General features: G+C 54.9%; 1 protein-coding gene and 2 pseudogenes across 1 annotated transcript; 2 read left to right on the top strand and 1 right to left on the bottom strand.

Annotated features, from left to right (window-relative positions):
- Nucleotides 1-18,327: 18,327 nt before the first annotated feature.
- Nucleotides 18,328-18,922, bottom strand: LOC123929693 (annotated as a pseudogene).
- A 3,174-nt stretch (nucleotides 18,923-22,096) lies between these two features.
- LOC123929633 (collagen alpha-1(I) chain-like) lies at nucleotides 22,097-23,620 on the top strand. The gene is made up of 2 exons (XM_045985577.1): nucleotides 22,097-22,927; nucleotides 23,014-23,620. Exons 1-2 carry the CDS (start codon nucleotides 22,097-22,099, stop codon nucleotides 23,389-23,391), a joined length of 1,209 nt encoding a protein of 402 aa, XP_045841533.1. The 3' UTR covers nucleotides 23,392-23,620.
- Nucleotides 23,621-26,112: 2,492 nt separating this feature from the next.
- Nucleotides 26,113-28,584, top strand: LOC123929572 (annotated as a pseudogene).
- The last annotated feature ends 26,321 nt before the right edge of the window (nucleotides 28,585-54,905 follow it).

Below are 54,905 nucleotides of genomic sequence, written 5' to 3'. Positions count from 1 at the left end.
AACACGAACCCCTAACCCTGACCCTGACCATTACCCGGAGCCTGACCCCAACCCGGACCCTAACACTGACCCTGCCTCTAACACTCAAACTGACCCTGACCCTAAACCTGACCCTAAACCGAACCCTGACCCTGACCGTAGCCCTGACCTTGACCGTGACCCTAATGATAGCCCCGACCCTGACCCTGTCCCTGACCTTGACCCTAATCCTAACCCTATCCCTCTAGCCCTAACCCTTACCTTCTAACCCTAACCCTAACCCTCACCCTAACCCTCTAACCCTCACCCTAACCCTCTAACCCTAACCCTCACCCTCACCCTAACCCTAACTCTAACTGTGACCCTCACCCTAACCCAAACCCCTAACCCAAACCCCTAACCTTCCCTGTCCTCCTTCCACCCACTGACTAAAGCCAGGGCTAAATCCAAGGACAGGCTGGACCTCTGTCCCCGGGTACTACCAGGAAGACTAAGCAGAGGGAGAGAGGAGAAGTGGAAGGGGCCCACTGACCTCCCTGCCACCGATGTCTCCAAGGCCTCTGGCTCAACCCCGCATTTCGCGGGACCCTGGGAGGGATTCTGAATTCCAGGCCAGCTGGGTGGGGAGTCCTCGGTGACCTTTGCATCCCCACATGTCCAACCCGCCTGGCCTTGCATCCTGAGCCTCGCTCCCCGGGATAGGCATGGCTCTGGTGCTCAGCAGACTTTGGGGACACAGAGCACGTGGCAGAGGTGAGGGAACAGGGGGGACCAGACAGGGACTGCGCCATGGGTCGCGTACACATCCACCGCAAGGCTGGGTCACGGTCCAGGTGCTGCGTGCAGGTCTCCTGGGCACACCTGGCCGTCTCGGAATGGAGGTCTGTGTGCCTGGGGCACCTTTCCTCCACCTCCACCTCCCCCTGGAGGAACGGCCCGATTCAAGCATTTCCATGTCCAAGCCTCAGGGACAGTTGGGAACCTGGGGTCAAGAGAGGCAGGGACTGGCCCAGGACAAAAGACGGGTACAGAGTCCAAGGAGCAGAGCTTCCCTCCTGTCCTAGGCAAGCCCCGACCCTCCCATGAGGTCTGCTTTGAGGGTGAGAGCCTCTCAGATCCTTGGGGAGAGCTACCCACCCCGTCCCATGTGGGGACGTGACCTCGGGCCTCCCCAGACAGGGAGAGGCGTCTGCTTGAGCGTGCGCACATACACACACACACAGGCACGCACACACAGACACACACACCCACACACCCACACACAGACACACCACTCTGCCCAGCGAGGGCTCAGAGGGGGAGACAACCTGGGAAAATGGTGGGTAACAAGGCGGATAAGAAGAAAGAGGTTGGAGACAGCTGGGCCATGGGGTCAGGGGCGTCAGGACTCCTGGCAAGGACCGAGATCCTTAGCATGGGGAGGGGAGACAGGAAGGGCTGATGGTCAAGGGGTCCCCAAGGGGCCCAGGGGCTTTGCCAGGGCACTGGGTGAGGACAGGGTCTGGGGCCTGGTGTCCTTCACCACCCCGGACACCTACCCTGGAAGTAGGAAGAGGTAAACCCCCCCCTCCCCAGTGTGGACAGGGCTACACCGCCAAAGGCCTCCCCTTACTCTTCTATCAATGGGGCCCTAGAGACGGGCTGTCCCTAGGCTCCCACAGGCTTGTCGAAGAGCCTGTTGGCCTTGAATTTCTCTCCCTGACCCACTGTGCTCCCAGTCTTGGGAACATGCTTTGTACTCCCTCGAGGTCCTTCTGAGCAGAGGACAGCCTGCAGGCTTGGGGGGCTGACATCGTGGGCTTGCAGAATGTGGCAGAGCCCTAGAGCCCTGGTCTGGGGACCAAGGTCGGGACCCTCCTTGTTGCAGCCTCAGGGGCCCCATGTGCCAGAGGTTCCAGAGTCAGTGCTCTGCTCAGGGGGACAAGGCCTTAGCAAGGAAGCAAGCACTGGCCCAGGGGAGGGAAACAGGGACAAGGGAGACTTCTGAGGTTTCTCCCATCACCCCTGGAGCCCACAGATCCTGTGGGTGTGTGTGCTCCTGTGAGACACACAAAACCAGAGACAGAGACAGACCCGGAGACAAAGTCAAAGACAGAGACAGACACCGAACACAGGAGAGAGGGAACCAGGAAAAGTCACAGACTTTGCTCCATCGGCTGGGAAATGACCGCCAAACACTTTGTCCCCTTCTCAGTCCCACGGGCCATCCACCCTGGCGGGACGGATTCGGGAATGCCCGGGAACCACGGTGGGGGCTGTCCGGCACATGGGCGCAGACGAGGCCCTTGGACCTCAACCTAATGGGAGCCCCTGGAGGTCTGTGTCACCACGGTCAGACTCCATGCACTGCCACCTTGCCACGGCTGATGGGACCCAGGCAGGAGGAGGGTGGCTTTGCCTGGATCCCAGAGCAGATCCAGGCCCCTCTGGGCTGTGCTCCAGGCCCCCGCCCAGCCCCTGGCTCGCCCGGGCATCGCCAAGTGTGTGCACGAGCCTCCCGGGAGAGCGGGTACGGAACGTATGGAGAGGTCCCACCCCTGATGGCATCCCCAGAAGTGGAAGCCAGAACACCCCCAGTGTGCGCACGGGGAGACTGGGGAGGCCCTGGGAGCCACAGGGTGCGTCCGCGGTCCCAGTCCTGGGCAGGAGCCGGAGCAGGAACCCGGTCTGAACCCAGCTCTGGGCCCTCACAGCGGGGACCACAGCTGCACCCAGGCCTCCCAGGGGCTGTGGGTAGGCCGTGTGGGGGTCACTGTAGAGACAGGGCATGGGGTGGGGGGTGAGCCTGGAGCAGCTGGGGGAGGGGCGCCCTCAGGGAGCTCTGGGGTGAGGAGGAAGTCGGGTAAGGAGCCCCCAGGCAGCGGTGACCTCACTTCCCTGACGACACAGCCCAACGGAATTGGAACCCACGTATCCAGGCACCCACGTTCCAGAGACGACCCCCTGCCCAGCTCATTTCTGCGGAGATCCCGACAGAAGCGACATGTTCCTCTGTTGCATACCCAAGTCCAGAGGAGGCGAGCAGAGGAGAGCTCGCCCGCCAAGCACATCCCCTCACTGCGGAGGGCCTGGCAGGGCTCCCCGACGCCTCTGGCCCTTTGGCAAGAAGAATCGAAAGGTCACCCCGGGAGGCTCCGAGTCAGACAGCCCCACACCTTCCGATCGACCCGTGTCGCCCCAGGCCTCCTCCCCGTGTGTGTGTGTGTGTGTGTGTGTGTGTGTGTGTGTGTGTGTGTGTGTGAAGAGAGCTCATCGGGGGTGGACACGCCCCGAGCAGGAGCAGGCTGATGAGGGGTCAGATGCCCGGTGGCCAGGTCATGTTCACACCCCAGGTTCAGGCTGGCTACGTGGGATGGGGTGTGGGGGCTGCGCCCTTCTGCCCGGGGTTTATCCTGACACCCTGCAGGGACGGGTCCCTGACCCAGGTGCGGGGCTGTGCGCGCGCAGGTCTGCGTGTGATCCGGGAGAAGCCGGGGGACTGGGCAGGAGGACGGTGGGTATGGCCGGGCAGGGCTCTGAGGTCTCTCGCACACTCCCCGTCTCTGCCTTGGCAGGCCACGGATGAAATCGGAAGGAGGTGGGAAGACACGCACTCCTCCCTGACCCTGGAGTCCCCGGTCCTGGGAAGGCCTCCGGTCCCTCCCAGACCACGGTCCCCGCTACTCCATTGGACTGCGGTCCTGGACACGGAGCCCACGGAGGCCAAGGCCGAGGGTGAGAAGGCTGGGATGGGGTGCCTGTGGCTGTGTGGGGAGGGGTCGGTGCTGGGCCCCACAGGGAGAAGCCCCCACAGGCTGGCGTGGGGCCGGGAGCCACGACCTGGCTCGGAGCACCCAGGGGGCGGCCTGCTGTCGGGGAGACGTCCTGGGGAGGGTTCCTTCGTGGCTGCGGCTTCTCCGGGAGACCCTGGGCTGTGCTCGGTCTCTGCCAAGCCCCAGGGAGAGGCAGGCCCGCGGGTGACCTTCTCTCCTCTCACAGCTACTCTGGCGGAGAAGGTAGACCCACTCCCAACCTCAGCAGCTCCGGAGGGGGACATGGTGACGGGAGAGACTTCGGCGGGAGACCGGGAGCCGACAGGGGACCGGCCGCCTGCCCACGGAGGTGCTGATGCTGTGCAGGGAGAGCCGGCTCCTGCTCCTGCCCCCAGCCCCGCTCCTGCCGCTCCCCCTGCCCCTGCCCCTACCAGAGCTACCCCCACGTCCCCTGCCCCTGCCTGTGCTCCTGTTCTCGCCCCTGACCCAGATCCTCCCTTGGTCCCACCGCTTCCCCGGGCCTTCACGGGGCCCCTGTTCCTGCCCCAGACCCAGCTCCTGCCCTTGACCCTGCACAGGCCATCGCCCGTGCCCTTGTCCCAGCTCCTGCCCCTGCCCCTGCCCCTGCCCCTGTCCCTGCCCCTGCCCCAGACCCAGGTCCTACCCCTGTTCTTGCCCCTTCGGTTGCCCCTTCCCATGCCCCTGCCAGGACGGCCTCCCCTTCCCCTGCCTGTGACCCTGTTCCTGCCCCAGACCCAGATCCTGCCCTTGGCCCTGCACCGGCCATCACCCCTGCACATGCCCCAGTTCCTCTTCCTGCTCCTGTCCCTTCATCTGCCCCTGCCCCTGTCCCTTCTCCTTTCCCTGCCAGGGCCACTGCCCCTGCACCTGCCCAAGACCCAGGTCCTACCCCTGTTCTTGCCCCTGCCTCTGACCCTGCCAGGACGGCCTCCCCTTCCCCTGCCTGCGCCCCTGTTCCCGCCCCAGACCCAGAAACTGCCCCTGCTTCTTCCCCTTCAACTGCCCCCTTCCCGTCCCCTGGCCCTGCCAGGACCACTGCCCCTTCCCCTGCCCCTGCCTATGCCCCTGTTCCCGCCCCAGACCCAGCCCCTAGCCCTTGCTCCTGCTCCTTTCCCTGCCCTTGCCTGTGCTCCCGTTCTCGCCCCTGACCCAGCTCCTCCCTTGGTCCCACCGCTTCCCCGGGCCCTCACGGGGCCCCTGTTCCTGCCCCAGACCCAGCTCCTGCCCTTGCCCCAGCTCCTGCCCCTGCCCCTGTCCCTTCTCCTTTCCCTGCCAGGGCCACTGCCCCTGACCCTGCCCCAGACCCAGGTCCTACATCTGTTCTTGCCCCTGCCCCTGCCCCTGCCCCTGCCCCTGCCAGGATGGCCTCCCCTTCGCCTGCCTGCGCCCCTGTTCCCGCCCCAGACCCAGACCCTGCCCCTGCTTCTTCCCCTTCAACTGCCCCCGGCCCTTCCCCTGGCCTTGCCAGGACCACTGCGCCTTCCCTTGCCCCTGCCTATGCCCCTGAGCCCGCCCCAGCCCCAGCCCCTAGCCCTTGCTCCTGCTCCTTTCCCTGCCCTTGCCTGGGCTCCTGTTCCTGCCTCTGACCCAGCTCCTGCTCTGGATCCTGCGCCGGCCACGACCGCTGACCCTGCCCCCGCCCCGGTCCCAACGCCTGCCCTGACACCTGCTCCTGCGGGGCTCCCAGACCCGCATCCAGAGCCCACAACTCTGCGGGGAGATCTCCCCGTAACATTACCCTCCGTTCCGTCCGCTGACCCCGACATCCCCGCAGAATGTTTCCTCCCCTCCCCCTGTGTTCTTCCTCTCCTGTATGGAGTCACCGTCCTAGTCGCCTTCCATCTCCTCTATGCTGTGTATTATTTATTTTAAATAAAAGTTCTTGTTTTCCCTTGAACACGTCATGAGCATGAAGGACATTCCCAACGCTGCGCCACCACACCCCAGAACGTCGCTGCAGGAGAGTTCCTTCCCCAGAGGAGACCCTGAGCCCAAGCCCTCCATGCCCATGGCTCCCCCGGCCTGGCCCCTCGCAGCCCCTAAGTTGCTTTCTCTTTCTGTTCCTGCACGTGTTCTGGAGGTTTCTGGAAGTGGAATCCCTCAACGCGTGCCTTTGTGTCTGCCCACCCACTTTCAAAGGGCACTCGTTTGGTTTTTTTTTCCCTGTGGACATAGAATTGCCCTTATTTGATGTTGAAGCGCAGAATGGATTACAGAGGCGATGTCATCCTGGGCACCCCTTCAGGAATTCTGGGCACAATCTTGGGGCCAAGGCCCCTGTTCCTGCTGGGACACCCCAGTCCGTCCCCAGACAGGACACGGCTGTTTCCTCCCGTGGCCCACACAGAAACCAGGGAAATGCAGAAAGCTGGAAGGCACGCCGCAGAGGGCAGACGCATCGCTCCCAACCCTAGGCCAGAGAAAGGTTTCCCATGGGTCTGCTCCAGTCCATGCTGCGAGTCACCGGGTCCCACAGGGACAGAGACAGGGACAGAGACCAAACACGTGCAAGTTCAAGGGGGAGGATGGGCACACGGGGAGTATGTGTCCGGAGATGCAGGAGCTCCCGGGGAAGGACTCGGGCAAAGGAAACCCTGGGGAGGCAGGGCTGGTCACCCTCAGACTGGCAGGTGTCTGGTCTGGGGACCAGCAGCCCTGGGGAGAACGTGAGGAAGCAGAGGTCCAATGCAGGTGTCCTGGAGAGAAGGGTGACAGGCACCCCCGTCTGGGACCACAGTGAGCGGCACCCGTCCCAGGCCACAGGTGCACCGTTCACCTAGCAGGGCTCAGCCTGGGACTCACCCCCAGAAACTCTGGCTCGGTCGTTCACAGACGTGTTTTCAGGAGCAGCCGGCACAGCGGTGGTGGAGACAGCAGGGGCTGGAACCGTGTTCATGCCCAAGGAGATGGATGGGATCGTCCTCCCAGTCCTCATGACAGAATGTCCCGTGGCTACTTCCTCAGTGTCGTCTGGGGCACAGGATCGCGGCAGCCCCTCCTGAGACCCCACGCCTGCCATCCTGCTCCTGGGGACATTCAGAGTTGTTGAAGGAGGAGGTGGAGAGGATCCAGGACGACAGAGGGCCGAGGAGAAGGAAGGTCAGCACAGGGAGGACAGATGGGCCTGCCCCGAGCCACCACTCAGGGCCGAATCCTCACCTGAACCAAAACCCCAATACTAAACCTTACCCAAACCCGAACCCGAACCCGAACCCGAACGCTAACCCGAACCCGAACCCGAACCCCTAACCAATAACACTAACACCGAATCTGAAGGCGAACCGGAAGCCCAACCCTAACCCTAATCCTAACCCTAACACTAACCCCTAACCCTGACCCTGACCGTTACCCAGAGCCGGACCCCAACCCGGACCCTAACACTGACCCTGACCCTAACCCTCACAACCCTGACCCTAAACCCTAAACCTGACCCTAACCCTAACCCTGACCCTGACCCTAGCCCTGACCCTGACCCTGACCCTAACGATAGCCCTGACGCTGACCCTGACCCTAATCCTAACCCTATCCCTCTAGCCCTAACCCTTACCTTCTAAACCTAACCCTAACCCTCACCCTAACCCTCTAACGCTCACCCTAACCTTCTAACCCTAACACTAACTCTAACTGTGACCCTCACCCTAACCCAAACCCTAACCTTCCCTGTCCTCCTTCCCACCCAATGACTCAAGCCAGGGCTAAATCCAAGGACAGGCTGGACCTCTGTCCCCAGGAACAACCAGGAAGACCAAGCAGAGGGAGAGAGGAGAAGTGGAAGGGGCCCACTGACCTCCCTGCCACCGATGTCTCCAACAAGGCCTCTGGCTCAACCCCGCATTTCGTGGGACCCTGGGAGGGATTCTGAATTCCAGGCCAGCTGGGTGGGGAGTACTCGGTGACCTTTGCATCCCTAGAGGTCCAACCCGCCTGGCCTTGCACCCTGAGCCTTGCTCCCCGGGATACGCATGGCTCTGGTGCCCAGCAGACTTCGGGGCCACAGAGCACTTGGCAGACGTGAGGGAACATGGGGGACCAGTCAGGGACAGCGCCATGGGTCGCGTACACATCCACCGCAAGGCTGGGTCACGGTCCAGGTGCTGCGTGCAGGTCTCCTGGGCACACCTGGCCCTCTCGGAATGGAGGTCTGTGTGCCTGGGGCACCTTTCCTCCACCTCCACCTCCCCCTGGAGGAACGGCCAGATTCAAGCATTTCCATGTCCAAGCCTCAGGAACAGTTGGGAACCTGGGGTCAAGAGAGGCAGGGACTGGCCCAGGACGAAAGACGGGTACAGAGTCCAAGGAGCAGCGCTTCCCTCCAGTCCTAGGCAAGCCCCGACCCTCCCATGAGGTCTGCTTTGAGGGTGAGAGCCTCTCAGATCCTTGGGGAGAGCTACCCACCCCGTCCCATGTGGGGACGTGACCTCGGGCCTCCCCAGACACGTAGAGGCGTATGTGCTTGGGCGTGCGCACGTACACACACACACACACACACACACACACACACACACACAAAGACACACAGGCACACACGCGCGCACACGCACAGACACACACACCCCACTCTGCCCAGCTAGGGGTCAGAGGGGGAGACACCCTGGGAAAATGGTGGGTAACAAGGTGGAAAAGAAGAAAGAGGTTGGAGACAGCTGGGCCGTGGGGTCAGGGGCGTCAGGACTCCTGGCAAGGACCGAGATCCTTAGCATGGGGAGGGGAGACAGGAAGGGCTGATGGTCAAGGGGTCCTCAAGGGGCCCAGGGGCTTTGCCAGGGCACTGGGTGAGGACAGGGTCTGGGGCCTGGTGTCCTTCACCACCCCGGACTCCTGGAAGTAGGAAGAGGTAACCCCCCCCCCACCCAGTGTGGACAGGGCTACACCGCCAAAGGCCTCCCCTTACTCTTCCATCAATGGGGCCATAGACACGGGCTGTCCCTAGGCTCCCACAGGCTTGTCGAAGAGCCTGTTGGCCTTGAATCTCTCTCCCTGATCCACTGTGCTCTCAGTCTTGGGAACATGCTTTGTACTCCCTCGAGGTCCTTCTGAGCAGAGGACAGCCTGCAGGCTTGGGGGGCTGACATCGTGGGCTTGCAGAATGTGGCAGAGCCCTAGAGCCCTGGTCTGGGGACCAAGGTCGGGACCCTCCTTGTTGCAGCCTCAGGGGCCCCATGTGCCAGAGGTTCCAGAGTCAGTGCTCTGCTCAGGGGGACAAGGCCTTAGCAAGGAAGCAAGCACCGGCCCAGGGGAGGGAAACAGGGACAAGGGAGGTTTCTGAGGTTTCTCCCATCACCCCTGGAGCCCACAGATCCTGCTCCTGTGAGACACACAAAACCAGAGACAGAGACAGAGACAAAGACAGAGACAGACACCGAACACAGGGGAGAGGGAACCAGGAGAAGTCACAGACTTTCCTCCATCAGCTGGGAAATGACCGCCAAACACTTTGTCCCCGTCTCAGTCCCAGGGGCCATCCACCCTGGGAGGACGGATTCGGGATTGCCCGGGAACCACGGTGGGGGCTGTCCGGCACATGGGGGCAGACGAGGCCCTTGGACCTCAACCTAATGGGAGCCCCTGGAGGTCTGTGTCACCACGGTCAGACTCCATGCACTGCCACCTTGCCACGGCTGATGGGACCCAGGCAGGAGGAGGGTGGCTTTGCCTGGATCCCAGAGCAGATCCAGGCCCCTCTGGGCTGTGCTCCAGGCCCCCGCCCAGCCCCTGGCTCGCCCGTGCATCGCCAAGTGTGTGCACGAGCCTCCCGGGAGAGCGGGTACGGAACGTATGGAGAGGTCCCACCCCTGATGGCATCCCCAGAAGTGGAAGCCAGAACACCCCCAGTGTGCACACGGGGAGACTGGGGAGGCCCTGGGAGCCACAGGGTGCGTCCGCGGTCCCAGTCCTGGGCAGGAGCCGGAGCAGGAACCCGGTCTGAACCCAGCTCTGGGCCCTCACAGCGGGGACCACAGCTGCACCCAGGCCTCCCAGGGGCCGTGGGTAGGCCGTGTGGGGGTCACTGTAGAGACAGGGCATGGGGTGGGGGTGAGCCTGGAGCAGCTGGGGGAGGGGCGCCCTCAGGGAGCTCCAGGGTGAGGAGGAAGTCGGGTAAGGAGCCCCCAGGCAGCGGTGACCTCACTTCCCTGACGACACAGCCCAACGGAATTGGAACCCACGTATCCAGGCACCCACGTTCCAGAGACGACCCCCTGCCCAGCTCATTTCTGCGGAGATCCCGACAGAAGACAGAAGCGACATGTTCCTCTGTTGCATACCCAAGTCCAGAGCAGGCGGGCAGAGGAGAGCTCGCCCGCCAAGCACTTCCCCTCACTGCGGAGGGCCTGGCAGGGCTCCCCGACACCTCTGGCCCTTTGGCAAGAAGAATCGAAAGGTGACCCCGGGAGGCCCCGAGTCGGCCAGCCCCACACCTTCTGATCGACCCGTGTCGCCCCAGGCCTCCTCCCCGTGTGTGTGTGCGCGCGCGCGTGTGTGTGTGTGTGTGTGTGTGAAGAGAGCTCATCGGGGGTGGAGACGCCCCGAGCAGGAGCAGGCTGATGAGGGGTCAGATGCCTGGTGGGCAGGTCATGTTCACACCCCAGGTTCAGGCTGGCTCCGGGGGGTTGGGGTGTGGGGGCTGCGTCCTTCTGCCCGGTGTTTATCCTGAGACCCTGCAGGGACGGGTCCCTGACCCAGGTGCGGGGCTGTGCACGTGCAGGTCTGCGTGTGATCCGGGAGAAGCCGGGGGACTGGGCAGGAGGACGGTGGGTATGGCCGGGCAGGGCTCTGAGGCCTCTTGCACACTCCCCGTCTCTGCCTTGGCAGGCCACGGATGAAATCGGAAGGAGGCGGGAAGGCACGCACTCCTCCCTGACCCTGGAGTCCCCGGTCCTGGGAAGGCCTCCGGTCCCTCCCAGACCACGGTCCCCGCTACTCCATTGGACTGCGGTCCCGGACACGGAGCCCACGGAGGCCAAGGCCGAGGGTGAGAAGGCTGGGATGGGGTGCCTGTGGCTGTGTGGGGAGGGGTCGGTGCTGGGCCCCACAGGGAGAAGCCCCCACAGGCTGGCGTGGGGCCGGGAGCCACGACCTGCCTCGGAGCACCCAGGGGGCGGCCTGCCATCGGGGAGACGTCCCGGGGAGGGTTCCTTCGTGGCTGCGGCTTCTCCGGGAGACCCTGGGCTGCGCTCGGTCTCCGCCAAGCCGCAAGGAGAGGCAGGCCCGCGGGTGACCTTCTCTCCTCTCACAGCTACTCTGGCGGAGGAGCTAGACCCACTCCCAACTTCAGCAGCTCCGGAGGGGGCCATGGTGACGAGAGAGACTTCGGCGGGAGACCGGGAGCCGACAGGGGACCGGCCGCCTGCCCACGGAGGTGCTGATGCCGTGCAGGGAGAGCCGGCTCCTGCTCCTGCCCCCAGCCCCGCTCCTGCTGCTCCCCCTGCCCCTGCCCCTGCCAGTGCTACTCCCACATCCCCTGCCCCTGCCTGTGCTCCCGTTCTGGCCCCTGACCCAGATCCTCCCTCGGTCCCACCGCTTCCCCGGGCCCTCAAGGGGCCCCTGTTCCTGCCCCAGACCCAGCTCCTGCCCTTGACCCTGCACCAGTCATCACCACTGCCCTTGTCCCAGCTCGTGCTCCTGCCCCTGCCCCTGCCCCTTCATCTGCCCCTGCCCCTGCCCCTGCCCCTGCCCATGCACCTGCCCCAGACCCAGCTCCTGCCCTTGACCCTGCACCAGTCATCACCACTGCCCTTGTCCCAGCCCATGCTCCTGCCCCTGCCCCTGTCCCTTCTCCTTTCCCTGCCAGGGCCACTGCCCCTGCACCTGCCCAAGACCCAGGTCCCACCCCTATTCCCGCCCCAGACCCAGCCCTTAGCCCTTCTTCCTGCTCCTTTCCCTGCCCTTGCCTGGGCTCCTGTTCCTATCTCTGACCCAGCTCCTGCTCTGGATCCTGCGCTGGCCACGACTGCTGACCCTGCCCCCGCCCCGATCCCAGCCCCTGCCCCGACACCTGCTCCTGCGGGGCTCCCAGACCCGCATCCGGAGCCCACAACTCTGCGGGGAGATCTCCCCGTAAAATTACCCTCCGTTCCGTCCCCTGACCCCGACATCCCCGCAGAATGTTTCCTCCCCTCCCCCTGTGTTCTTCCTCTCCTGTATGGAGTCACCGTCCTAGTCGCCGTCCATCTCCTCTATGCTGTGTATTATTTATTTTAAATAAAAGTACCTGTTTTCCCTTGAACGCGTCATGAGCATGAAGTGCATTCCCGACGCTGCGCCACCACACCCCAGAACGTCGCCGCAGGATAGCTCCTTCCCCAGACGAGACCCTGAGCCCAAGCCCTCCCTGCCCATGGCTCCCCCGGCCTGGCCCCTCGCAGCCCCTAAGCTGCTTTCTCTTTCTGCTCCTGCACGTGTGCTGGAGGTTTCTGGAAGTGGAATCCCTCAACAGGTGCCTTGGAGTCTGCCCACCTCTTTTCAATGGGCATTCGTTTGGTTTTTTTCTCTGTTGGACATAGAGTTGCCCTTATTTGATGTTGAAACGCCCAACGGATTACAGAGGAGATGTCATCCTAGGGACCCCTTTAGGAACTCTGGGCACAATCTTGGGGCCAAGGCCCCGATGTCCGTGGTGGGACACCCAAGTCGGTCCCCAGACAGGACACGGCTGTTTCCTCCCGTGGCCCACACAGAAACCAGGGAAATGCAGAAAGCTGGAAGGCACGCCGCAGAGGGCAGACACATCGCTCCCAACCCAAGGCCAGAGAAAGGTTTCCCATGGGTCTGCTCCAGTCCATGCTCCAAGTCACTGGGTCCCACAAGGACAGAGACAGGGACAGAGACCAAACACGTGCAAGTTCAAGGGGGAGGATGGGCACACGGGGAGTATGTGTCAGGAGATGCAGGAGCTCCCGGGGAAGGACTCGGGCAAAGGAAACCCTGGGGAGCCAGCGCTGGTCACCCTCAGACCGGCAGGGGTCAGGTCTGGGGACCAGCAGCCCTGGGGAGAACGTGAGGAAGCAGAGGTCCAAGGCAGGTCCCCTGGAGAGAAGGGTGACAGGCACCCCTGTCTGGGACCCCAGTGAGCGGCACCCGTCCCAGGCCACAGGTGCACCGATCACCTAGCAGGGCTCAGCCCGGACTCACCCCCAGGAACTCTGGCTCGGTCGTTCACAGACGTGTTTTCAGGAGCAGCTGGCACAGCGGTGGTGGAGACAGCAGGGGCTGGAACCGTGTTCATGCCCAAGGAGATGGATGGGATCGTCCTCCCAGTCCTCATGACAGAATGTCCCGTGGCTACTTCCTCAGTGTCGTCTGGGGCGCAGGATCGCGGCAGCCCCTCCTGAGACCCCACGCCTGCCACGCTGCTCCTGGAGACATTCAGAGTTGTTTGAGGAGGAGGTGGAGGGGATCCAGGATGACAGACGGCCAAGGAGAAGGAAGGTCAGCACTGGGAGGACAGATGGACATGTCCTGAGCCTCCATCCAGGGCCCATACTGTGATGCCCTCGGACTTCACTCCAAATAATGGTTCCTGATGTATCTACCACTCTGTGGTTTCACTCCCTCTCTCTCTACATGACTTATTCACCCCATCATTCATTCCCCCCTTCTCTCCTTCCCCTACACCCCTCCCTCCCTTCCCCTACTTCATTCTCCTCCCTCCCTTCCATCCTCCCTCCAACTCTCTCTCTCTGCCTCCCTCCAACCCCCTCCTTCCTTTCCCTCCCTACCTCCCTCCTATCCTCCCTCCTGCCCCTCTAGTCCTCCATCCCATCGTCCTGCCTTCCCTCCCATCCCCCCTTCCTCACTCCCATCCTCCCTCCCTTCTCCCTCATTCAGCAGAGGATCTGGGCTCCCTGCTCTGTACTGAGCACCATCACGCTCATGTGGTCACTCCCATTGTGGGAGGTGACAGGGGCCATCCTCAGGGCTAGCAGCGGTGATGAGCACCAGGAATCTGCTCCTGAGGACAGAGGCCAGTCGCACAAAGAAAAGGATGGAGAGACCCATGCTTAGCACGTCCTCAAGAAAATCTAGTCCTGAAAAGTGACAAAAAGTATATCCTAGACTTCCTGCAGTGTGAGCGCTAATGGTCCATACACCCTGATTCCTAGAAGCAGCAAAGAGTAAATCATCCAGTGTTGACTGGGGCTTTGTGACACGACTTTTCTGACCAAACGACAGCATTTCAGCAACATCTCCAGAGCCTCTGGGTTTCCCAAGGGTCTCTGTGATCCTCTGACTCTTCCATCAGCCTCCCAGGGAAGTCTGTCCTGTCACCTTCCACGTCTCCAGCTTTTTCTGGGCTCCTTCCTTGGCCTCCCTGCCCCCCACCCCCTCCAGGGCCTCTGCTGCCCAGACCTCTCATGCCCCATGGCCTGGTGCCTGCATCCCATGCAGGTCCCATGAGCTCAGTGCTTTGTGCAAGGCCTGGGCGGTCCCTCTGTGGTCACTTGGCGTCTCCCTTGCCGTGGTCTCCATCTTCCTGTGCTGGGTCTCCTCTGATGAGTCTGGGGAGCCACCCTGTGCCCATGTCATGGGCATGGAAGCACGAGTCCACAAGGTCCAGACAAACTGCTCCCAGTCCCAGCATGTGGAGCCTGGGCCAAGGGTGGTCCCCAGGCAGAGGAGGACTAGGGCCCAGGAGCCTGAGGGAGGGCATGGCACTGGGAGTCCACAGGAGAGTGAGAATCATGCAGGCCTGGCACTCAGGCCTGCTGGGAGACCCTGTCCCACCCACACTGGCTCTGTCCCCAGGACCGGAGGTTGTTGGGTATCCACCCTCCCAGGCTGCGAGCTGGCAGTGACTGGCAGGGGAGGAGGCACCGCTGGTACAGGAGAGAGCCCTCCGCAGAGAGGAGGGGCAGGGGCTCCCCAGCAGCAGGTGCACTGGGGCGGGCTGCGGGGGCATCAGCGGACAGCAGTGTCTGCAGCTGGGGTCTCCACAGGCCCCTCCTCGGGCTCAGCACAAGGTTGTCTGGACGGCCTTTGCCCCCCAGACACAAAGTCTGGCCCAGGACCTCTCCTGAAGCCCCCACTCCCAATCCTTTGTACTCGGCTCAAATGACAAGAAAGGGCCAATAGTTTAGGTGGTGCTGGGTGCACAAAGCATGTGTTTTTCTGGCCCCGTTTTTCTGCTGGCATTTTAGGGATCTCAGGACTTTGATTCAAAATCAGGAGGATGACAGGGACCCCAGACAGCTTTCTGGAAACCTGCCTCTGGGCCGTGCAACCCTCTCATTCCACCAGCCCTGCTCAGAATCCCTCAGGCCAAGTCCCACAGTCTTGGGTCCTCAGACGGCCCAGGTGATGGCCCTCCTAAAAGCGAACCAGGGGTGGCAGCAGGACACGCTGCGGATTCCAGCAAATCCCCCTCCCAGAAAGTGAAGGTATCACCCTGTCCGAAGACAGCCAGGCCAGGTTCCAGGAAGACCCCAGAGGCACAGGAGGAACTGAGGAGCATCCGAAACTCAGGCAGGGACAGCCAGAGCTTCCAGGCCCTTCTTCTCTAAAACTCCTCATCACTCGGCCTTTCTTCCAGTGATTCTTTTTTTTTCTTTTTAATATTTTATTTATTTGACAGAGAGAAATCTCAACTAGGCAGAGAGGCAGGCAGAGAGAGAGGAGGAAGCAGGCTCCCTGCGGAGCAGAGAGCCCGATGTGGGGCTCAATCCCAGGACCCTGAGATCATGACCTGAGCCGAAGGCAGAGGCTTTAGCCCACTGAGCCTCCCAGGCGCCCCTCTTCCAGTGATTTTGCTTGGTTTCTGTTTGCACCAACTGGTATCCATGGCCCTAGCAGAGACTCACATAGATCCTTAAATGCTTTGGTCACCTGACTACTGGGAGAGTTGGTGGCAAGCAAGAAGTCACAGAGGACTCCAAGGGTCTGGACTTAGTGTCTCCCTCTCCTGAGATGGGGACACCTGTGGCAGAAGCAGGTGGCCAGCTGGTGGGGGGGTTCAGGCAACTGACATGGACAGATGGGGTAGGTGAGGCCCGAGGCCCCTGGGGTGTGTGTCCGACATCTGGACTGAACTGGTCTTCAAAGACGCAGATTGGCTGGGATCATCTTCAAGCTGAGGCGGAAGATGAAGGGAGCAGAGGGGCCTGAGGAGGCTCAGCTTAGGCAGGAGAGGGCTGAGCCACTCCTTTGGGGGAAAATGAGTCAGGTCCAGGCTGATGGAGACATAACTTGAGGACATTGTGCTACGTGAAATAAGCCAGTCCCTAAAGGGCTGATCCTGGAGGACCCCACTTGTGAGGGACGGAGAACACTCTGATTCATGGAGATGGAAGAGCTGCTGGGCGCCAGGGCTGAGGAGGGGAATGGGGGATTAGGGTCTAGTAAGTAGAGGTTCAGTTTGGGATGATGACAAAGTCGTGGCGTTGAATGGCGGTGGCAGGTGCAGAACAGTGAATGTACTTATTGCCACTGAATTGTAGCCTGAAATGTGCTTAATGATATCAGTTGTGTATCTGTTACACAATGGAAAAGATGTGAGTCAGGAAGTCGGGCCATGGAGCAAGGGATCCTGTATCTTAGTTCGCTCTCTCATGTTCTGCCTCTTGTTGGGTGGTTTGAGCTCACAGTAGGAATTCAGTGAATGCTTACTAAGACACAGCGCGGGCAGATGAGGGAACAAGTGCAGACCCTCCAGTGGGCACCGAGGAATCCCAACAGGACCTGCATCCAGACGGAGTGAGTGTCCACATTTCACAAACACCAGCACAGAAATAGCCATTTAAAACCAAAGCAGGTGACTCAAGCTGTACTACAAAGCTGTGATCATCAAGACAGCATGGTACCGGCACAAAAACTGACACATAGGTAAATGGAACAGAATGGAGAACCCAGAAATGGACCCTCAACTCTATGGTCAACTAATCTTCAACAAAGCAAGAAAGAATATCTAATGGAAAAAGGACAGTCTCCTCAATAAATGTTGCTGGGAACATTGGACAGTCACATGCAGAAGAATGAAACCGGACCATGTCCTTACACCACACACAAAGATAAACTCAAAATGGATATCCAAGACCTCAGTGTGAGACAGGAATCCCTCAAAATCCTAGAGGAGAACACAGGCAGCAACCTCTTTGACCTTGGACACAGCAACTTCTTGCTAGACGTGTCTCCAAGGGCAAATGAAGGCACAAATGAACTATTGGGACGGCCTCAAGATGAAATTTTCTGCACAACAATGGAAACAATCAACATAACTAAATGGGAGAAGATATTTGCAAACGACATGTCAGATGAAGGGCTAGTATCAAAGATCTATAAAGAACTTCTCAAACTCAACACCCAAAAACAAATAATCCAACCAAGAAATGGGCAGAAGACATGAACAGACACTTCTCCAAAGAAGACATACAAAAGGCCAAAAGAAACGTGAAAAAATGCTCCACATAACTTGACATCAAGGAAATACAAATCAAAACCACAATGAGATGCCACCTTCACCAGTTAGAGTGGCAAAAGTTAATAAGACAGGGAACAACAAATGTTGGCAAGGATGTGGAGAAGGGGGAAGCCTCTAATACTGTTGGTGGGAGTGCAAGCTGGTACAGCCACTTTGGAAAACAGTACGGAGGTACTTCGAGACATTAAAAATAGGGCTACCCTATAACTGAGCAATTGCACTACTGGGTATTCACCCAAAAGATACAGATGTACTGAAAAGAAGGGCCACATGCACCCCAACGTTCATAGCAGCAATGTCCACAATACCTAAACTGTGCAAGGAGCCGAGATGTCCTTCAACAGACAAATGAATAAAGATGTGATCCATATATACAACAGAATGTGACTCAGCCTTCAGAAAGGATGAATACCATATGCATCAACATGGATGGAAGCGGAGGGGATTTTGCTGAGTGAAATAACTCCATCAGAGAAACACAACTGTGTGGTTTCCCTCATATGTGGAACATAAGGAATAGCACAGAGGATCACAGAACAGGGAGGGAAACCTGAATGGGAAGAAATAACAGAGGGAGACAAACCATGAAAGACTCTGGACTCCGAGACCCTAACTGAGAGTTACAGAAGAGAGGGGGTGGGGGGATGGGGTAACCGAGTGATGGGCATTAAGGAGGGCACGTGAGGTGATGAGCACTGAGTGTTATATGCAACTAACGAATCATTGAACATTACATCAAAAACTAATGATGTACTATATGTTGGCTAATGAATTTTAATTTTAATAAATAAATAAATAAATAAATAAATAAAACCAAGGCAGGAACCATGTATAACCCAGAGGGCTCCATGGTCCTGGAGACCAAGCTAGCGGCCATGGTCAAGTCCTCTCTTATGGTCCAGGGACTGGGGGTCTGAAAGGTGGCTTGGTGCACCCCTCACCCTGAAGCCCCATGGCCCCAGCCGAGTGCAGGGACTGGGAGGGAAGACCCGGCCAGGGCCCATTCTGGCTCCATGGCTGCTGCGGGGCTGCTCCCAGCCCCACCAAGCTGTGTCTGTCTAGAACCAGGGAGAAAACCTTTTCACTCATTGTTCTTTTTAAAGATGATGCTCAGCATTGACACAAAAAAAAATCTGACATAAAACAGGAGCATTTCACAGCTACAAATGACCCAGAGGTCCTCCAGGGGACATCGCAGCACCCACGGGTCCCACGGGTCCTCCAGGGGTAGCATCTTGGTGAGCTTGAGGTCCAGCAGGCACCTGTTCAGGGGCTCTTGTTGTGCCACATGGCTTCCACCCCATTAGCCAGGTCAACCTCCATCCCATGGTGACAGGCCAAGGTCAGTCAGTGAACCTCCACCACCAACACCCCAAAAAAGGCCCCCACATAGTCAATATTGCCCTGATTCCTGAGGATGTGGGCCTGGGACTGCAGCTGGCATCCGTAGCTGAAGTCCTTGTAGGCTGCCTGGTAGAAACTGGGGTACAGGGTGCCAAAGAGGGGGGACAGGATCTCCACACCCCCGTGGTCACGGAACTTCAGGTCTACGCCGGCACACCGAGTCGTCCACCTCGCAGAGGAAGTGCTGCTCGCGGAAGCAGCTGACCATCACCACGTGCTGCACGGACACATCCTGCCGGTGTGGGGCACCACGGACCTCGAGGACCACCACCCTCCAGCCCTCATGGTGGGGGCACAAGAGCCCGGCAGCCAACTGGTCGGTGAAGATGTAGCAGGTGACCCTGTGTCTCACCATGAAGACCACTATCTTTCAGCCCTCCCGGACAGGCACACGGGCCCGGCAGCCGGCTGGTCCATGAAGACGTAGTAGGTGACCCTGTGGCCACCATGAGGACCACCGCCCTCCAGCCCTCCTGGAGGGGCTCACAGCCCGGCAGCCAGCTGGACAGTGAAGACCTAGTAAGTAACCCTGTGTCCACGATGAGGACCACCGCCCTCTGCTCCTCCCAGAGTGGTACAGGGAGCCCAGAAGCTGGCGGATTGGTGAAGACCTAGTAGGTGACCCTGTGTCCCACCATGAAGGGCTTCTCTGCCATCTGCAGGAATGGCTCCAGGAAGACCACAGAGCCACAGGGACAGAAGACAGGGCGGGAGGAGGGTCACTGCCAGAGGCCGGCAGCAGGACCCCAGAGCCGGGGGCTGTGCACGTGTGCACCTTCTTCACGGGGGCAGGCCCGAGGCTGCTTGAAGCAACAGCCACTCTCCCGGACTGTCCTGAGCAAGTCTGTTCATGGGGCCTCCCTACCTCCTGCTCCCAGAGATGGGGGTCATCAGCTCCCCATCTTACAAAGGGGAGCCTCAGGCTTAGGAGGTTGGAAGCCCACGCGGCCCCACATGGGCTCCAGCACGCTTGAGCCAGGAACACTGCCCCTTGCTGAGCTCTAGGCAAACCCACAGGTCCTGTCCCCACCTGCCAGGAGTTGGCCACCTTGGGACACAGCCCTTGTTTCTATGCCCAACAGACTGGCAGAAGCAGCGGGGCCAGCTATCTGCCCCACTTTGCTTTGAGCGGCTGTCGCTGACCCCACAGAGCTGTCTCCACCACCCATGGGGTCCTCCCTTGAAGGCTACAGGGGGTCCTGCTGACAAGGCCCCCAGTAAACCACTGGTATTCATTTTTTTGTACACATTTAGCTTTATTGTAACAAAGCAACTTGTACACTTTTAACATTTAAAACTGAGCACCATCTTTCCTTTCCAGTGAAACAAAAAGAAAATTTAAAAATAAACAGGAACACAATTACAATAGAGAATGTCAATTCCAAATAAGATCTTACAGGTTCTGCTGATTCTCCCATTGAGGCAGAGCTCAAGTCATCATTAGGGGAGAGTTTACTTTTAAAAGTGTCATCTTAAGGGGCGCCTGGGTGGCTCAGTCATTAGGCATCTGCCTTCAGCTCGGGTCATGGCCCCAGGGTCCTGGGATCGAGCCCTGGATTGGGTCCCCTGCTCAGCGGGAAGCCTGCTTCTCCCTCTCCCTCTGCTGCTCCCCCTGCTTGTGTTCCCTCTCTCACTGTGTCTCTCTCCATTAAATAAATGAATAAAATATTTTAAAAAAAAAAGAGTATCATCTTAAACTGCAAGGATGTCTGTTAAACATCACAATTAAACGTGCCAAAGGAGAAGCCATGTTGTCAAAATGCCCACTAAACCCACGCAAACATTTCGAACCCACCCTTTGCTGACCTTCTATAACCCCATTTTTTAAGGTTTTTCTTCTTTTTTTAAACAAGAGAAGGTAGACAGGTACATGTTGGTGAAGCTAACTCTCCATATTCACATAGAGACACAGTGTAATCTCTGAGCCCAACATATCGAGAAAAGAGGAAAGGAGGTTTCGCCCTCAAACTCCCCCGGATCAGGTCCAGCCCGGGGGCAGGGAAGGGGAAAGAGGCCTCTGGAAGGAGAGGGGCTTGTTGAGGCCCCAGCCGTGAATCCGAAGGGTAAGCTTCCGGGGCCAGGCCTACATCTCCCGGGCCCCAAAAAGTTTGGAGTCTTGTCCAACTGCCTCATGTGGCTGGTGTCCCTTTGAGGGGACTACCTTCTCCACACCGTGGGGACAGCAGCTCCCCGTCATCAGGCACGTGTGCTGAGCCCCGCTGAGACGGGTTCTTTGTGCGGACACTAAGGCTACCTCCCTATGCCTGCGCCATCCCCCGCAGGTTAGTAAACAGCTCACTAACGGAAGGCAGCACGACTGTCCGTAGGGGACGAGCACACACACCCCAGCAGGCAGGAGCCAGGTCATCAGGAGGCAAATCGAGGCCCAGTCAATGGGGGAACAAGCCGGACGTGAAGCAGGCGAGAGAACGGTGCTCCGGGCAGAGGCACAGCAAATGCAACAGGCCTGAGGCACACGGGGGACAATCGCACCCCTGGGTGTCCACAGAGGGGCAGGCCGAAGTGGGAGAGGTGAGGCTGGAGGGGGGGCAGGAGGGGAGCAGACCACAGAGAGGCCCAAAGCTTATGGTCCGAAAAGATCACTCTGGTCACTGGAGGAGAAGGGGCTCTGTGTGGGCGAGTGCAGGGAGACCCTAACCCTAACCCTAACCTAATCCTAACCCTAACCTCCTCCTAATACCAACCCCAACGAAATCATCACAACATCAGCAAAATACATTCCTGTACCTTTCTTAAAATAAGGGCAAGAAAAATCAGGAAAATTACAAAACCAAGAGCTCCTGGATACATCGTGGACCATAAGCAAGTGTCTTCACAAAAGTCTGAGGGTTGTTCGATAGAGTGAAACAATGTTACCCACAATGAATGTTTAAGTAAAACCCTGGTCCTATTGAGTGACGCAGAAAAGGTTCTGACCAAAATCCATGTCTGTTGCGGATATAAACACTCACGAAAGCAGGAATAACGGGTAATTTTTCCGTAAACCTACGGCAACCCCACGCGCACGTCCGAAGGCTGCCGGCTCCACTCTGAAGTCCGGACTGAGGACCGGACGCCGGTGCTCACGGAAGGACGGACACGGGGACCCCCTCGGAGGAGGCGTCTGGAGGGACGGACACCGGGACCCCCTCGGAGGAGGCATCTGGAGGGACAGACACGGGGACCCCCTCGGAGGAGGCGTCTGGAGGGTCGGACACGGGGACCCCCTCAGAGGAGGCGTCTGGAGGGACGGACACGGGGACCCCCTCGGAGGAGGCGTCTGGAGGGATGGACACGGGGACCCCCTCGGAGGAGGCGTCTGGGACACAGTCGGATGCGGCTGCGGGGCCGAGGGCAGGGGACGGGGAGTCGGTGTCTCGTGCACACGGTCCCCCTCGGGCAGGAGGAGAACGTTCTGGACAATGACGTGCGGCGCGTGACCTCGGCCGAGGCTGGACCTGCCACCTGCCCTGTCCGAAGCGGTCCGTGTGGTCACGTTTGGTCGCCGTGAAAACGCGACGGAGGACGCATGTCGCCACGCGCACGGACCCGAAAACGGCCCCAGGGACGTGACCCTGCGGTCAGACCGGAGCCCGCTGCGCCCTCAAACCCGTCGGGTCGGGCGCACAGGGGAGTCCGGCCGCGGCTCCGGGAGGAGAAAACCCGACGGGACCCGAGAAGACGCGGTCGGGGCGGCTCACGTGGCCTGCGGTCTGGGGGCGCCTGTGGGCGCCGTCAGGGTTTCCTCACCCGGGGTTCCGTGGGGGTTCCGCCGGGCAGCGTCGCTGTTCGGGGTCAAACGCCCGAGGCAGCCCCTGCGACCGGCCGACGTGGTTCGGGAGCGACCGCGGGGGTCTGCGTGTGGGGACGACGCGTCTCTGTGACACGGTCCGCGGATCCGAGGTCACCGCAGAGGACGCGCGGCGCTTCCCGACCCCCGCGGCACCAGGTCTCAGGAGCAGAGACGACGTCGCACCCGGAGGGAGGCCGAGCCCGCCGGGTCCGGTCCCCGTGGACGGGCCACTCGCCCTCGCGGGAGCCGCGGCCGCCGGACACTCGCGGGAGGCCGGGGTCGGGCCGGGTCTCGGGCGCGGCGGACGCGGCGGGACTCGGGGTCCAGGTCCCCGCGGAGCCGGGAGGAAGCGGGTCGGGCCCCGGGACAGCGGCCGGGGGCGGCGGGACGGGGGCGGCTCAGCGCGACAGACCCCGCGGCGGCGACACGCCCGCTCCGCCCGGGAAGCCGGGGCTCGTCTCCCGCAGGAGGTCGCCGCCCCCGCAGCCCCGCGGAGGGAACCCGCGTCCCCCCGGCCCCGCCTTTCCCCGCAGACGCGCCCTCCCGGCAGCCCTCCCGGATTCGCCGCCTTGTGCGGGACCCGCCGCGCCTGGACAGGCCGGTGCTCCGACCCCGCGCGCCGCCGACGGACGCGGGAAGGACGCGCGGGGCCGAGCGGGCGGCGGGGGCAGCGCGAGCCCGAGGGGGACCGGACCGTCCGCGGAGCCGCAGGAGCCACGTCCGCCGCGCACGGACACAGCCGCGACGCGGGCGCACCCGAGCCGAGACAGGGGGACCCGCAGCCCCGCGCGACCCCGCACGACCCCCCCGCCGCGCACAAACCCGCGGAGGCCGCACCGTCTACACTGCGCGCCCGTCCTCCCGGGCCTGCGAGCCCCGCCCTCGGCCGTCCCGCTCCGGCCGCTTCTGCTCGCCTGAGGGGCCGGACTCCTGACTGTGGCGGACGCCCACGTCCTCCCGAAGCCTGGGCGTCCGCCCAGAGGGTCCTGCGGCCTTGCAACACCTGTCAGCGCCGAGAGAAAGCGGCCTGAGCGCGCGTGCCCCGCAAGGGCCGTGGAGCCGGACTCGAGCCCCTGCGGGCCGTGCACATGCGGTGCCCTCAGTTCAGGGGAGGCATTTGTCCCTTCTGGGGTCCGACTGAATCCACTACATTTTGGAAATTCAAACTGAAATGGAGTCAGTTATCCCCTGACTTCTCTATAGGAACAATTAATTAAAACACAAGCATTATAACTTACACCAAAATTCATTCAAAATTGTAGATAAATTTCAAATGTACACCTATCACAATACCAAAAAGAAAACATAAAAGAAAATCCACATGACCTTGGGTTGGGTGATGATTTTTTAAATTTTTTATTAATGTATAATGTGTGCCTGGGTGGCTCAGTGGGTTAAAGCCTCTGCCTTCAGCTCAGGTCATGGTCCCAGGGTCCTGGGATCGAGCCCTGCATCGGGCTCTCTGCTCAGCGGGGAGCCTGCTTCCTCCTCTCTCTCTGCCTGCCTCTCTGCCTACTTGTGATCTCTCTCTGTCAAATAAATAAATAAATAATTTTGTAAAGATCCCATTTTTAAAAGAACATATAATGTATTATTTGTTTCAGGGTTACAGCTCTGTGAATCATCAGGCTTACACAATTCACAGCACTCACCATGGCACACACCCTCCCCAAGGTCCATCACCAGCCACCCCATCCCTCCTACCTCCCTCCACACCAGCAACCCTCAGTTTGTTTCCTGAGATTAAGAGTCTCTTCTGGTTTGTCTGCCTCCTTGGTCCCATCTTGTTTCATTTTTCCCTCCCTTCCCCCCATGACCCCCTGCCCTGCTTCTCAAATTCCTCATATCAGAGAGGTCATATAATTGTCTTTCTCTGACTGACTTATTTCGCTTAGGATAATACCCTCTAGTTCCATCCACATCATTGCAAATGGCAAGATTTCAGGTTTTTATGATGGCTGCATAATATTCCATTGTAGTGCTCAACATCACTCAGCATCAGGGAAATACAAATCAAAACCGCAGTGAGATACCACCTCACACCAGTCAGAATGGCTAAAATGAACAAGTCAGGAAATGACAGGTGTTGGCAAGGATGCGGAGAAAGGGGAACCCTCCTCCACCGTTGGTGGGAATGCAAACTGGTGAAGCTGCTCTGGAAAACAGCATGGAGAGTCCTCAAAAAGTTGAAAATAGTGCTACCTATGACCCAGCAATTGCACTACTGGGTATTTACCCCAAAGATACAAATGTAGTGAGCCTAAGGGGCACGTGCACCCCAATGTTTTCAGCAGCAACGTCCCCAATAGCCAAACTATGGAAAGAGCCCAGATGTCCATCAACAGATGAATAGGTAAAGAAGATGTGGTGTGCATATATGTAAATGGGATACTATGCACCCACCGGAAAATGAAATCTTGCCATTTGCAATGATGTGGATGGAACTAGAGGGTACTGCACTAAGCAAAATAAATCAATCAGAGAAAGACAATTATCATAGGATACCACTGATATGAGGAATTTAAGAAACAAAAAGGATCATAGGAGAAGGGAGGGAAAATGAAACAAGACAAAACCAGAGAAGGAAACAAACCATAAGAGACTCTTAATCTCAGGAAACAGACTGAGGGTTGCTGGTGTGGAGGGAGGTAGGAGGGATGGGGTGGCTGGTGATGGACCTTGGGGAGGGTGTGTGCCATGGTGAGTGCTGTGAATTGTGTAAGCCTGATGATTCACAGAGCTGCACCCCTGAAACAAATAATATATTGTATGTTAATAAAAAATGAAATTTAAAAAATAAATTAGTGCATCCTTTTCTAGTAATTTTTTTCAATCCCCTCTCTCCTTTAAAATCCTTCCCTTCCTGCAGCTCAAAGGGGCCCCCTTCTTTTTGATAAATCAGCTGTTGCCTATTTCATGAATTATCCAATGAAGCCAATGGGATTGGGATTTTTTTAATTATTTGGTTGAATTTTTTTTAAGATTTTATCTATTTACTTGACAGAGAGAGAGATAGTGAGAGAGGGAACACAAGCAAGGGGTGTGTACGAGGGAGAAACAGGCTTCCCACTGAGCAGGGAGCCCAATGTGGGCTCGATCCCAGGACCCTGGGATCATGACCTGAGCCAAAGGCAAACACTTAATGGCTGAGCCACCCATTGCCCCTGGTTGCATTTTTATTAACAAATTACATAGTTTTTTAAAATAGATAGACTTCCAAATAACAGATGTAGATACTCAACCATTCATCAAGGAAATGAAACTAACTCCCCTCTCCTAAAGTCTGGGCTCAGAGCAGTGTCTTCCTGCTCAGGAGAATGTTAGAGAGTGTAGGAAATGGAGTGGGAAATAAAACGAAAACCAGGCAGGAGGCTGGCCTGTTCAAAGAATTGTGAAAGAAAGGGAGGAGATTCGACCGTCTTTACACCCACAGTTCAAGCTTCTCCTGACAGAACCAGAAGGTCCCACAGCACTGGGTGCAGGCGCCCTGCAGCCACAAGCCCGGCCGCGGAGCCACATCTGCTGTTCGGTCCAGCTGCGCCACCCGTGGCTCCCTTCGTTCCACCCCACAACCCCGTCTCTGCCAGCCGCTGAGGTTGCTGCTGCTTGAGGGCGTGAGTTTGGGGGTCTTATTTGCTTTATTGACGTGTACTTGACACACAATGTCACACTGGTTTCCGGTGGACCACGTAGAGATTGGACAACTCTCTGTTATACTGTGCTCCCCACAAGGGGAGCTCCCATCTGAGGACATGAGTGTTGACGCCAAGGACCAACAACATGGTCGGATGGCAGGATCAACAGGTGCCTTCTGGCTGCGGAGGGAGCCACTTCTTGTCACGGGTTCTGGGGCAAGACCAGGTGGAAGCTGGGCCATTTTTGGCAATGCGTCTGGAAGCACTTTTGGGTGTGGAGTGTGAGGCGACCGGACAAGGGGACTAAGATCTGCATTTCGTTCTTAATGAGCTGAGGAGGTGCGGACCCCGCCGGCAGAGACAGGGCCCACTGACACAGCATGTCCCAGTGCGAAGACTTTGAGCGCCATCCAGCATGTGCTAAGTTTTAAATGCCCTTTAAGGACCCTCACGGCACTGAGAATTCTTCTGTAGAAGAGCCAATTGGGCAGTTGTTTGTTTCTGAATCCAAGAGAGGTGTTTGACTCTCTCTGTGGTGAGAGCTATTGGGCCTTCCAAACCCCACTGCGCCATGATGCAGTCCTGACCAGTTAAGCCCAGCCTTAGGACATCCATACTTACATGGAAAAGCAACCGGCCCATATTGTCCTGCATTTCCAGGACTGGAGCCTCCTGGGGAACCACAACCTTCCAAGTGCAAAAGGGGCCTTTGCTTGCTGCAGCACATCCTGGGGGCCCAAGGTACACAATGACATGTGGCATAAGGAGGACAAATGTACTGGGAGGGTGCTGTCATCTGTGTGAACCAATATGGCCCTTTTCAGGACAGAGGTGGAGAACATTTAGTCAAGGGATGTGGACCCCAAGCATGTCAAAGATGCTGGAGGGTAGTGCTGCCCAGCGGAGCCCTCAACACCCCCTCCCCCCATGCAAGATCTTCCTAGACCAGGACATCATGAACTTCTAAGAGCATTGGACAGTTTGTACAAAAAAGAGACATTTCCCCACCAAGAACCTGACCAGCAACCACTAGCTACGAGGTAGGGAAGCTCAGAGATGTGGTTGAGAGAGACTCCTGCCATTTCCAGAAGAAGGGTCACAAGAGAAAGTGTGTTACTGAGTCCAGTCTGGGACCCACACAGCTTGAGATGATATCTGAGTGCAGGACCTATTCATGATGGGGCAGATGGCCGGGATCTCCAAGGAGAGTCCCCGCTGGAGGTGTACCGAGATAGCACGGAGATACCAACTGAGGCCTCAGTTATGACCGAGGCCATCCAGAGAAGGGTGCAAGAACACAGGAGGGCACCTACTGCAGGACACAAACGTGACCGACAGGCAGAGAGAGAAGGGCCTCCAAAAAGCAGCGGCCAGAGAGTAAACTAAAGGCCTAGCGGGGAAGACGTTTCAGGAAGCAACTGGCAGTCTCGTGATCAAAGGTGAAATCCAAGTGGCTGGCAGAAAAAACATACAACTTATATCAGAAATGAAGGGCTGATCTTTCTAATATATAAAGAGCTTTTTAAAACCCAGAAAGGTTACCTGGTGACACAGTTGGCTGAGTGTCTGACTCTTGGTTTTGGCCCGGGTCATGATCTCAGGTCCTGGGATCCAGCCCTCTGTCAGGCTCCACACTCAATACAGAGTCTGCTTAAATGCTGTCTTCCTCCCCTTCCGCCCCCACTCCCAACACGCATGTTTTCTCTCCCTCTGTCTCTCTCTCTCTCTCAAATAAAAAAATAAATATTTTTAAAAATCGAGAAGAGCCGCTGCGGGCCGCTCCAGCTGGAGCTTTGCTCGGCCACCTCCGTGCATCTGGCCAACAGGCTCTGGGAGCGCCCACCTGAACGCCCCGGGAGCCGGCAGTTGGTGGCCCTCACCAGGGACCCTCCAAAGGGTCCAGGGGGACGAAAGTGGCTCTAAATCCCGCACAGGAACATTGAAGCCAGCTAAAGGGTTTACTATGAAGCACAGAAACAGAAGCAGATGGTGCCGAACGGCGAGCCCTAGCTGGTCCCCATTCAGTGAGTGGGGCAGGATTTCCTTCTCCCGCTGCTGCTGGGGTGGTGATTCGTCAAATCCAGTGTGAAAGGGAATGCACTGAAGGCATCAGTCGGCACATGAGGGTCCCGGAGAAATCAGAGGTAGCTCCGCCAAATGCTGACCTGGAGCAAAGATTCCAGGAGTTCCAAATGCCCCGCTTGAGCCCTCTGGCACTAAGCCGCCACCTCACGCACGCACACTAAGCGAAAGACCACCAGGTTTTCCGGATTTAGAAAGCCCGCCTCCGACCCGTCGAGATGAAGAAATCCTTACGTTGGTAGGCCAAAAAGAGAGCACTCTAGGACTGAGCATGCTGTTCACCGAAACGGACAGCTGCTCTGAGCGGACCGCAGGCGCAGCACGTCACTTACGGACGCAACAGCTGAAGGAGCTTCAGGTGACGGGACTGGTGATGCAGCTTCCGTAAGACGACAGATAATCAAATTAAATAGACGTCTACAATTTCTAGAAGAGGAGAGCAAAGGGCGCGCCGCCGAAGATGCGGTCCTGTCGACGACTCTACTGTTCCCGCTGCTTAGTAGCTAGTGCTACTACTAGTTCTGCGAGTGCTGCTTAGTAGCTAGTTGTTAGTAGCTAGTTCTTAGTAGCTTGTTCTTAGTAGCTAGTTCTTAGTAGCTTGTTCTTAGTAGCTAGTTCTTAGTAGCTAGTTCTCTGTAGCTAGTTATTTGTAGCTTGTTCTCAGTAACTTGTTCTCAGTAACTAGTCCTCAGTAGCTAGTTCTCAGTAGCTAGTTCTCAGTAACTTGTTCTTAGTAGCTAGTTCTTAGTAACTTGTTCTTAGTAGCTAGTTCTTAGTAACTTGTTCTTAGTAGCTAGTTCTCAGTAGCTTGTTCTCAGTAGCTTGTTCTCAGTAGCTAGTTCTCAGTAGCTAGTTCTCAGTAGCTAGTTCTCAGTAGCTAGTTCTCAGTAGCTTGTTCTCAGTAGCTTGTTCTCAGTAGCTAGTTCTCAGTAGCTAGTTCTCAGTAGCTTGTTCTCAGTAGCTAGTCCTCAGTAGCTAGTCCTCAGTAGCTAGTCCTCAGTAGCTTGTTCTCAGTAGCTTGTTCTCAGTAGCTAGTCCTCAGTAGCTAGTCCTCAGTAGCTAGTCCTCAGTAGCTAGTCCTCAGTAGCTAGTCCTCAGTAGCTTGTTCTCAGTAGCTAGTTCTCAGTAGCTTGTTCTCAGTAGCTTGTTCTCAGTAGCTAGTTCTCAGTAGCTAGTTCTCAGTAGCTTGTTCTCAGTAGCTTGTTCTCAGTAGCTAGTTCTCAGTAGCTAGTTCTCAGTAGCTAGTTCTCAGTAGCTTGTTCTCAGTAGCTAGTTCTCAGTAGCTTGTTCTCAGTAGCTAGTTCTCAGTAGCTAGTTCTCAGTAGCTTGTTCTCAGTAGCTAGTTCTCAGTAGCTAGTTCTCAGTAGCTAGTTCTCAGTAGCTTGTTCTCAGTAGCTAGTTCTCAGTAGCTTGTTCTCAGTAGCTAGTTCTCAGTAGCTAGTTCTCAGTAGCTTGTTCTTAGTAGCTTGTTCTTAGTAGCTAGTTCTTAGTAGCTTGTTCTTAGTAGCTAGTTCTTAGTAGCTAGTTCTTAGTAGCTAGTTCTTAGTAGCTTGTTCTTAGCTTGTTCTTAGTAGCTTGTTCTTAGTAGCTTGTTCTTAGTAGCTTGTTCTTAGTAACTTGTTCTTAGTAGCTAGTTCTTAGTAACTTGTTCTTAGTAGCTAGTTCTTAGTAGCTTGTTCTTAGTAACTTCTTAGTAGCCAGTTCTTAGTAGCCAGTTCTTAGTAACTTGTTCTTAGTAGCTAGTTCTTAGTAACTTGTTCTTAGTAGCTTGTTCTTAGTAGCTTGTTCTTAGTAGCTAGTTCTTAGTAGCTTGTTCTTAGTAACTTGTTCTTAGTAGCTAGTTCTTAGTAACGAGTTCTTAGTAACTTGTTCTTAGTAGCTAGTTCTTAGTAGCTTGTTCTTAGTAACTTGTTCTTAGTAGCTAGTTCTTAGTAGCTAGTTCTTAGTAGCTTGTTCTTAGTAGCTAGTTCTTAGTAGCTTGTTCTTAGTAGCTTGTTCTTAGTAGCTAGTTCTTAGTAGCTAGTTCTTAGTAGCTTGTTCTTAGTAGCTAGTTCTTAGTAGCTTGTTCTTAGTAGCTTGTTCTTAGTAACTTGTTCTTAGTAGCTAGTTCTTAGTAGCTAGTTCTTAGTAGCTAGTTCTTAGTAACTTGTTCTTAGTAGCTAGTTCTTAGTAGCTAGTTCTTAGCTTGTTCTTAGCTTGTTCTTAGTAGCTAGTTCTTAGTAGCTAGTTCTTAGTAGCTTGTTCTTAGTAGCTAGTTCTTAGTAGCTTGTTCTTAGTAACTAGTTCTTAGTAGCTAGTTCTTAGTAACTTGTTATTAGTAGCTAGTTCTTAGTAACGAGTTCTTAGTAACTTGTTCTTAGTAGCTAGTTCTTAGTAGCTTGTTCTTAGTAACTTGTTCTTAGTAGCTAGTTCTTAGTAGCTAGTTCTTAGTAGCTTGTTCTTAGTAGCTAGTTCTTAGTAGCTTGTTCTTAGTAGCTTGTTCTTAGTAGCTAGTTCTTAGTAGCTAGTTCTTAGTAGCTTGTTCTTAGTAGCTAGTTCTTAGTAGCTTGTTCTTAGTAGCTTGTTCTTAGTAACTTGTTCTTAGTAGCTAGTTCTTAGTAGCTAGTTCTTAGTAGCTAGTTCTTAGTAACTTGTTCTTAGTAGCTAGTTCTTAGTAGCTAGTTCTTAGCTTGTTCTTAGCTTGTTCTTAGTAGCTAGTTCTTAGTAGCTAGTTCTTAGTAGCTTGTTCTTAGTAGCTAGTTCTTAGTAGCTTGTTCTTAGTAACTAGTTCTTAGTAGCTAGTTCTTAGTAACTTGTTATTAGTAGCTAGTTCTTAGTAGCTTGTTCTTAGTAACTTCTTAGTAGCTAGTTCTTAGTAGCTAGTTCTTAGTAACTTGTTCTTAGTAGCTAGTTCTTAGTAGCTTGTTCTTAGTAGCTTGTTCTTAGTAGCTAGTTCTTAGTAGCTTATTCTTAGTAACTTGTTCTTAGTAACTTGTTCTTAGTAGCTAGTTCTTAGTAACTTGTTCTTAGTAGTTTGCTCTTAGTAGCTAGTTCTTAGTAGCTTGTTCTTAGCAACTAGTCCTCAGTAGCTAGTTCTTAGTAACTAGTCCTCAGTAGCTAGTTCTTAGTAACTAGTTCTTAGTAACTTGTTCTTAGTAGCTAGTTCTTAGTAACTAGTCTTCAGTAGCTAGTTCTTAGTAACTAGTTCTTAGTAACTTGTTCTTAGTAGCTAGTTCTTAGTAACTTGTTCTTAGTAACTAGTTCTTAGTAACTAGTTCTTAGTAACTAGTTCTTAGTAGCTTGTTCTTAGTAACTTGTTCTTAGTAACTAGTCCTTAGTAGCTAGTTCTTAGTAACTAGTTCTTAGTAACTAGTTCTTAGTAGCCAGTTCTCCAAAATAGGGTCTCAATAGCTGGAAATATAAAAAAAAATTGCAAAAAAAAAAAAATCAAGAAGAAAACATGCTTTAAAAAAAAAAATACATAGGGGCCTGGGTGGCTCAGTGGGTTAAACCTCTGCCTTCAGCTCAGGTCATAATCCCAGGGTCCTGGGATCGAGTCCCACATCGGGCTCTCTGCTCAGCGGGGAGCCTGCTTCCCCATCTCTCTCTCTCTGCCTGCCTCTCTGCCTGCTTGTGATTTCTCTGTCAAATAAATAAAATATTTTTTTTAAAAACACCCAAAAAATAGACAAAAGACACGAACAGACTTATTCACAGAAAAGACAGTACAAATAGCCCTTGAACATTTAACAAAACATTCAATTTCACTCACAAAAAGATAAATGCAAACTGTATCACACTGAGGCCTCATGACTTATTTCTCACTTACCAAACTGACAAAAAATCCAAAATGTTGACCAAATCCATGGGTGACGCTATGGAAGAACAGGCCCTCTGTGCATGTCGGCAATGCAAAACAGTAGGCTACCAAACTGGCTGCATCCCGCAAAGTTATGCTACATCTGCCTTTGACAGTCCCACTACTAGGATCTAACCTGAAGATTTGCCTCCACGAGTAAAAATAGCATCAGCTTCTCACTTGGAGCAGCATTTATCTGCAAAGACAAGAAACAACCCGAACGACCATCAGCAAGAGCTGGTCGAACACGTAGCTATACCCACACACCACAGTACTAGACACCACAGCAAGAATGAGACGTGTCCCTGTGTGGGAAGGTGAAGGGGTCTCCGAAGTATGAACACAGAGCAGGCCACGCGGCAAGCCAGCTTCTCTGAGAACCGGGGAGTGAATAAGAATGCACGCGTAGACATTTTCTTCCAAAATAAGAGTACATCAGCATTGGGGGGAGGGGCAGTAGAACAGCGCAGAGACATGGATGGAAGCAAGACACCCATGAACTCATCTTTTCTTTGAACCATGTTAACAACTACAACACACGCACATGGCATTTCCAGGTTGCTCCGGAGTGTCCGGAGTTCTTGTACGCCTGCCGCTGGGTAGAAACCCATGGGGAGATAGAGGTGAGGCACCTGCCACTCCAGGCTCCCAGCTGCTCTAAGCGCTTACTGCAGTCAGGCCTTGTCCAGGGCCCTGTAGCTGCATTATTTACTGTAATCGTCACACAATCCTGCAAACCAAATATGGCCAATCCCAGTACCTCCTCAGGTGAACAAGACGAGGCTCAGAGAGGCTAGCTGACTTGCCTGAAGCCACACGTCTCCCATACGGCAAAGCTAGATTCTTGCCTAGGTGGGGCTCCTGTCCTTGCTGCTTTCCTAGCCAGAGCCTTCTACCTGCTGACTCGCCTTTGGCTCAGCCACAGGCTGCTTCTCCATCTCACTCACTCCCCCAGGGACCTCATTCAGCCTAATAGCTTCAAAAGCTTCTATATCCCGATGACTCCCAGATCCATCCCTACAGACTGTATTTCCCCCAAATTCCAGTCTCATATGCAAATGCCTACTCAGCATTTCTACTGGGTGTCCAATAGGCTTCCTGAGTATAACATACCCAAACCTCAGCTCCTGATGCTTCCTAACAGCCAGCTTTCCCAGGCCTCCCAAGCTCAGGAGATGACACCGTTGTCTTCCTGGTTGTTCGGGCCAAAACTCTATGTCACACCCTTCCTTCGGCTTCTCAGCACAATGTGTGGGCTCCACCTGGACACTGGCTCCAGAACGTGACTACTTCTCATGAGCCCCATTGTTAATGTTACTGGTGGGAGAGTCTGGGCTGTGCGAATGGAGGTTTTGGTTCTTGGATCCCCCGGGAAAGACTTACATGAGGATCCATGCTCAGATAAAGACAGCCAGAAGGAAGGGAACAAGCACAAAGCAGTTTATTAAAGACAGAACACTCTCTGAGGCACTGGGTGGCTCAGTGGGTGAAGCGTCTGCCTTCGACTCTGATCATGATCCCAAGGTCCTGGGATTGAGGCCCCCATTGGGCTCCCTGCTCAGCGGGGAGTCTGCTTCTCCCTTTCCCTCTCCCTCTCCCTCGGTGCTCTTCCTCTCTCTCTCTCTCTCTTGTTCTCGCTCTCAAAGAAATAAAATCTTTAAAAAAAAAAAGAAAAAAGGCCAGACACTCTCAAGAAGGGAGGGTGGGCAGGCAGAGATATGGCAACCACAGCGGGTTAGGGTCGTCTTTTCTTTGTATGTTTACAGAGGTTACGGGTCATAGTCAGGGTGGTCTCTGACTGAGGTTGTTTCCAATCACCCAAGGGACTCCTACTGGTTGGGAGGGGGAGTTTGGGGCCCTACAGGTTCTTGCTGGAGCTGTCAGGGCTATCTTCCCCATGGTGGAGGTAGAAACCGCAATGTAAATATATTATAACGAAGCTATAGGTTACCCTGGGGCAAAGGCTGAAGAGGAGCGGTCATGTTCTGCCGCTGTGGCTCCTGGCCTGTCAAAACCCCGGGGTGCTGGAAGCCACAAAGTCAGCATGTTCTGCCCTCAGTCTTCCAATGTGTCCCCTACTTCTTTGTGCCCCTCCAGCTCTGCCTCCAGCCCGTCTACCTAACTGCCTGCTCGTCACTACTACCTGGCCAAAACCAGTTTCACCTCCCACCTCGCCGGTGGCACTGATTTCAGTAACGAGAATTATTAAATTGTGCATGGATGTCTCTCTACTAGGCACGACTCTTAAAAATCCCCCTTCGTTAACTCTGTGCGAACAAAATTCAGCTGAGTCAATGTGAAGACCTAACTGGCCATCTTAAATGACGTGTGAGTCAGGCAGCACCCCATCTAGCAGACAGAGAAGACTTTCCTGAGTTAAACATAGGGAAGGGTTTTAAAGGCAGAGAGGGAGAAGGAAAAGGGAAATTATTTGCAAAGCATCCTTTATTTTAGGCAAGGTCACACGCCTGCGGGGCACAGAAAACATCTGTTTCCCAACGCTCACCAACCATGCTGGCTGGTTAAAGGTGACGTTCCTGGGGACTTGAAACTGCAGCTGCATTTACCGACTTGGGGCCTGGGTGGGTACTGTTATACTCAGTTCCAGATGGGGAGACCACGTCACAGAGGTGTTCGCTGACTGCCCCAGGTCATGCGGGGAGCAGACTCGTTAAGTAACAAACACTCAGCAGAGAACACTGTAAAGCCGCATTGGCTTTCTTTTTTTTTTTTTTTTTTTTTTTTTTTAAGATTTTATTTATTTATTTGACAGAGAGAAATCACAACAAGGCAGAGAGGCAGGCAGAGAGAGAGAGAGAGGGAAGCAGGCTCCCTGCTGAGCAGAGAGCCCGATGCGGGACTCGATCCCAGGACCCTGAGATCATGACCTGAGCCGAAGGCAGTGGCTTAACCCACTGAGCCACCCAGGCGCCCCCGCATTGGCTTTCTTAAACGGTTCCGAAAGCAGCTTCATTCCATTTAGCGAACAGAGGGGCCTACAAAAGGGAAGGATTTGATAGAAGGAAGGTGGCCCAGGAAAGCAGCACATTGTTGCAGGACACGTCCCTTGGGGAAAAGGCAAAGGCATCTCGCGGGCGACGGCGCACCTGGCTGACTCGGCGATGCCAGTGAGAACTCCTGACTGCTGGGCTCGACGCCATGGCCGGGGAGGCTGGATCTGCAGTTGGATTAGGTGCCCGGGGCGCCTGGGTGGCTCAACCGCTCAACATCTGCCTTCCGCTCGGGTCAGGATCCCGGGTCCTGGGATCCAGTCGGCGTGCGGCTCCCTCTCCCACTCCCCTGCTGTGCCCCTCTCGCTGCGTCTCTCCCTGTCAAACAGGTAGTAACGTATTTTTTAATCAGGTTAAGTCCCCAGCCCCAATCTAGGTGACCCCACTTGGGGCTGCCCCTCTCTAGGCCATTTTACACGCAAACCAGAGTCGTCGGTGAGAGCGACGTCGCCTGCGGGACACACCCGGTCGCCCGTCTGTCCCCGGACTCCCGGGCTGCCCAGGTGGCGGCTGGTGCTGATGCCGCCGAAGCGGCGAACGACGGGCTGCGCGCGGGCGCTCCGTGCGGGGCTGTCGCAGGAGAGCGGGCGACGCGTCACTTAGGGGACGGGCGCCTCACGTGAGCGCCCCACCCCGGAAGGCGCACAGAGAACGAGGCACCTGCCCGGCGCGCGGGGCCCACCGCGGAGGGAGCGAATCCGAAGACCCCCGCCCCAGCCGGGCGAAGACGGCGGAAGTCCGCTCCGCGAGCGGGAACGGGAGGCGGAAGTCCGCTCCGCGAGCGGGAACGCGGCTGACAAACGCCGAGCAGCCAGAAAGTACAAGCGCGACTTGGCCCCCGCGGCTGCGCGACGGAGGCAGAGCGGCAGTGACTACACCTCCCAGAAGGCTCAGCGCAACCTCGGCAAGGACTCGCACGACGCAGAAGGCGCGACGTGTTCTGGGATTTGTAGTCCGGGAGCAGCCTGCCCGAGCGACTCCTGGGACAAAAGCAGCGGATTCTCCTCCTCGGGTGGGTCCCCCCAGCTTGCAGAGGGGTCTCGGAGCTGGTCCCCGCGATGGTGGAAGGCCGCGGGCTGCGGCAGAGGCGATCCACAGACAGTCACCGTGTTCCCTGTACGCCGGGCTCTGCTCGCCCTGAAGACCGAGGGGAGCCCGGCCCTCCGGAAGCCCGCCCTGCGCGGAGGCCGAGTGACCACCGCCAAAGAGACCGGAAGGCGGGCAGAGGGCGGTCCTCGCGGGGGCGGGGGCGGGGCGGGCCCCTCTCGGCAGCCGGGGGAGGAGCGGAGGCCAGAGACGCGGGGGGACCCCGAGCTGACCGGCGGGCGGGCGGGCCAAGGACGCGCTGCGGCTGGGACCAAAGCAGGGGGGCGCAGGGGGACACAGGGGGTCGGGTTCCCACCCAGGGGCCCGGGGGACACAGGGGGTCGAGTTCCCACCCAGGGGTGTAGGGTGCGGCGAAAGGGAGCCGTCAGCGGGAAGGCCGGAAGTCGGCCCCGGGCAGACTCGGTCCCGGGCCGCGGAGGCGTGGAACAGACCCGAGGCGGGAACCGAGGGTTCAGAATGGGTTTCAGGCTGCACTTGGGCGCAAGTCGTTCCTTTGGGCGGAGGATCCTGGGCGAGAGGTGGGCAGGCAGGTCATCGGCGTGGACAGCTGGACTCAGTCCTTTCGGGGACCTCAGGGAGCTGGAGAACAGGCCTCCGACGGGCTCGCTGGCACGGAGGCTGGCCCGCATCCCTCCCTGTGAGGAGGCGGTTCCCAGGGCACGGAATCCGGCGCTTGGACAGGCACATTCCCGTGCCCGGACAAAGCCCTGGGTGGGGAGCCGCGGCTGGCCGCCAGAAGCCGGCGGCGGGCGTGGGGGAGAGGCGGGTGGGCTGCGCGGGGGAGAGCCGGGCGCGCAGGCATAGTCTGTGCGCGGGGGAGAGCGGGGTCGGCTGTGGAGCCAGCGGCCGAGTCCGACCCCGGAGATCAGCGCAGTCAGGGTGGACGGCGGAGAGGGCCTCCCCCGCAGGAGGAAGAAGAATGGGGACAAGACGCGGAGAAGCCAGGACCAGGGAGATGGGAGGAAAACCCGGAGCCAGTGGCGTCCGGGACACCCAGTGGGAAGCAGTGACGAAGAAGGTGCCAGGTCCGCGGCGCCTGCCGTTTGCCGAGGGTGGTCGGTGACGACCTTACCGTCGGGTTCTGGGGGATTGGGGGGGACGCCCGACTGGAGGAGTTCGTGCTTCTTTCTTGTAATAGCTGCTCTCGTTAAAGTCACACTGATGTTCTAAACATGGACATTTGAGTGCAGAGAACTGCTGACCAGGAGAGCTGGTTCGTTTTTAAATGTTCATTTTCATAACGAAGGGCTAAAAGGCTCCTTCAGGCCCTCCTGCGGCCCAGGTTCGCAGTCTCCGTGGCTTGACCTCACCTGCTCTCTCTTCTGTGTCAAATGCCTTTTCAAACGACACCACATGAGTCTCTGCCTCATGACCAAGGCCTCAGAGCCCACATCTGGAAGTCGGGAAAGGGAACGGACAAGTGTTGGCCTCAGGCTCCTGAGCTGCGTACCCAATTAGTTGCTGCCTTTGTGGCAGGACAGACAAGGTCCCCAAGTCTCCTGGGCAGAGCAGGGAGGGGCTAGGAACATTTTTCTGTGAAAAGAAATTAGCCCAGACCATCATGGCCAACCGTACCTGGGCCTACAAAGAGCACTGTCCACCCTCGCAGGCCCAGAGTCTCTGGAAAGGTCCCAGGGAAGAGCTGCACTTGGAAAACCCCTTTCTTCCCTCCAGGTGTGGGGAAGAGTCTGTGTGAAAGGGGAGTCTGCACAGGCAACCGAGTCTGCACAGGCAACCGAGGCCGGCTAGGGGTAGGGGTTGGGGCTGAGAGGTTGGGTTGGGGCTAGGGGTTAGGTTAGGGGTTAGGGTCAGAGGTTAGGGTTAGGGATGAGAGGGTTAGGGTGATGGCGCGGGCAGATGGGGGAGCAGTGTATACTCTGTGTGTAACCTGTGGGCGGGTAGGGTCCGTGTGGACTGAGAGTTACGGGGCAAGGGTGTCTGGGCAGGAGAAGGGTTACCACGTACGTCCAGCCGTATAGAAGTACGTGTCTGTGTGCAAGGTCGAGACGAGGTCAGCATGTGGGACACTTAGCAGTGCTGCGGCTGGGCAGGTCATTCTGTTGAGTAAGAATGAGGACATGCAGGTGTCCGCCTGTGGCTGGGGGAAGAGCTCAGTCTTTGCATGCTCCCCTGGGTTGAGGGACTGCCCGTGTGCGCTGGGCATGGAGCATTCTGTGTTCGATCCTTGAGGGCGGAGTCTTGGGGTGTCTGTAACACCTGGTTAGCCAGCAGCCCCAAGAAAGTGACTTGATATCTGGGGTGCCATGGGGAGCAGATGGGAGGAGCACTGGGAGGTTTCCCTGGCCCAGAGTCCTAAGCTGCAGCTGGGCAAGGCCTCAGGGGCTCCTGCAGACTGGTCTTGTGCTCACGCTCAGGCTCTCATCCTAGCTGACGGAGGCTGCATGGGCCCGGTGAGCCTGCTGGTCCACCTGCACTACCGTGCTCCCCGGCACTCCCTGTCAGGAGAAGTGAGTGGGCCTCCCAGAGGGGAGAGGAGTGACTTAGTGGGAGCCAGTCAGTGGCGACCCCTTCTCACCTGAGTCTGGGAAACCAGTCAGGGTTCCCTCTTTGAAAGGCACAGCTGGTTTTCGGACAACAGGGTCGCATGTGGTGGGCTCTAGGTTTTTACGGGTGACTGTCACTCCCCGTTTTCATTTGGCAGGATGCCATCACAAATAGCACAGATTGTGTGGTTTCAAAACAAATTATTTTCTCACAGTTCTAGAGGCTGGGAGTCCATTTCTGTTACTCAAGTCACCCAGTCTGTGGTGGTTGCTTGTGGCAGCCCAAGCCATGAGACAGTGAGCACTGGCTAACCAAGAGAGTCAGTTTAACCTTTGGGCCTTAGAGCAGTGGGGAGTCTCCAGCCCCCGTCTCAAGCAGGTCCAGCAGGGATGCTGTCTAGATGGCAGTCCTGCCTGTAGGGGGACAAGTGACCCCTGCAGAGAGGCTGATCACGGTTGGGGGGGGGTGGCAGCTTCATTTGGGACAGGCCAAGCCTGGGTGTCTCCGGCCTCCAGATGTGTGGCTGGAGATGGAGCTTCAGGAAGGCAGTGGGGGAGGGGTCAGTGAAAGGCCACCGTGTCCTGAGGAGCCGCCCCTCCACGGACTCGTCTCAGAAGTCCTACCGCACTTGCCCACGGGTCCACCTCTGCCTGTCAAGTCCATCGGCACACTGGACACTTGTTCTAAAGCAAGGGGCTCTAACTTGGAGGAAAGGAGAGAGCAAGAGACAAGACCCACGTGGGTTGTGACCCTCTGGCCACGGTCCCCCACCCCAGTAGGAGAAGCATGGCCATGATTTGGTGAGGCTGTAGCGTCCACTCTCTGGAAAAGCAGACTGATGTCCTGCCAGCCCCAGCAGATGAGCAGGGGTACCTCATCTGTTTTCAACAGAAGCCAGGCTAAAGCCACTCCTTTCTAATGCCCCTGACTCCCAAGTCCCCTTCTCCTCCCCTGGGCCCCCAACATACCCCAGGTCAGAGCTCCTAAGGCCCCCTCTCATTTTCTTCCCAACAGCCCTCCTGAAAGTGAATCATTGAGAGAAGGGGAAGGAGGAGGGATTGAAAAGTGGAAGGAGAGTGTGATGCCCCCACCAGGCTACACTCCGGGCAAGAGGACACCAGGGTGCTAACTGCTCAGACTCAAGCAGATAGTAGCATGGCTCAGGCAACCTGAGAAAAAGGCAAGCTGAGAAAAAGCAGCAGGTAAGGAAAAGCCCAGATGAGGAGGGTACCGTGGCAGTGAGGCATGCCACAGCTGGGACAGCTGGGGACATGGCTGCCTTCAGGCATTCCCGCCTCCGCAGTGCAGTGTGGGAGCTGAGGCCTCAGCCATGAGCATGGTCCTATAGACTGGGCACCACAGTGGCTTTGGGGGCACGACTGCAGCTTAAATACTTCACCTGTATAAGGAAGGGAATGTAATTTTTTCCAAAGGCGGAAAGGTGAGTTTGGTGGCAGAGGAGCCTAGGGAGAGCAGAGAGCAGACATGGAGACAGTGGGAGAGCGGCCTGGCACTTGCAGAGCATGCAGCAGCCGTGGAGGAGACGCTTTGGGGAAGCTCTGAGAGGCTCTGGACACAAGCAGGGCACATCAGTTCCGGAGGATGTAAGCCCCCCATGACTGTCCTCGATCAGAAGAACCGAGGTAGCCGTCAGGCCTGTCACGCTGTCAAGATACGGCTGGAAATGTGAATTAGAGAGGGGCCCCAGGGAGTCTCCAGGGACATCTGAGATCTTGCAGTGGGTGGGACTCAGCTGGTGTAGACTCCCTGCCTGCTAACTCTCCTCCCTAAGGACAATCTGTTTGATCTCTACCTTCAAGTATTTCGATATAACTGGCTTCTTCTGGTGGCTCTTGTATCCAGGACTGGGAGTCTAGTGCCTTTCCTGCAGCCTGCTTTATGCATCCCTTTTCTGGACAAGTGGCTTCCATTCCCTCATGTCTCCCACCTCTCATCACTGCAGTCAGGATCTGGTATGGTTAGCAGCCTTCATGCAGCCACTCCCAGACAATCCTCCCTGACTTCTGGGCAAGGGTCCCGACCTTTGCTGACTCCACAATCCTTGTGGGATCTTCCAAATGTCCCTCTGGCTTCCCTCCTCTGCCCAGGGGCCACTACCCCCACAGGGAAAAGTTCCCTGGCTACCTTCAGAGCTTTGAACACACACACAAACACACACACACACACACACACACACACACACCCCACCACCGGAGAGTGCATGCATGGCTTCAACCAGTTGTGGCTTCAGTTTGCTCATACCCACCCCCCAAATATGTATCTACACACCAGACTCATGTTCTAAACTCCAAACATACATTTTCAAACTGCCCACTCAACACCTCTGCTTGGATGCCCCACAGAGAAACAGAATGGACACTTTTAGTGTACATCCTCTCCCTGTAATAAACTGTAACTGTGAGCACATCAGCTCCTCTTAGTCTATGAGGGCTTCCAGCAAATCCTTGAACCAGAGGGTGTTCTTGGGCGCCAAGGAGCAGTTTCAAGCCACACTGTGTACTTGCATCTTCCCTACTCAAGCCCATCCTCCCCCACCAGGTCCAGTGAAATTCTACCCCTGCCATCTCTCTCTCTTTCACTCTCTATGCTCCAGCCATACCAACATTCCCTGTCCCCGAAACATGCCAAGCTTGTTCTGATTCAGGGTCTCTTCCACCAACCCCCTTCCACCTTTGAATGGCTGACTCTTCATCATCAGACTTCACTTCCCCACAAAGCCTTTCCTGACCTTACAACCTAAATCATCCCACCTCCCAGGCCCTCCTTTCAAGCCATGGGTCAGGGTTAAGGTCTCATCTGAAGGCTTGACCTGAAGAGTTCCCATCCAAGCTCAGTCTCATGGTTGTGGTCAGGTCTGGTCCCTTGTCACATGGGCCTCTTCATGGGGTTGCCTCACAACATGGTAACCAGCTTGCTCAGGGTCAGCGTGAGGCCAAGGTGGAAGCCATAGTCTTGTCTTGTCTTTTTTTTTTTTTTTTTTAACTGAGGCATAGTTGACATAAAACACTATTTTAGTTTCAGGCATACAATGTAGTGATTTGATATTTGTGTGTTTTGTGAAATGATCACCACAAGTCTAGTTAACACCTGTCACCATATATAGTTACAATTTTTTCTTGTGATGAGAGCTTTTAAGATCTACTCTCTTAAATCTACTCTGTCAAATATCCAATACTGTATTATTAGCTATAGCCATCATGCTGTATATTACATCCCCATGACTTACTTTTTTGATAACTGGAAATTTGTACCTTTTGACACCCTTCACTCATTTCACCTCCCCCACCCTCCACCTCTGGCAACCACACTAATCTGTTCTCTGCATCTATGAGCTCAGGACTTTTTTTGTTTTGTTTTGTTTTTGTTTTTAGATCTCAAATATAAGTGAGATCATACAGTATTTGTCTTTCTTTGTCTGGCTTCACTTAGCATAATTACCTCAAGGCCCATCCATGTTATTGCACATGGCAAGACCTCATCTGTTTCTGTGGCTGAGTAATAGCCACAATTGTGTGTGTGTGTGTGTGAGAGAGAGAGAGAGAGAGATCCCACATCCTCCTTATCCATTTTTCTATCTGAGGTTGTTTTCATGTCTTGACTCTTGTAAATAATGTTGCAATGAACATGGGGAGGTGCATATATTTTTTCAAATTCGTGTTTCTACTTTCTTTGGAGGAATACCCAGAAGTAGAATTGCTGGATCATGTGGTATTTCTATTTTTAACTTTTTGAGGAACCTCCGTACTTTCTTCCACAGTTGGTTGCACCATTTTGGATTCTCACAACACTGTACAAAGGTTCTCCTTTCTCTACATTCTAGTCAATGACATTCTTGTCATGTATGAGGTCATATTTCATTTTGATTTGCATTTCCCTGATGATGAATGATGTTGAGCATCTTTTCATGTATCTGTTGGCCATCTGTAAGTCTTCTTTGGAAAAATCTGTTCAGATCCTCTGCCCCTTTATTCATTGATTGTTTGTGTTTGCTATTGATTTGCATGAGTTCTTCATATATTTTGGATAGTAACCCCTTATCAGATACATGATTTGTAAATATTCTCTCTGACTCTGTAGGTTGCCTTTTCATTAAGCTATTGGTTTCCTTTGCTGAGCAGTTGTCCAGGTTATTTATTTTTGTCTTTGATGCCTTTGCTTCTGTCATCAAATTTAAAAACCCATCACCAACACCAGTGTGAAGGAGCTTTCTGTCTATAGTTTCTTCTTTCTTTATGGTATCAGGTCTTACATTCAAGTCTTTAATCCATACTTAGTTAATTTCTTTGTATGGTGGAAGAAAGTGGTCCCGTTTCATTCTTTGCATGTAGCTGTCCAGTTTTCCCAACACCATTTATTGCAGAGACTGTCCTTTCCCCATTGTATATTCTTGCCTCCCTTGTAGTAAATTGATTGAGCATATATGCATCGATTTAATTCTGGGCTCTCTATTCTCTGTTGATCAATTAAGCCATTTTCATTCCAATATCATACTGTTTTGGTTACTATAGTTCTGCAATATAGTTTGAGGTCAGGGAGCATGATTCTCCAGGTTTTTCTATCTCAAGATTGCTTTGGCTATCCAGGATCTTTTTTGGTCCCATACAAATTTTAGGGTTGTTTGCTCTATTTCTGTGGGGAAATATCACTGGCATTTTGATAGGAATTGCATGGATCTGTAGGTTGCCTTGGGTAGTATGGACATTTTAACAATATTAATTTTTGAGGCACCTGAGTGGCTCAGTCAGTTAAGTGTCTGCCTTCAGCTCAGATCATGATCTCAGGTTCCTGGGATGGAGCCCCGTGTCCAGCTCCCTGCTCAGTGGGGAGTCTGCTTCTCCCTCTCCCTCTGTCCCTTCCCCATTCAGGCTTGCTAGCGCTCTCTCTTTCTGTCTCTCAAATAAATAAATAAAATCTTTTTTAAAGAAACAATATTAACTCTTCCAGTCCATAAGCACAACATATCTCTCCATTATTTGCACCTTCTTCAGTTTCTTTCATTACTTTCTTATAGTTTTCACCTTCAAATCCAAAACAGTTTCCCTGAGCATGAAAGATCTTTCCATTTGTTTGTGTCGTCATCAATATCTTTCATCAGTGTTTTTACAGTTTTCAAAGTACAGATCTTTCACCTCCTTGGTTAAATTTATTCCTAGATATTTTATTCTTTTTTTTTATTTTATTCTTTTTGATAGATGGGATTGTTTTCTTAGTTTCTCTTTCTGATACTTCATTATTAATGTACAGAAACGCAACTGATTTTTCACATTGATTTTATATCCTGCATCTTAACTGAATTCATTATTATTTATAACAGTTTTTTAGTGGGTTTTCTATATATAATATGTCATCTGCAGATAGTACAGTTTTACCTCTTTTCCAATTTGGATGCTTTTATTTGTTTTCACTGCCTAATTGTTCTGTATAGGACTTCCAATACTATGTTGAATAAAAGTGGTGAGAATGGGCATTCTTGTCTTGTTCATGATCTTAGAGGAAAAGCTCTCAGCTTTTCATTGTTGAGTATGATGTTAGCTGTGGGCTTGTCATGTATGACCTTTATTATGTTGACGTATGTTCCCTCTACACCCTCTTTGATGAGGGCTTTTTTTTTTTTTTTACTCTTAAATGCAAGTTGAAATTTTTCAAATGTTCTTTCTGCTTCTATTAGGATGATCATATAATTTTTATCCTTCATTTTGTTAATATATCAATTGATTGACTTGTGAATATTGAGCCATCTTTGCATCCCTGAAATAAATCCTGCTTGATCATGGTATATAATCCTTGATTATACAAGGATTACTGAATTCAGTCTGCTAACATTTTGTTTGGGATTTTTGCATCTATGTTCATCACAGAGTCTGCTTGTCCCTCTCCCTCTGCTCCTCCCCTCATTCTCTCTCTCTCTCTCTCTCTCTCAAATAAATGAAATCTTTAAAAAAAAGAAAAGTCTGGTGTGCCTGGGTGGCTCAGTGGGTTAAAGCCTCTGCCTTCAGCTCAGGTCATGATCCCAGGGTCCTGGGATCGAGCACCACAGCAGGCTCCCTGATCAGCAGGGAGCCTGCTTCCTCCTCCCCCACCCCACCCCCAGCTGCCTCTCTGCCTACTTGTGATCTCTGGCTGTCAAATGAATAAATAAAATCTTTTTTTTTTTTAAAGTCTGTTTTGTCTTCTCTAAATGTAGCTAGCCCAGCTTTCTTTTGGGTACCATTTGCATAGAACACCCCTGTCCATCCCTTCACCTTCAGAGTGTGTGTGTGTCCTTATATCTAAAGTGAGTCTTGTAGGCAGCATATAGATGGGTCTTGTTTTTTTTTTTTTTTAAAGATTTTATTTATTTATTTGACAGAGAGAGATCATAAGTAGGCAGAGAGGCAGGCAGAGAGAGTGAGAGGGAAGCAGGCTCCCTGCCGAGCAGAGAGCCCGATGTGGGACTCGATCCCAGGACCCTGAGATCATGACCCGAGCCGAAGGCAGCGGCTTAAACCACTGAGCCACCCAGGCGCCCCGGGTCTTGTTTTTTATACATTTAGTCATGCTATGTCTTTTAATTGGAGAATTTAGTCCATTTATACATAAAGTAATTATTTGATAGATGTGTCTTATTTCCATTTTATTAATTGTTTTGTGGCTGTTTTTGTAGTTCCTCTCTGTTCCTTTGTTCTCTTGCTCTCTTTGTCATCTGATGAGTTTCATTAGTTATGCTTAGATTCATTTCTCTTTATCTTTTGTGAACCTGCTATAGGTTTCTGGGTTGTCATCACCATGAGGCTTACATATAATAGTTTATATTTTAACAGTCTATTTTAACTTGATAATAACTTAAGTTTGAATGCATTCTAAAGTTCTACATTTTTAGGGGCGCCTGTGTGACTCAATTAAGCATCTGACTCTTGGTTTTGGCTCAGGCATTGATCTCATGGGTCATGGGATCAAGCCACAAGTCAGGCTCTGTGCTCAGCAGGGAATCTGCTAGAAAGAGTCTCTCCCTCTGAACCTCTTCTCTCTCTCTCTCTCTCAATCTCTTTCTGTCTCTCTCTGTCTCTCTCTCTCTCTCTCTAAAATAAACACATAAATCATTTTTTCTTATATTTTATTTATTTGAAAGAGGGATCATGAAAGAGTATAAGCAGGGGAGCAGCAGAGGGAGAAGCAGACTCCCCACTGAGCAGGAAGCTCAATGTAGGGCTCAATCCCAGGACCCCAGGATCATGACTTTGGCTGAAGGCAGACACTTAACCAACCAAGCCACCTAGGTGCCCCAATACATAAATCTTTTATTTTTTTAAAAAGATTTTATTTATTTATTTAAGAGAGAGAGAGCATGAGAGGGGAGAAGGTCAGAGGGAGGAGCAGACTCCCCACAGAGCTGGGAGCCCAGTGTGGGACTCGATCCCAGGACTCCAGGATCATGACCTGAGCCAAAGACCTGAGCCACCCGGGCACCGTTACATAAATCATTTTAAAAAATAAATCCCTACATTTTAACTCTCCCGCATACATAGCTTATGTTTTTGATGTCACATTTTACATCTTTTTATCTTCTGTGTCCCTTAACTAATTGTTGCAGTTACAGCTGTTTTAATCACTTTTGTCTTATAAGTGATTAATCCACTATCTTTACTCTGTGTTCCCAGTGAGATTTATACTTTCATATGTTTTCTTGTTCATACTTAACATACTTTCTTTTGAGCTTCAGGAACTCCCGTTAATGGTTCCTGTAAGGTCAGTCTAGTGGTAATGAACTCCTTTAGTTTTTGCTTGTCTGGGAAACTCTGTATCTCTCCTTCAATTCTGAGTGATTTTCCAGGTAGAGTATTCTGTGTTGGAAGTTCTTTTTCTTTCAGCACTTTATTTTTTGAAGTAATTTTTTTTAATGTTTTAAGTAACCTCTGTACCCAGTATGGGGTTTGAACACACAACCCCAGGATCAAGAGTCGCATGTTCCACCAACTCAGCCAACCAGGCGCCCTTCAGTACTTTAAATATATCATACCACTCTCTGCAGGCCTGGCAAGTTTCTGCTGAAAAATCTGCTAATACTCTTGGGGAGGGGGTTCCTTTATATATAACAAGTCGTTTTTCTCTTGATGTTTTTACTATTCTCTCCTGTCATAACGTGTCCTGGTGATGATGTCTTTGAGTTCATCTATTTAGGAGTCTGTTTGCTTCCTGGATCAGAATGTCTCTTTCCTTCCTCAGGTTAGGGACATTTTCAGGCATTACTCCAGATAAATTTCCTGTTGCTTTGTCTCTCTCTCTCTTCTAGGAGCCATATAACATGTATGTTAGTGCGCTTGATATTGTCCTTGAAGTCCCTCAAGCTATCTTTACTTTTTTTTCTGCACTAATTTTTCTTTTTGCTTCTCTGATTGGGTGAGTTCCACTGCCCTGTCTTTTTTTATTTTCCTAGGAGAGGGATGGGTAGGGACAGAGGGAGGGGGAGAATCTTAAGCAGACTCCATGCCCATCCCAAGCCCACTGTGGGGCTCAGTCTCATGACCCTGAGATCATGGCCTGAGCCAAAATCAAGAGCTGGATGCTTAACCGACTGAGCCACCAGGCGCCCCACCACTGCCCTGTCTTTAAATTCACTGACCCTTTCTTCTGCTTCATCTAGTCTGTCATTGAACCTCTCTAGTGTATTTTTCAGTTATTGTTCACTTCCAGACTTCTATTTGACAGTTTCTCTCTTTTTTTTTTAGGTTCTCGCTGTGTTCATCCTTTCTGCTTGCCAAAATATTTTCATAACTTCATCTCAGAAGTGATGCTCTATCACTCTGCCATTACGCAGAGCATGGGCACCATGAGTGGGACAGGGCAGTTTAGAGGCTTTCCCAGGCTCTCATCTTCCTTCACGCTCTACTCTAAGTCCTGCCTCTGAGCTGCTCCTAGCATCTACCCGCGCTGGGCACTTCAGAGCTGAGAATAAAGGAACACCCCACATCTATGCCCTTCTGCCACCTGTGTTCATGTCCCTCCTCTAGACTGTTCTCCCCACTCCCACATACAGCTCTAGGGGCGCCTGGGTGCCTCAGGCAGTTAAGCATCCGACTTTTAGTTTTGGCTCAGGTCATGATCTCAGGGTGGTGAGATCAAGCCCCACATCAGGCTCCCAGCTCAGCATGGAGTCTGCTTGTCCCTCTCCTTCTGCTCCTTCCCCCACTCTCTTTCCCTTGCTTTCTCTCTCTCTCTGTCTCTCATAAATAAAAATAAAATCTTTAAAAAGAAAGAAAGAAAGACATTTCTAAAATGTTCTAAATGCCAAAGACCAGGTTGAATATGAGGCTTGTGCACGGGAGTGTCCAAGCCAGAGAGAGCACCAAGGAGAGGGATATTGCAGGCCTCTCCTCTGCGCCGAGGAAAGAAGTGACGCTAGAGGGCGCGCCGTCAAGCCACAGACAGCGTCACCAGTGACCGAGCCCAAGAAAGAGCTTGGATCGGGCTGGGGGACCTGGAATTTAGCCCGAATGACAGGTCTCTCGACGAGACGGATGTGGCTCTGGACTAAGCCCCTGTAGCCTGGGTCCCTCTGTCAGTGCGATGTCCTCCCGAGCCGTGAGAGTAACTGGATCGCGCAAAGCCCCCCGCGCTCGTGGGTGAACACCAGGCCAGCCGCACAGGACGGTGCACGTCCCAGTGGCCCCAGACCCCGGTCTTACAGTTCTGTGATTGTAAGAATCACAAAATTCTGCCCCTCACAGCTTCATCTGCTCTGTCATCAGACTCTTCTCGGCAGCCCCAGGAAGAGCAGCAGAATGGTGTAGGGCCTACACTGGGTCACTACTTCTCTAGAGACAGAGCCTTGAAAAATGAGTGTGGAAGCCCCTTCCCACCCTCAAGCCTGTGAGGCCAAAAGAGGCCCCTGTTCCCTGGAGTTTGGTGAAGCTCCAGGGCCACCCGATAGGCCTTCCCAGCACCCAAGCAACCAGGGCCCCTGGGGCTTCGGGGTGCGGGGTCCATGTGCCTGCTCACGCCTGTCTTTCCTCCTCCGGTGACTGGACGGCTGAGGGACTGCCCGCTCCCACCCTCCTCGCACCTGCGTCCTGTCCCTGGATACCACAGGCACTTCCCTGCTGTCCCTGAGAGGGTGCGGGTCCCCATCCGTGGTCCTGCTTTCCCAGGGTGGACACCATTGTGGGTCCTCCGGGAAGGAACAGCGCAGCCACGAGGGGGCGTGCCCTCCCTTGAAATGCCTCCGGCCGCCCTGGTGTCCTGCACAGCAAACACGTGAAAATGAAGGTGAGCGGAAAGGAAGCTGGGGCCACTGGGGGGAGCGCTTTAGCAAGGGCCAGGTTCCCCAAATTCTGGTCCTGTTCTAGGCCTCAGACTCACAAGAAGGGGCTCATGTTCCAGAAGGAATCTGCCTATAGACATTCGGTTCTGACATCGATTCAGAGCCCCCACTTCTGGGTTGGAATTTTCTTGCCATGGTGTGCATTGGCCATTTGAACTCAGCTGGGGACCAGCCGAATTCCTAAGACTTATAGGGACAGCAGAGAACGGAGGAAAAGGCACCTTTGGAATCAGCAAAATCTTCCCTGGTGAGAAGCTGAATGTCCCTGAGCAGGTCACCCACCTGCTCAGGGACAAGCCAGAAGAAGAAGAAAGAAACAAGTGCTGGTGAGAATGTAAAATGGTGCAGCCAGAACAATCTGGTGCTCCTCAGAAAGTTAAACAGAATTGCCATGTGATCCAGCACTCGCACCCCTGGCATAAACCCCCCAAAAAGCCGAGAGCTGGTACTCAAACACAGACTCGTATGTTCACTGCTCGCAATGGCCCACATATGGAGACAACCCAAGTACCCAGCAACTGATGAAGGGACAAAGAATGTGTGGTGGACCCACACAACAGTACGGAGGGAGGGAGGTACGGGAAGGGGAATGAAGGGGACATCAGTCCTGAGCAGGAGACAGGAGCCGGTTCTGTTTCCGCCACTGTGACTTTAGCCAAGCCCTTAGCCTCTCTGGACCTCTGTTTCCTTATCCAGAACCTGGGCAACACAGTGACTGTTGGCTTCATGATTCGAAGGAACAACGCGGTGCCTACCACACAAATACTACTAGGAAAAATAGTCATCATCATCGCTCTGTCATTCCTGCTATCCCTGTGACGTTGGGAGCAAGGGCAGGAGAGCAGACACGGCCGCAGAGAACCTGGAGGGATGGGCCAGGGGGTGTATGGGACCAAGGAATGAGAGGTGGTCTCCTTAGTGACCAGGCAGATGGCACTGACCACAGATAGGGCCGGAGGACCCAGCTGGGCTGGTCCTGTACCTGCAGCTTGCTGAGGCTGCCCACCAGGATGTCTGTCTGGGCAGCGGAATCAGGCCCCAGGACACTCGGGGCTCCGAAGGCCAGACTCGGGCCCTCCCCCACCGCAGCTCCGCGCCGGACCCTCAGCCTGAATCACCCGGATCCGAGCTGCCAGTCCCCTGGCCCACAGCCCGACCTGGAGGGGCACGGAAAGGGAAGGGTTAAGCTACCGCGCCGCGCCGGGTTGGGGGTTGGAAGGGGGAGCTGCCGCCGCCGGCGAGTCGTCGCGATTGGCTCGGCCGCAGGACCCGGGGGCAGCTGCGGGCGGACGGCCGCCCAGACTTCCCGGACGCGCCTGGCGCCTCCGCTGCGCCGCCGGCGGCCTCCGGGGACGCGCTGCCCGGCTGCCTGGGGACAGCTCCGCTCCAGCGCCAGCCCCCTCCCTCCCCCCAAGTCTCCCGCCCCCCCTGGGGGGCGGTGGGGACTGTCTTTCTCGGTGCTTGTCAACCGCAGCGACAGCGAGGTTGTCAGCGCGCTCCAAGGCTGCCACTAGAAAGGGTGCCCCCCAGCCAGCCAGCGTGGGTGCCCCTCCCCGCAGACTCCTGCAGGGCCGAATCGGTTTGTCCTGATGTCTAGGCATGGGGCAATCTGCCAGGTCCCACGAAGCTGGGGGTAGGAGCTGGCCCTTGGGCTGATCACTCCTAGGAAAAAGCCAGGTCTGGATGCTTTGCCCTCGCCTCTCCAGGCCCACCCACCCCCCGGCCTCCAGGAGCTTCTCATACCATACAAATAGGGGTGGACTTGTTCCCTGGGCACACTGTGCCTGCCAGCACCCTCCTGGGGAGCCCTCAGCCCCCCCACCGTGGCCAGAGACCTTGCCGTGGGGAGCAGGCCAGCACGCTCCCCCTACCACCGCTGGCTGGACTCCCAGCTGGAGATGGAAGAGGCTCCAGAAAACCCAAAGCTAGAGGCTCTAAATGTATGTGACAAGTGTTGATCGTCTCGGCTGGTATTTTAAAAAGTGTAGGTAGGCTCATGCTGGTGAGACGGAGCTGCTGGAACGGATATCACTTCAGAGAGTTTCCGTGCAAATGGAAGACAAGGTTAAGACTAAAACGAGGAAGACATTATGGACGTGTTTTCTCCACTTTCTGTCTGGACCCTGCAGCCTCAGCCCAGAGCGAGATTTGGGGGAGGACGTCTGCACTTCCCTACCTGCGCCGGGCCTCCTTTTCCTCATGAGGAGCCTGGACCCCCGGCTTCATCCTCGGCCTCCCTGACCCGCGCCCCGCTGCCAGCCACCCTATGTTGGCTCCGCCCTCCTCACCCCTCCAAGGCTGCTCTCCCTCTGTGAAGGGCGAGAGTCTCTGCAAGGGGAGGAGCGGTCACCTGTCCCACTCCCTGAACTGTGTGTCACGATACAATGACTCATCCTCAGCCAGTGATAGGTGAAACCAGTCTAGAGGCGACCGCACAGAGTGGGGGTGGGGTGCCCCATTCAGGGTTTCTGGGCTCAGTCGAGGGAAACGCAGGTGAATTGTCTGTTGGTCAGCACGCAGCCTGGCGAGGACCAAGTGAGTAGATTTGTGTCCCCTAATGCGCACTCTCAGTACCAAGATGTGTACGTGATCCGTGTTGGTGTGTGCTGAGCCGCCTGTCTGCCCTGCAGAGGGATGACGGGGGGGGGGGGGGGTGCTGAGCCCGGAAGCAGCTGGGATGCGTGTCCAGGCGAGGCTGGAGAGAGAGGCTGTAAGCCCAGAGGAAGGGGCTGGAGAGATCGGAGAGCTGTGGTGAGCCGAGGAATGGGGCGCTGGGGTGGGAGGAAGGAGGGGCTGGGTGTCCATGAGCTTCGGCTGGTGCTGGAAGAGCAGGAGGAAGGGTGACCCTGACCTTGTCGCTGCGGGGACGCACCCTCCAGCAGCTTCAGAAGTCAGATGAACCCCATACTAACTGGAGCCTCTGGACTTGGAGGTATCCAGAGGCCAGGCAACTCACAGCCCCAGGCAACAGAATGATATCCAACGTCTCCTCTGGATCCTTCTGGGTCCCCTGCTTTCTTCTGCTCGCAGCCCAGGAATCCATGAGAACTCCTTAGCTGATAACAAAAGGGTTAATTAATAATCAAAATGATGAGCTCAGGGGCAGGCCTTGGCCCAGAGCAGCTGTGGGCTCCTGTGCTAAAGCGCAGAGGTCCAGAGGACCAGACCCCAAAGCTACTCTGCCGCCTGCCAGCTGCCGTCTGTAAAAGGCGGAAAGAGCACCTATCACACAGGTTGGTCTAAGAGCACTTGAGAGTATGCTTATGAAAACTGCGTCATTAGGACACCGGTTTCCAAGGCCTCCTGAGTGCTGGCTAGCCCCTGGAGTAGAGGGGGACCCCTCTGGGGCTCACAGTGTTCGGGTAGAAAGAGCAGATTCCCGTGCAAGTCCAGTGCAGAGTCAGAGTGCTGGAAAGGCAGGGAAGTGTGCTCAGGAGTTCGAGGCCAATGGACTCATTCGGACCACAGAGATCCAGGAAGCTTCAAAGAGGGAGCAGCATTTGAGATTGGCATGGAAGGATGAGTAGAATTGGACAGAGGGTACTGGTACCAAAGAGCTGTTCTGGAATGTGGGTGGTCCAGCCTGCTTCCTTTCCCGACCCCTACACCGGGAAGAAAGGGCCGTGAGAACTGTTCACTTTTGTGCCTGGCACAGAGACAGACTTCGAGCTGATTGAGAAAACCGGAGGGAAACGATAAATGTGTGTTCACCTTGCAGACGGTGGGGCCATGGCGTTCATGAGTTGAGAAATGACAGCTTGAACATTCTGGACAGTATGGGAGAGGCCAGTGGGGAAAGAGTGGGACCCTGTGAGGGCTGCCCACAAGGCCACACTCAGGGGAGCAGGAGCGGGACAAGAAGGAGGGGTCTCGTCGGACAGACAACTCAAGCTTGGGAGCAAAATGCCCGGCAGAGGGTCTGCGGTGTCTGTGGCCTTTGAGCATTGAGCTTCCCATAGTCACTGCCTTTGAAAACAGTGCCTCATGGGCACAGAGGTCACCTCCCAGGAGAAACACTGGCCTCTAAGCTCCCCGGGGGTGACCAGGGGTAGCATCACCCCCCATGTAAGCCTCTGACGTGGAGTTCCCAGATGTTCAACCTTGATGCTGGCTGTGCTGAACATGGGTGACATCTTTTTTATTACTATTATTTGTTGATTTAACAGAGAGAGAGCACAGCAGAGGGAGCGCCAAAGGAAGAGGGAGAAGCAGGCTCCCCGCTGAGCAGGGAGCCCGATGCGATGTGGGGCTCGGTCTCAGGACTCTGGGATCATGACCTGCGCCGAAAGCAGAGGCTCAACAGTCGGAGCCCTCCAGGCGCCCCAGCGGATGGCATTTTGAACTGACACCAGGTTCCTCGCTGAGAAAGAAGAGGCTCACCTGCCACTCAGAGACTGTCTGGCTCATTGGGGCCTTTGGGTCCAACATGTTCCCCAAACAGAAGAACCAGAGCCCGGTTCAAGACCAAGACTCAGGTAGATGAGTCTCTCATTCTCCGTTCTGTCGCCCCACCCTCCTCCGGCATGTCCCATTCCTGATGCTGTCTGTCCATCTGTCTGCAGAGCTAGAAGCCCAGACCCTGGTTACCTGCAGGTCAGACGTCCACCTCCTCCAGGTACCATGCCCCGGGCTGCTTCTTTGGCCAGAGGGCCAGCCCTGATGAGTTCCACCCTTCTGAGCTCCCGGTGTCAGAAATACCCTGTCCTTGGAGTCCCTGGCCAGTGACGGGCCAAGATATGAACCCACCTGTTTCAGACAATGTCCATTCCTCCCTGTGTCGTATGGGCACACGCATGTTAGCGTGTGTGTTTATGACCAAGGCCACTGTTCACACTGTCTGTAGAGTAGCCACTTTCAGGTAATAAAACAAAGCCAACATCTTTAAAGCTTCTCTCCACTCCCAGAGACTTTCCAAGATTGAATTTCCTCCCCTAGTGGCAGCATCCTAGGGCCCTGGTGATGAAGCCCTCCCAGCTGAGGGATGGAGCCCTGGTCCGCAGCCCGTCAGGCTCTCCCCGCAGTGGACTTAGCCCCCACTCCCAGCTCGTGCTGCTCCAGGCAGAGGTGCCCTTCCGCGGGCCATGGGCTGTGGCCTATTTCCTCTTTCCCTGTCCTCCTGGTCCCCACGGCAAAGCTACGATTGGCTGAAAGGTCCCAGAGGTGGAAGTGGCCAGTGGACACCAGGCTGGGCGTGCTTCAGGGAGCTGCGCCTTTCAGGGCCCTGACTACGGAATCCCCTCTGATGCCTCTGCCCTGGGCTGAAGTTCAGGATGACCCAGACCTTTCCAGGCCGTGAGGGGTCAGCAAGCGCTGAGGCCAAGGGTCTGTTGTGTGGCAGGTTGTGCGGGCCATGGAGCTGGGTCACATAAGCAGTCCAAGCTCGCTCAGAAAACCTTCACTGAGAGCCTCCCGTATGCAAGGCCTGCACCAGGGCTGGAGCACACCCTGGGCACACTCACGGGACAGATGTTTGGACAAGACAGAGCAGCCAGACATAGCTGCCTCCCAGAAACAACGCAAACACCAGACAAAGTACAGAAAACGTGGCCCTCAAAACACTGGGCATCGGGGGATGAAAGAGGGGAAGTCCCTGGAGACCCCGGCTCCGTTCTGAGCATTTCCAGCTGTGGTACAGGGAGGGGACCCAGCAGCTCCGGGGGCCCCACAGGGCAGACACGGTGCTGGGATTCCCAGGAAGCCAAGGCCTCCAGAGTCTGCGGAGCACGGGGGAGGAGAGAGTCCTAGAGATCCGCAGAGCGTGAGGACCATGCCCGAAGCCAGGAACACCACAGGGAGGGTCACGGCCAGTCCTGCCCAGAGCTCCCACGGGGCTGTGGGGCGTGCTTGGTCCAGTGGTCAGTCTGGAAGACCTCACCTCACTGGGGCGGAGTACCAGTTGGGTCTTGCCACCATAAAATGGGACAAAATTAGGCCTAAACCAAAAGCTGCTCTGGTTCTCCCGGCAAAGCCTAAAAGCAAGACCCGAAGGGACCAAATTTCTTCCAAATGACTTCATAATGTCCAGAACAAAGTCCAAGAATAATTTTGA

The sequence above is a fragment of the Meles meles genome, chromosome 1 (assembly GCF_922984935.1).
Source record: "Meles meles chromosome 1, mMelMel3.1 paternal haplotype, whole genome shotgun sequence".
Classification (NCBI taxonomy): Eukaryota; Metazoa; Chordata; class Mammalia; order Carnivora; family Mustelidae; genus Meles; species Meles meles.
This window is presented reverse-complemented; position numbering and strand designations above follow the sequence as displayed.

Bases quoted from the DNA above. Each gene is read 5' to 3' on its own strand.
- LOC123929633 (XM_045985577.1), top strand. From the start codon at position 22,097: ATGTCGCCACGCGCACGGACCCGAAAACGGCCCCAGGGACGTGACCCT. The intron at 22,928-23,013 runs CCTTGTGCGGGA...CGCGCGGGGCCG, and splicing joins CAGCCCTCCCGGATTCGCCG to AGCGGGCGGCGGGGGCAGCG.